At 38.7% G+C, this 72,089-nt stretch overlaps 2 protein-coding genes across 6 annotated transcripts; one reads left to right on the top strand and one right to left on the bottom strand.

Annotated features, from left to right (window-relative positions):
- The first annotated feature begins 6,709 nt into the window (after positions 1-6,709).
- On the top strand, positions 6,710-46,691 carry PSMF1 (proteasome inhibitor subunit 1). Of its 5 annotated transcripts, XM_074292842.1 has the most exons (9): positions 6,718-7,264; positions 14,755-14,907; positions 16,160-16,242; positions 20,213-20,398; positions 29,696-29,749; positions 31,128-31,286; positions 31,776-32,314; positions 38,906-39,072; positions 46,540-46,691. In XM_074292842.1, exons 1-7 carry the CDS (start codon positions 7,136-7,138, stop codon positions 31,825-31,827), a joined length of 816 nt encoding a protein of 271 aa, XP_074148943.1. In that variant the 5' UTR covers positions 6,718-7,135; the 3' UTR covers positions 31,828-32,314; positions 38,906-39,072; positions 46,540-46,691. The 5 variants fall into 5 exon arrangements, with proteins under 5 accessions (XP_074148942.1, XP_074148943.1, XP_074148941.1 ...); XM_074292840.1 differs by lacking the exon at positions 31,776-32,314 and having other exon boundaries at positions 6,719-7,264; XM_074292841.1 differs by lacking the exons at positions 38,906-39,072; positions 46,540-46,691 and having other exon boundaries at positions 6,710-7,264; positions 31,776-32,378.
- An 834-nt stretch (positions 46,692-47,525) lies between these two features.
- Positions 47,526-53,413, bottom strand: TMEM74B (transmembrane protein 74B). The gene is made up of 2 exons (XM_074292845.1): positions 53,297-53,413; positions 47,526-48,469 (listed from the first exon to the last, which is right to left on the bottom strand). Exon 2 carries the CDS (start codon positions 48,424-48,426, stop codon positions 47,641-47,643), a length of 786 nt encoding a protein of 261 aa, XP_074148946.1. The 5' UTR covers positions 48,427-48,469; positions 53,297-53,413; the 3' UTR covers positions 47,526-47,640.
- Between the last annotated feature and the right edge of the window lie 18,676 nt (positions 53,414-72,089).

The following is a 72,089-nucleotide window of genomic DNA, read 5'->3' on the forward strand; positions in this document are numbered from 1 at the left end:
AGAAGCTTTCTCTTCTCTAAGGGGACAACTAACCAGGTCATCCTTATTTGGAAAGTTCCGATTTTCTAACCAAGATTACTAAAGGCAAATGGCCCCTTAAGTAATTAATATTCTTGTAATTGTCAGGAGAAGGGGTGATCAGCCACACCTAAAGGCTAACCCACTTTCCCCTGCAATAATTCATAAGGTTTCTCAACTATCTAGACCCCCTCCTTTCCTGTGTCTCTATATAAATGTTTGGGTTTTTTTTTTTACCTGTACCATCTGGGTCCCCGGTTTTACAAAAGTTGCCAGAGTGATTAACTTTATCAATAACTACATACATCACTGGTAATAAACTGTTAGCTTGCCCAGAGAAAGCATGCTTCAGTTACACTATTATTGGCATTTTAGGTGCCAGAGTTTTTGAACTCCCACCCAAATCAGGGGAGAAGTCTAGTCCCTTAGACTTCCTTAATGGAATCTTTCCTTTCTCTCTACTTACTATTCGCACTTAAGACAGTTTTCTCTGTCTTGTATCAAAAGTTGCAACTTTATCTACATTATTTTGATGTGCTAGTTTTGTGTTCAGTGTAATAATTTGGAGATAATTGGTGATACAGAACCTGGGTGCACCCCTGGAAGACAATCTCTTAAAGGAAATTTTTTTTCTCAAGGAAGGCTCACCAGATTAATCTGGGGAGAATGATGCCTTGAGGGAATATTCCTCTCAAGGAATACTCTCAATTGTGGGTTAGCAATTAATCCCTTGAAAGAGTTCCTCCTCAAAGAACCTTCTTCCCCAAATGAAGGGGGTAATAATCAAGAATGAAAAATGGATTTTGAGTGTGTGTGTGTCTATCTAAATGAAGTCACACACAAAACCACACACAGTTACTAATCTGCTTGGGGAGTTTTGTCTAACGTGGTCTCTGGAGACATCTGGTGACAAAACTGAGAATAACAACAGGCTATTTTTGGTTTAGATATTTTCATCAGTTCAGTTTATGACACAATGATCCTTTAATTTACTTCGGGAGAGAGATAATCTCCAGGTCTGGCCCTAATACTGCCCCATTATCTCATAAACTGTGAGCCCAAACAAAACACTGAACCTATTGGCAGTGCCATCAATGTTGGGGGAGCATGGCATGATGAACCTAGACACAGAAAGCAAGAGTCAGTAGGGATTAATCCTATGTCTCCATTTGTACCAAAAGCACCAACACTTCCACATAATCCACGGGTTTCCCCTTAACTAACCACAAGTTTTGATGCTAAAAGCTGGCATCCAGAAAAAGTAGAAAGGATTTCTGCAAGAGATTTCTTTAGATTTATAAAGTAAGCAAGCCAGCAGCAAGTGCTTGGCCCATTGGAACTTCAGGAGGGTTTCTTAAAAAGAAACTTTAGCCAAAAATCTCAGAGATTTTCTCTATTTTAAACCCCCCATGTATCCCAATTTCTGTGCATAAGAAAAAATTTTGATAGAACTAGAATTAGCAAAAAAATAATGTACCAGACAGAGTACTCTCTTAGGGAAACTTCTTGAAGAATGGGATAAAGAAGAATTCTTAGTTGAGTCAGGGGTGACAAGAAGAACAAGAATAACAAGCAATTAGGTTTTGTGATATCTGGTTTTAAAAAAGAAAAGGAATAGACTGTCATTACCCCAGTGCAGACAACTTCAATCCAAACCAGACTATTTTGACCAGTGTTTCAGAGGCCCTCACATTAGCAGTGTCAAGGGCGATCTCAAAACCTCTACATTCACTTGAGGTATTTTTGTACTGTAAGAGGGAGAGCCATATTGCTAAAGATTATAGAAAAAAAGTGAGACCCCCAAAATAAAAAAAGACTGAGGTTCCCAAAGGAAAAGCATGTGGGTTGGGAAGCAGGGGACTAAAGGATCTCAAAGAAGGATTTCTTGTTTCCCCAGAATTTGAAACACTAGCCCTAGTTATCCCATTACATTATTCTCCCAAAAATGGGAACACATACTATACTCTAAATAGGTCCAAATGAGTAAGTCTAATTCCAAATGTCCTGCTATAGGGTCTTTAAATGTTATTGGTGTTTGAGAAAATTCCCCTTGCATTATTTCTTTTTTTGTGATACATTCATTCCTCATTATTCCTAAATCCCCTATAAACCAATTGGAACAAGATCTCCTATGCAAACTTAAAACCATTATTCACCGTTTCCCTGAAGGTACTTTGTCCCTATAAGTACTCATAAAGCAATTTGTTTAAAATCTGCAAAAATAAATTACTGTCTCTTAAAATATACTTTAATTATGGTTTCTCTATATTGAACTTGAAGACAATTAATTTAGGATGTCAGCAATTAATGTTTTAGTTATATGTTACTATTGTATAAGAAATGTTAAGAATTTTAAAATATGACTCGATTTAGAAATTACAGAGTATTAACTCTTCAGATGCTGGAAAGTAAAGAGTGTAAACAGAAAAAAGAGTAAAATAATTTAATTTGAAAAAATGCTTTGTATTCCTCTTGTGAATATAGTAATCTTTGGTTGCTGTCTTTTGTTCTTGAAGAGGACCAAATGTGGCTGACAAGACTAATATGAGGTTGGAAGGCTCTACCAGAAGTTGGTCACAAATAGTCTATATGAATATTTGGATACAACTAGATTTGCATATCTCATTTCTTTTGAGCTACTGCAATTCTGTGTTGCTCAAAGAGACCAGTGCCTTCTTTCATAGGGTAGGCCATGGTGGATTATCCGTGCCAATGCTTCCCCATATATCAATTCCAAAGTTCTTTAGAGAGACCTTGAGAGTGTTCTTGTACCCTTCTTCTGATCTCCATATGAGCACTTGCCTTCTGTGAGTTCTCCATAAAACAATCTTTTAGGCAAATGAGCCAGCCCAATGGAGATGTGCTCTCTGCAGAAGAGTTTGAATAGTTGGCAGTTCAACTTCAGAAAAAATTCAATATTCAGTACCTTATCTTACCAGATGATCTTCAGAATTTTCCTAAGACAATTCAAATGGAAGCAGTTCAATTTTTTGGCATGGGGCTGGTAGAATACCCAGGTTTCACTTCCCTTTGAAGCCTCCCAAACAGAATTAGTTATGACAATGTAAGCATCAATCATCATCTATGTGTACATCCCTAGGAAGTATACTGCCAAGGTAAATGAACTTTTCCACAGCATTCAAAATTTCTCCATTTGACATGGTTCTTTCCAACAATGAGGTGATTCAGATCATTTCCAATGATCTTGTGATGAAGAGAGCCATATATATACCCAGAGAAAGGACTGTGGGAACTGAGTGTGGACCACAATATAACATTTTCACTCTTTCTGTTGTTATTTGCTTGCATTTTTTCTTTCTCAGTTTTTTTTTCCTTCTTGATCCAAATTTTCTTGTGCAGCATGATAATTATGTATACATATATTGAATTTAACATATATTTTAACATGTTTAACATGTATTGGATTACCTGCCATCTAGAGGAGGGGGTGGGGGAAAAAGGGAAAAATTTGGAACACAAGGTTTGCAAGGGTCAATGCTGAAAATGTTTTTGTATGTTTTGTAAATAAAAAGCTTTAATTAAAAAAATAAAATCTAAATTCTCCATTTGCTGTGACCTAGGGTTTCACGTATGAATGGTGGCAAACCTGTGTTTTCTTGGAGTTAATTATTAGGCCAAAAGCAGCAAAAAATTGGTCTATACTTTGTTACATATTAGCCTCAGAGGCTTCATTAACTGTACAATCATGTACAATCAAAAAAATCATGTACCAGCCCTCCCACAATTTTAGTTTTGGCTTATAGCCTTTTCACCTTAAATTATTTACCATCAGCTGACCTTGATGCCGTTTTGTCCTCATTGAAGGCGTCTGACAAGCATCACGCTAATAAACATGGGAGCAACACACTCCACTGGTGAGGGAGAAGCATAAGAGCATTTGTCCATTATCCAGAACCTATTCAAGCATGCCATCATGGAACTGATGTGCAATACTGCTGAATTTAAGACAACCACATTTTGCCATGATTTTTCACAAGCCCTCATAACAAGATCAAAGGCCTTGCTTAAATCCACATTCAACATTACATAAAGAACTCTATTGTGCCCTTGACATATCTCCTGGAGCGATTGGAAGCAAACATCATACAGCCATTCCTTAGCCCTTTCTAAAGCCACATTGGCTCTCAGGTAGATCATTTTCCAGGTGAAGAGTCAACCTATTAAGGAGGACTATTGCAAGAATTTTGCAGGCAATGTCTGAGAAAGAGAGAGAGAGAGAGAGAGAGAGAGAGAGAGAGAGAGAGAGAGAGAGAGAGAGAGAGAGAGAGAGAGAGAGAGAGAGAGAGAGAGAGAGCCCTCCATCAACCTATTTCTCTTTCCTTTATAGAGATGGACATCCCTGAACTCCCCAGAAGCTAGATGCCCCAGTGTAGAGAATGGACAGAATGGATGGGCCTATAGTCAGGAAAACTCATATTTCTGAGTTCAAATCTAGCCTCAGATACTTGTTAGTTGTGTGACACTGTTAGGTCATTTAACCCTATTTTCCAAGTGGTCAGATATTAATTGCTATTTTAATAGAACAGAGTTTTGTAATATTAAGCAGTTATGGGATAACTCAGAATCCCACTTCCTATGCCTTAATAACAGTTTAAGCCTGCAGGCCTCCTGCCTTGAAATGTTATGCTTTAAGGGTTTTTATAATTGCTAAGAAATGTCTTAATGGATTTTAGAAGTTTTTCCCACAAACTTCTTAATATTTTAGGATAGGATTGTGGAATATGTGTCTCTTTCTTTTCTTCTAGGAGAGTGGAAGAGATATGACATGTTTTCATCTCCTAGAATTTCATGTACCAGAATCACAACTAATCAAGCCATAATTCAACAGAGTTTAGCTGTTTTAAGCAAGCTAGTGAAAAGATCACCTGCATTAGAATGCACTTTACAGCTTAGGAAGTAAGAATTTAGTCATGCCATGACCCATATGCCAAGTCCACTCCTTTCTTTTTATTTTTTACTATTAGGTGATACCCTGTATTCCAAAGCTATGCCCTGAACTTGGAATAATAAGGTGCACTCACCCTCTGAATGAATTTTGCTGTAGCTAAATCACAAAATTGGCCCAAGCCAGTCCCAGGTGGTTCTCTGAGCTTGGACAAGCACCTATTCAGTTCTTGAAGCCATGCTATGAATAGACCTTTTGTCACTAAGCAAATTTGCTTTGTTGCTATTATATCTCACCATATGGTTCTTTATCTAATCACAACTATATATATATATATCAGTGTCTTGGATCTCCTTGGTTCTGGAGGAGACTCCAGCATGCATGCCTAATTTCCTTCCTCTAAAGGAATAAAGGCTTTTTGTCTATAACCCCTGTGAGAAATTTGGTATTTTATTTTATTTTTCAGAATAAACAGTTGGTATATAACCTTTGTGACTCTCTGATCATTTATTTTCAAGGTTGACAGTAAATCAATGGTTGTGATTAACAACTTTTTATGCTAAAGGAGAAATTCAATTCTATAGATTGGGATAATATTAAAACACAGATTTTAGGAATTGAGCAAGTAGAGCAAAATTTAGAAGAATATGAAGGAAATAAGAAAGGTTTTAAAAGACTCTGGAGGGGTATTTTTAAAAAGGAGAAGCTACAGTTAAAACATATTGGAAAAAAAGATTTTTGATTTCATGGAAATAAGGAGGACATAGGAAAGTTCATAGGTTTTTTGTTTTGCTTTTTAATAGAACTATTATAATGAGATTTTGCAGCTGGACATTCCCAGGCTCCAAAGCAGGGGGATGGAAACATAAAGCTGTCTCTTGTCTTTCACCATTTCATTCTAAGAGCAAGTAATAGAACAAGAGCTTGATCAGGTTCTTTAGGTAATCTGAAAATAAATAGGGAAAAAAATAAAGGAAACTGGGAATTGCTACCATGTATCTCTAAAAATAAGTTAATTGAGAGCAATGGGTTCTCATACTTGAAGTGCCAAAACTTTCTGAGAGTTTAAATGTTGCCATTAGTGGTTATAAAACCTAGGTTTAATTTGGTGAAATATGTCCTGAAACTAAATCAGAATGTGGTGTAAGTGTACTATTCTATTAGGATAATTATGATAAATCAGAATTCAAGACAAGTCTTTTGGAAAAAAAAAAAAAAAGGTTTTTATTACCAAATCTTTGCCATTGTTTTCTTCTTTTGTTGAATTCCTTCCGATTTTTATCCTTATGTAAATGCATTTAACATGACTGCTTAGTTGACTGTCTTGCCCGATTTCTGTAAGATTGTTTTTCCTTCTTCTTCTTTATTTTTAATGTTTTGAATTTGAATTTTATTCATAATCTTCCACCATCTCCTTCATACACTTTTCACAAACTAGCCTGTTTTAAGCAGCGTTGCTTCTGGCTGTATGATTCTCTCATTGGTAGGCCGGTTTTGCTTACAAAGGGCTCTGATTCTCCTTGATGTGGGAGTGCATTTACAGCTTTATTAATTTTAATATTTAGGTCTTTTTAAATTCACGTTCCTCCCCGCCCCGTCCCCCCATTAACTTGTTTAAACAGAGCAGAATATCGTTGTGTTGAGGGCGTTCAATGTTTCTGCTTTTCTTTCTTCCTTCTAACTTCGCGCTACTTTGACATTTGCTCGGAGTGGCGGCGTCTCGCTACACTAGCCCGCAGACGGAGGAAGAGGGGGGAGGAGGAAGGGGGGAGCACCGGAAACTCCGGCTTCCTAATCTCCTCCTCGAAAACACAATCTCGAGGGGTGTCAGACGCTCTTCCCGGAAGCCTTTCCCGCTCCGCGGAGCGTCTGGAACCCGCAGCCCGCGCGCGGCCCCTCCGTTCTCCCGCCGTCAGCCCTCCGTCTCCTTCCCCGCCTCCCGCGGTCCCGCAGTGCGGAGACGGCGCCAGCACTAGCCTGAGCGCGAGCCGAACGGTAAGAGACGGCAGGATTCCGTTCTGGCTCCGGAACCCGAGGGGAACGGCACCGGGTTTCCTTCCGGGCCCTTGGGCGCCGGAGCACGGGCCTGCGCAGTTTGCGCCGTTTCACTTTCGCCACAGAGGCGGGGCCCGCTGGGATCCCGGACCGTTGGGCCGTCATGAGGGGCTGACGTGACATTAGTGTCGGCAGGAGGCTGGCTGCGGAGAGGTCATGGTCGGGCTGGAATTGCTGTACGCCTCGGCAGCGCCGGGGATCACCTGCCGCCAGGATGCGCTTGTGTGCTTCGTGCACTGGGAGCTCATCAGCGAGGGCTATCAAGGCCTGGGTACCGGCGACCAGGTACGGCCCCTTCCCTCCCCGCTCCCTCTCCCCCTCCCTTTGCCCTTCCCCCGCCCAGCTAAGCCCCTCCCCCCGGGCACCTGGCGCATACGCGCACCCCTGTACCCCGACTTCTTGCAAGTGCTGTCTGTTCTGTTGTGTGGTCCTGGGGGCAGATATGGCCGCCGCTACATAGACACCTTTACCTTCGACCAGGTGCGACCGGACCCATACACACAGACACACCTGGGACCCATACACACAGACACACCTGAGTCCCCTCAAGAAAGCTGTGCCGCACACTCCTCCCAACCGTCCGTGTCCATTCCCAGGCGGCCACACACCGGCTCCCCGGAACTGGGCATGGATGTCTCCTGGTATGCCCCCACCCGTAACGACCCTCCTCCCCACACCCACCTGCCCCGGAACCGGACGTGGATGCTGCCGCGCCCCCTCTCCCCCTCCCCTCCTTCTCATGGTGGCACTCTGCCGTACAGCATACGGCGTCCGCCTAACTTGTCTGAGCTTTTCCGCTGGCTCTTCCTCTCCCCATTTCCGTCCCTGCATCTCCCAAATTCGGTTCCGTGTCAGCGAAGGCCCACTTTCTGTGAGCGACTTTTCCAGTCCTTTTTACTCTTATGAGACTATCCCCGACTTATCCTGTGGAACCTTATCTGCACTTAGGGTTGTCTCTCTCCGGAGGCCGGAGCTTCTTGAGAGCAGGTGCTGTTTTTTGCCTTTCTTCGGTTTAGCAGAGTCCTCTCAGATGGTATTTGTTAAATACAGGTGACTGACTTAGGAAACAGGTATGGAAGGCCTTCTTCCAGTGGGCGCGTTCTTCTGCCCCCTGCACACTCGCACTACTGCCCCTTCCCGGCTTCACATGCTCACATAAGTTCTCCTCAAGTTGGAATAGAACCATAGGTTTGGAGATGACTTTTAATTCTCATTTAGAGGAGGAAATGCTGGCCCAACAATGAAGTGTTTGCCCAGTCTATATTCAGAGGAAGCTCTTTTATCATCTTTATAGGTTCAGAGTGGCTTCTGGCGCCCAAACACCCTCAGTTTTCAGTTACCTCCTTTCAACATTCTTATCTGGGACCAGGCCCAACAGCCTCCCCAAAACACACGCACACATCAGCCTCTCCACCTTTTCCGAACAGGTCCTCCACACGGCCAGACTTGTTTTCTCCCTTTCACTGGACTTCCTCAATTGCAGCTATTCCTGGGCATATGCTTAGGGGATACAGTTTCTTTTCTTTTTTCTTTTGAGTTCCTTGTCATTTTGAGTCCAAGAGACAGTCAAGGATGCTATCATGGGGATGGAATGATAAAAGCATCACTGAAGTTTCTTTTTATTTTGAGTCAAATCAAATCAATAGATTTTGAGTTTTCCACCTAATCTCTCTTATTGTTGTTTAGCACCAGAGAAAGAAACTGTTCTTCCTTGAGGAAAAGATTCAGTCCTTGTTTCTCTAATTTTTTATTTATTTTTTTACTCCTATTCCTGATCCTGTTTCAAAATCAGCCCCTTTATGATGGATCCAGGTATAGAATGAGACATGTTTTTAGACATAGGCAGTATGGGAGTTGTTGTTTGCTTGAGTATGCTTGTGTGCTAGAAGGATTTTTCTTTTTCTTTCCCCCCTCCATCCCCAGTTTGAAGAGATTATAGAGAAAAGAAGGTTAAAGATAATTTCCTTAACCCATATCACTTCCCTCATCTCCCATAAGGAAAAAACAAAAGAATAAAAGGTCATTGAAGCAGTTTTAAAATGCACATTGGAGAACAGAAGGAAAATCAGAAACAGACCATGACAGATTTGTTACATATTAATTTTATTGTATGTTTAAAAGAAAAAACAAATTATATACATGATAGAATTATGTATGAAATTACAAATTTCTTTCTAGTATGTTGCAGAATGAAAATGCTTGTTTTATATTTAGTGTTTAAGTTCAGGAAAAAAAAGTTTAAATCAGCCCCTTTGAAAATAATTAACATTTGGACTCCAAATTAATGTCATGGGTTTTCACCTTCTCTTCGTTTATGTGTTATCCTTCGATAAAGACAGACAGATGTCTCTAGCTTTTGAGATTCATTTAGGGACTTGTGTTTTGTTTTCCACCTTTTTGGTAAGTACACAAAATAAAATTTGGATCGACTTGTTCTGTAGACTATATTCACTTTTCTTGGAAAAGAGCTGACCATAGTTAGAACTGAGCAGATGTACTTAACCTAGATGTGCGAATTTACCAATTGGACAATTCTCTATTAACATGTTTGGAGGATGACCCTACTTAACTCTGCTGGCTCAATCTGTAGGTGTGGGCAGAGAAGGGAGGAGAGATCAGAGGGTTAAGCAGGATGAGGAGGATGATTCTTGGGCGGTGGAGAGAGAGGAAGGAGGTGTGGAGATTGCTAGATCTAATCGCCTGATGGCAAGACCAAGAATAAAGACTTTTGCTTATCCTGACTCCAGCTGATTCTAAGATATCCAGGGTCTCAACATCTTTCCCTTCTCGCCACGTTGGTGGAAGGGGGTGGGAAAATGGAGGAACCAGAGTGTCCTTAGTAAATGTTTGGTAGCAACAGTTATTAAATATTATTTGAAAGAAATTATTTAGTAAACTGAAAGGTACTCTCAAATCAAAATCTTTTTAAAATTTTACCTTTTCCATACTTTATTAACCAATTAATAATAGCTCACATTTCTATGCTTTACAAATGCTGTTTTGACCACAGTAAAGGATACAGATAATAGTACTCCATTTTATATTATAGATAAGAAACCTGAGTCTCAAGAAGGGAAATGACTTCTATAAGGTCACCGTAGCTAGTAATTACCGGACCTGGGATTTCTAAATCCAGATCTCATAACTCCAGATTCTATTGTATCATGTTGATTGTCCCCAATTTGCTAGAATGTTACAATTTTTTATCCAATGATTTGGATGGGAGATGGGATAATACCATAGGATTATAGATCTAGACCTGGAACAGATTATAAAGACAATCATCTGGTTCACACTCCTTTATAAATGAGGAAGCCAAGGTGAGAGATTAAGGGAATTGACCAAGTAATACAGATAGTAAATGAGAAAGAAGGGATTTAAACCTAAGATCTTGACTCCAAATCTAAGGCTCTGTCCATTATACAATAGTGCCTCTAATGTAAACTACAATAAGCTTTTTTGTTGGTGGTTTTGAGGGGTGTTTTATTTTGGTTTATTTTTTCCATTAGTATTATCCAAGGTTATAGACTGAAGTTATCCTTATCAAATGGTTTAACTCTGAGAGAATAGGATTTAATAGATAGAACCTCCTCAGGAAGAGCAAAGAGGTTAAGTGACTATATCAGGTTACATATAGTTAACTATATCAGGTGACTATCAGGTCACATAATAGATAGTGACAGAACTGAGATTGATGTATGGTTCTAACTCTTAATCTAGTGTTTTTGTTTTGTTTTGTTTTGTGGAAAGAACAAGTGAGGAGCTATATTAGGTGATTGTTAAAAAGCACATTCAAGTTCAAGATTCTGTATATAGAGGCTTTTTTTTTTTTTTTAATTATTCTTAATGATAGTAACCTCTCTGGAATGAGGATTTCATTTGTAAGCTGTCCTTAGCCATGATCTTTACAAATGAGATATAGGTTTTAGTTCCAATGCTTTTTGACAGTTTAAAATGAGACAAGTCATCACTTCCTCTTCCTGTGTCTCAGTCCTTAATTGTAGAATGATAAACTTGAACTAAATTATCTCTACGATACCTCCCAATTGACCCAGCAGTCTGCGATGATGAGATATGTGAGTCTTCTGGAAAGAACCCAGAAACAAACTGATTGCCAAACTATAGTATTACTATTCTAAACTTTCTATCCTTCAGTAGACTTAGGGCAATAATAGACACAGAGAAGTTACAAAGAGACAAATTTCGGTTCAACATAAAAAGTGACTTTCTAACCATTAGGTATGTTCAACAATAGACTGTTTTGGTTTATAGCTCTCTGACACTAGAAGTGTTTATACAGAAACTACATGACTACTACTTAGGAATGTGATTAGCAAATATTCGTGCTTAAGCTAGGTGGATTAAACTAAATGAGATTCTTGGAATTTATAAAGTTCTCTCATTCTAGAATTGAAAGTATTCATAAAGAAATAAACCATTTCCTTGTCTCTAGGGTTCCTGAATTGGAAGTACCTCAAAGACTACTGCAGTTGGCACCCAAACAGAAATCCCCATTCAGTCCCTGTTCCATTTTATTAATTTTTGGTAATTAATTAATCACTTCAGAAAAAAATTTTACTCCAAATTTAAACATCAAAAAAAAAAAAAGGTATTTCCATAAATACACAGCAAATGAAAGAGCTGAGTTGATGTGAAATCATGAATCTCCATTTCATACTACTTGCTTTAAAAAAAAGTATATAACAAATTTTACATGTTTTATCAGAGCTTACTCCTGGACTTCCTTCTGTTCTCTTCTGTGCATTTTAGAAAATATTTCAATGGCTCTCTTTTTTTTTTACAAGTCTTTTTTTAACCCTTAGACTCCCAGCCTTCCCATCACCATTAAAAACCAAGAGAAAGGAAAAAAAATTTTGACAAATAAGTAGAGTAAATTTATATAGTGGCTGTATTCAGGAATGGACGTTTCTTTCTTCATGTTGTATACATTACCTCTTTGTTAGAAGTTGTGCAATATTTCATTGTAGGTCCATAGGAAAGTCTGTCATTTGTCTTTGAAAATAGTTTTTTTTTTATAGTGTTGCAATTTTATACTAATTTTTCTCCTGGTTAGTTCTGCTCACTTCACTCTGCATTTGTTCATATTATCCAAGATTCTCTAAAATCCTCTCTTTCGGGATTTTAAAAATACAATACTGTTGTTCCAATCATATACCACATATACCACAATTTGTTCAGCCATATCCCAGTTTCTTAAAAGGTCATTTTGACCTTTGATTTTCCTTTTTCTTTTAATTCCTTTTCTGAGATTAGGAAGTTTATTTTACCTGTTTCTCTTCCCTCACCTGAATTATTCTCCTGTTCCCACTTATTTCTCTGTTGAATTTGATATAAATACCAAACTCTTTAGGTGTCTGTTTAACCTTTTGTTAATCATTTCATATATTGCTCACTTCCCAAACCAATTCCCCCCATTTTCATATACTCTGCAAGTATGAGAAATAACAAATTCTACCCTTTCTTCATTTATTAGTGTATTTTTTTATATTCCCACCTCTTTTCCTACTCTCAAGCCCTCAGAAAAGAACCAAAGCATCCTTATTTCTCTTATTTAACTCCTTCATTATCCTTTGAAGATACTAAGGTTCTGAAAGGATACTTATTTCTTCTCCCCAACCTGTTAGCACTTTGTTATCAACTGGCCCTTTCAAACTACTTGAATAAATTTCCCTTTAAGTTCTCTAAATTCTTATGTTAATATTTTTAAAATTCACAGCTCTCATCTTTTCATTAGAAATGCTTGAAAATCCTCTATTCCATTTTAGGACTATATTCAGTTTTACAGGGTAAGTTTTTTTTTTTTTTTTAATTGTAAATTCTCTCTTTGGCCTTTTAAAATGTTGTATTCCAAGATCACATTTAGATCTTTTTTTTTTTTTTTTTTTTTTTTGGTAGAAGCTTTGAGGTCTTAGGAAATCTTGACTATAGTTCCTTAGTATTTGAACAACTTTTTGAATATATATATATATATATATATATATATATATATATATATATATATATTTTTTTTTTTTTTTTTTTTTTTTTTTTTTTTTTCCCTATCTGGGAGCTCTGAAATTTGGTTCCTGGGACTTTTCACTTTTTTTGTTTTGTTTCATTTTTTTTAAAGTAATGTTTAGTGAATTTTCTCTTTGTCCTTTGGTTCTCATAAATCTGAACAGTTTTCAGTCATTATTTCCTGAAAGATACATGTCTCTGGCCTATATCTGGCAGTGCTAGCATTGGCTTTGCTGTTGACACTCTTTCCTATTGCCCGTTAGGCTTTTAACTAATACATAGTTCTGAGGTGGAAAAATTAATTTACTATAGTTTTTCATTGGATTTCTTGATCATTAATCAGTCTGGCACAAACTTCAGGGTTTTGCTTGAAAGGAATATGGATGCTGGGCATTCTGTCTCCCGTCAGGCCTCCCTTCATTTTCTTAAAATGGGACAGGCCTTGGCTTTCCATTGCTGAGAAGATAATAGTATTAGTTTAGTTTCCATTCTATGCATTAGAAGATTTTTTTTTCACCTACCTGAGATATAGAGATGCTGATTTAACAAGTAGAATCAATTATCTTTATTTTAAAAAGAGATCCATATTGGAGACAGGGATTAAAAGCTACAAGCTTGTGTTATAAAGAAAAATTAAAGGGAACCCTGACTATAATAATACCTTGTCTCTTTCAGAACCTCTGAATCTCTGAAGTAATCTTCAGATACTTAAAATTGAAATGTTAAAATCTAAGAAGCTTCTTTTTTTTCTCTCTTTTACTTTCAGTAAGCTATTGAATTTTACTTGTTTCCTTCAGTTTCATTTCTGCCCTTTTCAAGCCTCTGAGGCTACTTTTATTTCAGGCAGATCATTCTAAAAATATTCCAGGGATTTTTAGCTATTTGGGGTCTACAGCATTCCAGCTGTTTGATTTTATAGCCCCTTTTTACCACTTAACTCCTCCTTCTGAAAGTGCTGTTATGATCTGTATTTTTAGAAAATGTACTAATATATTTAAGAATTTTTTTTCATTTCCTTAAAAAAAAATTATTGCATTTGGGGTATTGCAAGACCAAGGCTGGGAACCCTGAGCTATACAAATACTGACACTCACCTAATCAGTGTATTGTAGCAGAAAGAAGATTGGAGGCCTGGGTTCAGTTCTGGTTTTTCCACTGGCTAACAAGGTGGCTTTAATCAAGTCACTTCACTATGTCTTGATCTTTTAAGAGGTTTGAAACAAATTATTCCTAGTGTTCCTTCTAGTATCAACAAGAATCCTATATCTTTAAATAAATCTTTGAAAAATCAATGCAAGATCTCTAATTATACCCCTGAAAACACAAATAACTTTCATGCAAAGCATAGAACTTCCATAGTTGCTAATATGGAAAATAGATCTGATTATCTTTATTCAGAGAGAGAATCTTTCTTGGAATAGGAGTTCAAAGCCATGGGCAATTTGATTAGAGAAAAGAACTGCCTAAGTGAGTGTGTGTGTGTGTGTGTGTGTGTGTGTGTGTGTGTGTGTGTGTGTGTGTGTGTGTGTGTGTGTATTTTTTTTTTCAATTACTGTTCTACCTACTCTTTTATAATGTGGTGAGTTTTTGCACAGAGCAAATTTTAATGGTGTTGCCCTTCTGTTTCCATTTTGGAATCTAACCGGAATATCCAGGAATTTAAATGTTTTTTAAACCATTAGAACATGCAGTTATCTTGCTTCTAAATTCTAAAAACTTTCATTTTTGCTTATATCCTATCCATTATATCTTCACAGCCAGGTCCAGATGATAAGAAATCTGAGCTGCTGCCATCTGGATGGAATGCCAATAAAGATCTGTATGTCCTTCGCTATGAGACCACAGATAAGTCAAAGGAACTCCTTCTGAAGGCCATCATGGTGGATGATAGCATGATTATCAATGCTTTGGTAAGTTCTCTGCAGTTAAGCCCAACCCTACAGTAGTCTGCTAAATGGAGATATGACAGCCAGCCAGATGCAATGGATTGAGCATCTACTTAGTTTGCTAAAGTTTCAAGTTCTATGTTCAAGGGGATGGGAGGGAGGCAGGCAGGCAGGACTTCCATGGTAAGGGAGGAAGGTCTCTTCTTTCAGTTTAAACAAAAGCTCAAAAGGGATCTGACCAAAAACTTTATAAACACAAGTGCTGTGTGAACAGTGTAAGGCTAATCATCCAGATTCCACAACACATTCACACACACCCAAATTGATTCAATCAAAACCCAAATTTAAGCAGAATAATATTTTATGGTCATTGTTAGCTCCATAAGAACAGTGCTATAAATGGCATTGTTATGATTTGGTTATAAAAATCAATGGTGTCATTGCAGAAGATCAGTCAGGGCAACAATGTCTGAGTTGTAACCAGTACTAGAGAGAGGCAGTATGCTATCATGGAAAGAGCATACTAGATTTGGAGATAAAAGACTTGGGTTCCATTCCTAGCTCTTCTCCTTAATTATGTGACCTTAAGCAAATTATTATACTCCTTTGTGTAAAATGAAGGGGTTGGACTAGATAATCATGAAATCTACAGTTGATTGACACTTAAAAGAAATAGATTTAGGATTAAGAAAAGGAAGTCCTACTGTTATATACAGCAGTAAGTAAACATAGAAAACTTATTTCACCTAAGAAGTGGGGGAAGTGAAACAGATGTCAGGCAGTAACCTGAAGTACTTTATTAGTGTCCATCTGACGCTAAGAGCCAAAATACTTTACCCTAGAGGAAATTTCTGAAAAACCAGATGAAATCTTAAGTTGAGTCCCGATGTCCTTGTACTAGAATTGTTTTCATCTTTGGAAAAATCCCTGAGAATTCAGAAAACTGGGCATCCTTTAAACTGAATAAAAAACAAATGAGGGAAGGAAATTGCCTTAGAGATACCCCTTTGAATTTATATATTCACTTTTCTTTCCACTGGAAGCATGAAGCCAGAATAGTCATGCCCAGAGCATAAGACAGAATCAGAGAAAATAATTAGAACTGAATCTTTGCCATTCCAATGCTTCAGAAACTCTCAAATTTTATTTTAGGACTCTTTTCAACCAGTCTCTTAAATGTCTAGATAATTGGGGGTGGTATGACCTGGATTCCTGCTAGGATTCTAGCAACCTCCTTCTGACTCCCTAACTTTTCTTTCCTTTTGCCATTCCCCAGGAGTGTAAGTCACAACAAGTGGTGGACTTGACCTTGAACGTGGAGGATTATGTGGATGGTGAACACCTGGGTAACTTCCACAGGTACTCCCAATAATTGCCCCTCCAGGCCACTCAAATAGGGTAAGAAGAGATCAGACAATCAGTGGAAAGATAATGTGGGATAATAATGGGGTAGAGCTGGGTGAGAATGAGACAATCCAAATAATTGTTTGAAACTAACATAGGAATATGTTCCTCCCAGATGCTGTCATAGCTCTTAGTTATCTGTAAAATATTAGCAGCAAGTTTCAGGTTGGATTTTCCCAAAATGGTTCTGGGATGTCCTTAATAAGGTAAATTTATTAACCCTCAAATTGTATAATATATTCAGTTTTCCTAAAGCTCAAATTTGATTATGTCACTCATTGCCTTCAGGAAGTCTAGGCTCCTTAGTTTGTCATCTTTGACATCCCTCACAATCTGGCCCCAGCCTACCTCTCCTGCCTCAGTACTAATTCTTTCACAATTTAATCCTGCAGTAAAGAATTATCAAACATTCTTCAAACACTTCTTTGGTTTTCATATTTCTATATCCTTATTCACGTCATTCCCTCTTTTTACAATCTGATTCTTTCCCATCTCCAAACTGACATGTTTCTATCCATTCTTTTATCATCCAGATCATATTCAAGGCATATCTCCTCCATTTCTCTCTCTTAACTTTTCCAAACTCTGATACATTTTCCCTTTGTATCCCCTTAGCACTGTATTTGTACCTCTCTTGTGGGACTTTTTCAATTCTGAATTATGAGTTATTTCTGTGCCTGCCTAATTTCCTGAGTTGGATACTTCCTGAAATTCAGGGACTGTCTCTGATTTATATTTGTCCCCAGAGTACCCAATAAATTTTTGTTGAATTAAATTGAATTTAGCCATTTATTAATTATGTACTATATCCTTAGAATTATTTGCAGTGGAAATATAATAGAAAAGAAATCCTTGAAAGAGAAATTTAATAAAATACCATATATTCCTGGGCAGACCAACTTTCTATGTTCTTTTTTCTGAAATTATATAAGCGCCTAAAATGATATTGTTAAAAGCTTATTCTTGAATTCTAACTAACCTCAAAATAGACTAACTACTCAGAAGGGAATATTGAGGGAAATTAATTGTTATGGTGCTTGTTTCTTTTGAATAATCTGGGCAAGTTTCCTTTGCCAACCCATTACCATGGATGTTTGAGAGTTGGCAATGGATGGGACCTATATTTTGATTAGATCCCCTCTCCCTCTCTTGTCTTTTATAACTATACACCCAAGGAAGAAATAGAGAAGAGCTAGTATAAAAGAACATCCACAATCTGGAAAATACGATAGACTAGTAATTTTAATCTTTCTATTTTCTTATCTCTACCATGCTTTAAAGACTTGTGCCAGTCAGACCACAAATATTTATAGATGGTGAGGAATAAGTGAGTATCAAGATGCTTTACTCCTCTCACTGCACCTGAAGTAATAAGCTTCTTTTGCTACTGCCAAATTAGTGTAAAACTGGAGAGATAAAACTGTCCTTATTAATAACCAGCAGTTCAATCAACAGAGTGAAAAAGGAAATACCTTTATTTGCACTTTGTCTTTGCTCAGTTCGCATCTGCAAAGTTTGCAGAATCAAATTTTAGGAAGAACATTGGTAAATTGTTTCTTTTCAACCAGGATGGTTTCTAGTCTGTGAACATCTCAAACTAGGAATAACTTCAAGAGATTGGGAGTGTTAAGTTTAGAAAACTAACAGTACTTGGTGGTATAGTAGGATTTTCTTCAGATAGCTGAAACTATCATTAGGAAAGAGCAAAAGTTTGTTCTGTGTGACTCCAAAGGCAAATCTGAAACCAATGGGGGAAAAGTTTGGGGGAGTCCGAATTTAGGGGAAATTTTTTTTTTTTTTTTTAGCAATCAAAATTATCTTAAATGGACTGCATCCAAAAAAAAAGTCAATTAATAGAATCCCAGAGCTTAAAAATACCTCAGATTATTTAATCTCAACCTACACCTAAACAGAAGTCTCCTTTGTAACCATTGAAAGAAAACTAACTACAGACATCACTGGAGAAGTACTTAAGCACAAGCAATATGAACACTTGCTGGAAATGTTATAGATGACTCTTATCAAGAAAATTCAACTCAACATATTAAGTTTGTTCTATGTATGCAAAGCATTATTCTAAGTGTCAGGAATACAATTAAAAAGTCACTGCCTTCAATGAACTTACATTAAATTAGAGGTGTTGCATGTGCACAAGACAAAGTAACAATGTAATTTCAAAGGGAAGAATATGCTAGTAACTAAGGATAACTAAGCAAAGGACTCATATTGAAATTGGTTTGAGAACTGTGCTTTGAAGGAAATTAGGTATTCTAGGGCCAGCTGGATAAAGCATTGGATATGAATTCAGGAAGACCTGAATTAAAATCTAACTTTAGACATTTATTAGCTGTGTGACACTGTGTGACAAAGGCAAGTCACTTGCCTCAATTTCTTCCTCTGTAAAATGAGGTAGAGAATGAAATGCCAAACCACTCTGGTATCTTTGCCAAGGAAACTCCAAATGAGGTCATATCTAAAAATGACTAAAAAGCAAAGTTATTCTATAGGTAGAGGTCATTGGAACTACATTGGGGAGCTATTTGTGCAAAAGCATAGAGATGAAGTAAGATGTCATTAAATAGGAGGCCAGTTTTATTGGAACAGTGTGTATTAATGGGGGGAGGGTGTAAATTGACTAGAAAGTCACATTTTGGAAGATACTGAGCAATAGATTGAGGAATTTATGTTTTGTTTTTGGAGGCAGAACAGAACTACTGAACATTTTGAGTTGGAGGATGATGAAGTCAGACCTGTACTTTGAGGAGATAATTTTGTTAGCTCTGTGGATGTTTGAAGGGGAAAGAAGTTAAAAGTCAAGAGGCAGTTAGTTATACTAGATGATCTCTTAAGATCCTTTACAATTCTGGAATTATATAGTGAAAGACAAATAATATTACAAGAAATCCTTCACCATTGCTTTGAATATTATGAAGTTTTTGAATAAGACTTCATTTCTATAATACAGATTTTCCCAATGACTTGCTAGGTTTTGGGGAGAGACCCTTCCAGTCCAATTCAAATAAAGAAAATATAGGGATCCAAATACCTGATAAGAAATTGTTCTTCAGTAGAATACATGTGTCCTAAAATATTGGAGCTGGAAATAACCTTTCAAGATCACATCCGACTCCTTTATAAGGAAAAGAATACCAGCTTAGAGAGAAGTGGGTATGCCTGAAATCACATACGAAATTATTAGCAGCAGAGCCAGGACTATAATCTAAGTTCCCTAATTCCCATTCCAGAATTTTTCTACCACATGGTTCTTGGGAAGATAATTCTTTCAAGGCCCTTATAATAGCATCCATATCTTACTTCCTGAGCCATTCCAACAATTTGTAAGTGATTGGTAAGAAATACCTGTTCTTCTTTATCTTGTACAGGTGAAGAGAGTTATCAAAGTTATCAAAGGTTTAATGGATACCCAATAAGTTAGAATGAGAAATGAGACTAGAATCTTCTGAAGTCTTTTCTCCTGGCCTGGTTTGAGCCACGCACGTTGACCTGTTCCCTGTAGTTATTATTTGCTTCCCTTCTATACCTTTTCCCGGGTAATGCAGCCTCATGACATAGGATGAACACATAATGGGGAGCTGGTGGGTGACTCCTGGGGGAGCCAACAAGTTGAAAGCTTACAAGGTCTCCATGTGCCACTCAGATCCCCATGTCTCTCCCACCTTAGCTCTTTCTAATGGAATGATAAAGGAGGAAGGGCAACTCAGATGCCGAAGAAGCGTCGCCCAAAAACTCAGAGACGTCAGGCTACTACCTCCTCCATTAAGTGCCACCAGGGGGCCAAACCATATCTGGGAGTCAAGGCTACTCGCCTGCCCAGGAGCTGCCAGAAGGCCCATAGGTCAACTCTCTTTAAAGTTGCTAGCCAGCTATATGTACCTGTATTTGACTACCCCTCTCGATCACACAGGGTCTACAAGAACAGCAAAGAGCTCCAGACAAGGATTGCTTCAGGCCTCATTTCGCCCCTCCGCAACTCTTTGAGCAAAAGTGATTCTTCCACTTCCCCTCGGGAGTTTCAGCCTGCCACTTCTAGAGAATACGACCCTCTCCGTATTCCCCCCCACCATCCACATACCAGCAGACAGCCCCCTTGGTAAGTATAGAACTGACAGCATTTAGCGTAGAGGAGGCAGCAATCATATATCTAACATATATCTAAATTCCAGTACATCTCTCCTCTTAAGCTACCATTACTTGGATATTCATTTGTCCTTACAGTCCTTTTCCTGGTTGGAATAGAGAATTGAATGGCACTTTTGCATCTCATTCTGTACTTTCTATTTACCAGGAAGACCAATAGTAGGCCCCTGGGGACACAAATATTATATAAGACCTATCTATACTTTAGAAGTTTATAGCATTGAAAAGGGGAATGGGGTGGACTATGATATATTTACAAAGAAATATAATATAAAATAGCAGCATGTAATAGGAAGAAAGACATCTAGACTATATTCTAAGAAAAGATGAGGAGAAATATCACTTTTGGCTGGAGGGAAATCAAGGTTAGTGGCTGGCTTCTTCACTTTATTGTTAGTATTCTATCCTCAAATTGTCATAAGTATGACCTGTTTTCATGAACATTTCCCCAAAAAGTTTAACTTGTATATCATAGGTACTTAATAGATACTTGGTGGATTGCATTGGAGGGAGATAGTTATTCCTGAGCTGGGCCCTAAAGAATGAAAAGGAATTGGGAGGAAATACTTTTCAAGGATGGAGCAACCTCCTTAGAATTTTAGGAGTGGGATGGATAAGAGTAGTGAGATCAGAAAAAGTGTTCCAGTTCGTGCTAGACTAGGTGATGTGAGGTGGGGAATAAGGTGAAACAAGGTTGAAAAGCTGGGTTGGAACCAGGTGATGAGAGCCATAAATGGCAGGAGAAAAGAAATTAGATTTTTCTTTTAAGAGGAGGGAGTTACTAAAGTTTTTGAGCAAGAATGGAAATGTATATGAACATTAGGAATATTGTGTTGGCACCTGTGTGATGAGTCTGGAGAAACTGAAGTGATAGAGATAAGTTAACAATTTCTAATTGCCCAGGGGTGTAAACTACACTGGTTTCTGCAGGTGATTTTGAGTTTTTCTATAGAAACTCAAGCAATATAAAAATCCTCCACAATCTACAATAGTATTGTAGATAGGCCAGTGCATTTTTTCTCTAGACCCACAGGTATTTTGTGAGCACCCACTATATGCAAGAACAGCTTTAGGATACAACCCAGCACATTGAAGTTGGATACTAGAGTAGGATTCAAAATCTGAAATTGAGTCCTGGCCCTGAAATTGAAGTCCGGAAGGATTTTAGTCATAGTGTTGCCATTCTATGATCTAAGAAAGTTTCTTCCCCTTTCTGGTACTTAATTTCTCTTCTATAAAACAAGAGGATCGGACTAGATTTCTAAGATCTCTACCAGCCCCAAGATTCCGTAGCACCAGTGGAAATTGAGGGTTCCTGAAACTGTTGGCTTGCTAAAAGAATCGTCAAAGTATTGCCCATAATGAATAGTTTTTTGTTTTTTGTTTTTTTTTTCCCTGAGATAATTGGGATTAAGTGACTTGCCCCCAGGATCACCCAGCTAAGGAAGGCGTTAAGTGTCTGAGATTTGAATTCAGGGCTAGTGCTCTATCCCCTCCAATAGCTTTTTTCTAAGTCTTTCTGTTGTATGACAAGTTTTTTGGTGTTGCTTTCTTCAGGTCACAAGACATTTCAAATAAAGAGGTTATAAAGTCAGAACACTTACACAGATCAGTGAAATATTGAAAAATCTCTTGTCACATCAGTAGCATTATATATTCAATAATATGTTGAGATGATAAAGAGAAAAATTAGGATCATTTCCTTGCTCTCAATTAGCTTACAACCTAATTGCAGAGAGTCAAGATGTATACATGTTAAAATAAAACACATACAAGATGTCATTAGGAAATACAGGAAATTATTAAATTAGGGCAAAAGATAGTTTTTGCAGTTTCTCCTAGTTGTTAGGAGAGATTAATGTCTATGGTTGTAAGGCATATAGACAGTCATCCAGAGTTAATGAGACTGATCTGGGCGTTGAAGAATAGATAGTTTTGGTAGAGGAGAGAGGCCCAATCAATTTGTTGATTGGTCAGCAAATCCTTAAGGTCACCCTCTCAGTTCATCCCTGTGCTCCGTCTTTTGGGACACACGTCTTTTTTTCTCTAGTTAGACTGTGAAGTTCACGAGGGAGAGAGACTGAGTCTTAACCATCTTTGTTTCCCTATCACTTAGCATCTTGTCCTTCTCTTTAAAGGCTGGATATTCTGACTTGTCTTTAAAGGCTGGATATTGTGACTTCAGCTCCTCTTTAGAGCAAAGCCTTCCCCAGTCTTATTGACTTAAGCTTTTTTCCCCTCAAATTCTCCTAGAATATATTGCCTTTATCTCTGATTACAATTCAATCTTGTCTCATATTTAAGTGTGTGTGTGTGTGTGTGTGTGTGTGTGTATTATCTTGTTGTTCCTTTGAAAGGCAAGCATTGTATTTCATGTGCTGAGCATATAACCTTGGTATACTTAGTAGTAAATATAGTTTGAGAGTAGTAAACACAGTTTGAGACTCATTAAATTTTTTTTGTTTGGTATGGGTTATTTTTGTTAATAGTATTGAGTAGGCTAGTTTGATCAGAGTGAAAATGCATGTAAAGAAGGCACTGGAAGATAAAAAAGATGGATTAATATTTTGAGTTGGAAAGGACATTGGCTATCATATATATTCCACATCCATATTATAGATGAGAAAAGTGAGGCCCAGAGAAATTTTGATTTGTCCAAGGTCACACAGGTAGTAGAAGTAGCAAAATCATGATTTGAATCCAGATCTTCTGATTCTAGGTCCAAAGCTAATCTCCACATTGACTCAATAGGGCCCAATTATTTGAAATTGAGAAGTTGGGATATATTATATTAGCTTAGGCAATAAAGGGCATTTGAAGATTTTTGAATGGGGCTAAAAAAAGAAATTAAGAAAGCTGTTCTATTTAAAAAAAACAAAACAAAAAACTTCAACTTGTGGCAGAATGAATTAGAGAAAGAGGGTGGAGGTCTTGAGACCTCTAGCTTTGTATCTTCTAGCACTCATAAGACTTCATTCCATACAATGAGTAGACCACCAAGCTGTCAGGTGAAACAAATGGTAACAGTGGAAAGATATTTGTACCCAAGGAAGAAGGAATCATTTGAGTATGAGAGAGTATAAGTCCAAAAGAAATACATTTCAGCTTCTTATCAATAAAACTCTCCTCCTTTGGGTCTGGTGAATGATAGGATGGTCTCTCCCAAGCAGTGGCAGAAATTCCAAGTCTTGAGTTGTAATCAAACTTTCCTGTTTTGTATGCTTCTCCATATAGCTGTATTCTCTCCTTTCATCCCCCTAACATCCTCCTTTGTCAGCACAGATGTCAGTAATGACATTAATTCCATTATTATAACCTAGCTGCCAAGTTGCTTAGCAACCAAGCTAATGCACTTTTAAGGTGAGGACCCCCACACATGGACTGGAAGGAAAAAAGAAAAAATGGAATAGCAGCATCTGGGCCCTCCCATCTGGCTTTGTTGGATGTTATTTATAGCATATCCCCCAAAGCAAAAGTTGAGGGGAAATCCCAAATCAATAAATGGCAGTCCCTTTTCTTTTTCCCCCTTTCCTACCATGGGTCATTTGGGGCCAAAAGAGCCATAGGCCAGCCAGCTAACAATTTATCTTGATGGCATCTATTTAACAGATGGGCCTCCTTGGTCTATAGAGGCAGCAGGTGACTTGAGTTCTGTGGAAGAAGTAGCTAGCTCCTACTCCTTGGGCTCTTGAGTCCCCAAAACAGTGGATAGAAGATAGAATAATGAATTTTCCACTTCCCAAATTAGCTCATCCCCCTCCCCCATTCCCAAAATATAAGACTTAAAAGTGAATGAGATATCTAATCTAGACTTGCTGTCAGTCATCTGCCTCATGATGTAACTGTATGAGAAAATATGAAGAAAACATTTGGTTGGAATTGGTTATTTAGGGTTCTTTTTTTTTTTTTTGCAAGACTGTTCTGTAAAATGAAGGATTGTAGAAATTGTAGATTTCAGCTTTAACATTCCATGTTCTCAAACTCCTTTCAACCCTGATATTCTTTAGCTTCTGAATATATGTTTCAGTGTGAGGCAGTGAAATGTAATGGCAAGAGGACATTAGGTTGAGTCTCAGAGATCCCAATACTGTCATATCTGTGTGACCCTGGACAAATATATCACTTAACCTTACTATCAGATGGGAATGATGATAACTCAAATACTCCTATATGTTTATATTTTCAAACTTTAAGGTTTACAAAGTCCTTTCCTCACAATTCTGGGCATTAGTTAGATGAAGAAAACTAAAGCTTAAAAAAAAATTAACTTGTCACAGCTAGGATTCAAACCTATAACTTATTGGCCCCCAACTTCAATGGTCATTCTTCTATGTTATATATGACACTTGCTTCTTTTTAAATCTTAATGTGACATAATAATTCAAGTTAATTAGAGGGAGTTCTTCCTTAATCTCCCTCAACAACCCTTTTGTCCAGCTCACAAAAAATTTATTCTTATGTCTAAATTGAGTCCATTCTCTCATAGACAGTGCTTATTTCTCTCCATTCAGACCATCATCAGTGAAGCTGAAAAATTACCAGTGTTGTTCCGTAATCTTAAAAGTCTGAGGCAACCACCCCTTAAGTTTTTTCCTCTCCAGACCAAATGATATCTTTGTCCTTTGCATTAGTGACAGATTTTTTTTTTTTTTTTTAATTCCACCATAGGGCTGACCTTGTGGTGTGGAATAGGGAGACGGGAAAGAGCCTACCATTTTGGGAGGGTGAAATTGTGTTCCTCTTAGGGCCTTTGCTGGCAGAAGTGTGATAGTCACTAAACTTAGTAGGCTCAAGAAAAATCAAAACAAACCCTTATTTGCAAACAAACTTGTTTCATGATATTGCAATAAAAATTTTCATACAACCCATGAATTTCATGCCCTTAGCTAGTAGTCTCCATAGCCATATTCCATATAAATTAAAGAATAAAGAAACTTTGGGCAGTCCCTTTAAGTTTTTGGTAATTTGCTCTATATTCAGATGAATTAATAATCCAAAGAAAATTTTATACCTTGGGAGACTTATTATCTGCCCTCCATCCCTATTCCCCACCCTTCCATTTTTAACAGCATGTTACTGGGGTCTAATCTACTCAGAACCCATCTGGACTTTGTGCCCAGTTGTGAGTGCCACATTTTAGGAGGAACATTGACAAGATGGAACACATCCAGAAGAGGATGACCAGAATGGGAAGGGGACTCAGACACCATCATACAATGATTACTTAAAGGAAATGGGAATGTTTAGCCTTGAGAAAGAGGTAAGAGGTCAGGGCTTGATTGAAATCTTCAAATATCTGAAGAGTTGTTCCTTTGGCTTCACTAGCATCAGTAAAGTTATAAGGAGGCCAATTTCAGTTCTTTATAAGGAAGAATTTGCTAACCAAGGGGAACAGCCAACATTGGGACAGACTGAGGAGGAGCAGACACTCTCCCCAGTAACAAACACTTTCCCCAGTACTATACAGATCATAGATGGTCACTTGTCCAAGGATGTGTAAGACCAGAGGAACAATTAGGATGGGGGGATAAGAGGATAGAACTCATATCTCAGGTATTGGTTGGGCTAGACAGCATCGAAGATCCTTTTCAACTTCCAAGATTCTGTGATCCCATAATAATCTTATCCCTTTGCTTAAAAGCCTATAGCTTTCTTTCATAAAAGAATAGGAGTAGTGATTTCATTCTAAGCTCAGAATACATTTGGTACATCCAGACTGAATATATAAGCCTTTAATCCTGCTTACAGATTCAAAAATCCATTTAGCTTTCCTTCCCCTGGGACTTAGGACTTAATTTGTAATGTTTTCATCAGACTGACCTTGAGCTAGAGGACTTAAAATCACCAAATAGCCATGGATTCAGTTGTGAAAATGGCCAAACTAGATGTGTAGTTTTTATGCCAGTATGCATGTTCATAGATATCTTTGTGTATGTTTATCCTTCCTGCATGCTTCAATATCCTCTAATTATAGATGATTTTTTTTCAATAAAGTAAAAGGGCCTTTGTTTTAATTGTATGCCTTTGTGTGTATGTGTGAGGGTGTATATACACATATATCCCAAGGATTATATATATATATGAGATATGTTGTCCTGCAGTGTCTTAGGGCTTTTAGCATAGGACCTCTTGCAAATGATGCACTAGAAGCTAGCCATGAGTCTACAAAAGTTCTGTAGGAACAAGACACTAGAAGTCCTGAAAATACAAGTTATTCCATGATTAGTTTTTGCTTAGAATCAGATTCTCAAAAGGGATGATTAATCCAGTCTCCTACCTAATCCCTTTTGTAGTATCTCTGACAGGAAAAAGTATTAAAAGGGTCCTTATAACACCAGGAAAGCAAATGTTTTTGACATTTAGGTAATGCAAATAAAGGAAAAGATTGAAAAGGATTGCATTTCTTTTAAATTAATGTTGGCTTGAAAATGCTATTCCTGAATATATCATTAGGATATAGAACAGTGTTTCTCAGCCTTTTTCAGTCACCTAAGAACCTTAAATCTGACAGGGCATATTAAGGTTATCTCTATTTCCTGCCTCCTTCCTCCCTTTGTAATCATTAACAATTATATGTTTTATCCATCTACACATTCACAGCAACATGGTATAGTGGAAAGAGGAATTGCAGTCAGAAAACTAGGTTTTAAGGACTGCTTCTTTTTATTGGTGTATGACCTCTAGGCAAGTGATTTCCATCTTTTTGGACCTCAGTTTTCTTACCTGTAAAACTGGAGTACTATCACCTAAGTAATTATGAAGTCAAAGGAGATCAAATATTTATGAAGATGCTGACTTAAACTATAAAATGCAAGATAAATGTAGAATAGTTAATCTACATGACTGCTTACATTTCAGTATTACTTTACAGTTTTCAAAGGGTTTTTAATGAAATCCATATGAAGTAGGTGACACAACAGTTTTTACCTCTTTTTTAGAGAAGAAAATTGAGGGTTTCAGAAGTTGTGATTTTCCCATAGTCAAAACAAATAACTGGAAAAACGAGGAATCTAACCTAAATCTTCTGCGTGTGTGTGTGTGTGTGTGTGTGTGTGTAAAATAAACAATTTAAGACAAAATTTTTCCCCAGAATCTGTCATATGAAATATGAATGAGATGTATTATTAGCCTTTTTTTTTTTTTTTAATGCATTTCTATACTTTTTTTCCCAAGGAAATCTCATTTGAGGCATAGAGGCTATTATAGTCAGTCAGACAAGGCACATATCAGTCAAATGTTTGTGTACTAATTTGTGCATATGCATGCCCATACCCCTTCAACCATTGATATTCCCCATCATCTTAGTTACATGTTGTGTCCAATGATCAAAAATTGCAAATGAAGTGAGGGAAGAAACCTAGGTTTTCTTGATACAATTGGGTATTTGCTACTTGCTGCCTGGGAAACAATATCATAGATAGCAGCATCCCAAGTGGTAGATGTAAGTGGCCTGCTACATCTTTCAAATGGGTTAGCTTGTGAATTTTGCAGAAACTAACATTGCAGAAATGAGAAAAAGGAGAAAGTGATATCACAAAAACCTTAGAAGGAAGATAGTTTCAAGAAGAGGAAGAGTGATCAGCAGCGTTAAAAGCTCCAGAGATGTCAAGAAGGATAAAGATTGAGAATAACTTGAGATTTGTGACAATTATAGAAGTCTTTGGTAATTTTGGAGAGAGAAGTTTCGGTTGAATGATGAGGTCAGAAGCCAGAAAATTCGGTTAACAATAGAGGGAGAGAAAAGGAAATAGAGGTACCTCTTATCAGATGGCCATCTCAAGGAGTTGAGCTACAAAAGAAGTGCTGTGAAACTACAGGTAGCAGGGGCGGACGTCGAGTTTGTAGGCAGTATGTAGCAGCCAATAGCCAAAAGAGAGACTGAAGGTAAGAGAGAATAGGGATGATAGAGGGAGCAGTGTGCTGAAGAAGGGGTAAAATAGAATTACTTTTGCATGTTAGCGGGGTTTGCTTTGGTAAAGAGAAGAGACTCCCCTATGTGGGATGGGTTAAGTCGGTGATTGTGGCAAAAGCATCTGGGAGATGTGAGTTGAGGGGAGAAGATGAGGCTAGATTCTCACTGAAAGGTGGGGGAAGAGAGGAAGATCTGAGACATGTCTGAGGGATGAAAAGATTCAGAAAAGCCACTATGCTGAGTGGGATTGTGATTTAATTAGGAAGTTAAAAAAGGATTACCTTGCCACAGTGAGAGCTTAGGTGAGATGACATAATCCAGTGCTGTTGGGCAAACCTGGAAGTAGCAATGGGGAACAGTATGCCAACTCTTCCCCCTTCAAATAGGGAGTTAAGGGATGGGTTAAGCAGTTGGGTGAAAGAGCAAAAGTTCTAGAAAAGGAAGGCCAGGAAATTCATCAGGAGGATGCCTCATTTCTCTGAGAGACAGAAGATAAAATGAATGAGAAAATAAAATGTTAAGATGAAATTTGTTGCCTATACTAATCAATAAGTAATCAATCTCCCCTTCCCCTCCCCATTTTCCTTTAGACCAAATTTTAAAAGACCACCCCCCAAGTATATTGCATAAGTATGTGTCTGCAGAGCTTCCTATCTACTTAGTATCAGTTTTCAAGTTGTAAATATTATGGGTATGACCCCTCTGTCCTTTTATATGTTTGTTTTCTTTTACTCTGCCCCAACTCTGTTATTAGCTCAGAGTGAATATTATGAGGCTTGTGAAGGATGTCATTTGGCACTGAAAACATGATGGTGGTGGCCACTAGGAACTTTATCTGGTCACAGGTATTCTGTGGCCAATGGCTTTTTGAACACTGACTTGATCAATAAAATCTTTTTCCTTGGAAACATACCTGCATTCACCCCAAACCACAGAGTACTTCCTGATTGGAATGGCAACAGTTTGTGGGTTTTTCAGGACTTTAACTTACAGCTTAAAAAAAAAAAAAAAAAAAAAAACAACTTACATTAGGCCAGAACTAAAGGCTTACTTAGAATCAGGAGAAAACAGACCTATGCCCCAAGAAACAGGTTATATGGCATTGTCACCTCTGTGCTGTAAGTAGGTTTTAAGGACCATTTAATAAGACTCTTAGCACCTTTGAATGCTGCCTTCCCTCTATCCAAGTGCTGGCCACTGTCTCTCTCACTGCCAGTGTTATGTACGTTATTCTCCCCGTCTCCTCAGCCCCATGCTCAGCCCTGTCCCTCCCACAGGTGCCAGGTTGACGTTGCACATCCCCTTGGCTCTGGCATAATTGTGTTTCGTTTGTTTCAGGCGTGATCCCCTGGGTCCCTTTGCCGTTGGGGGAGAGGACCTGGATCCCTTTAGGTGAGTGCGGCTGGGGAGGTGGCAGCTCCAGGCTGCTTTCAAGGCTTTCCCTGCCTACAGCTCATCTTCTAATTTTAGAGCTATTCAGTCATGGTTCAGAGTGGAAGGAGGAGGAAGAACTGAGCAAATCAGAAATAATTATAGCTCATCCTACTCTTGACGCCAACTTTGGGAAAGAGAGCTTTTGTTTGATAGCAAGATAAGAATCTTGTCAAGATCCAGCATTCAGCAGCTCTGGAAGGGGAGTTTGAGGGCAGGGAACTAAAAGCAGCTCTGCTGCTGATTTCCCAACTCCTTTCCCCACATGCAGGAGGAGGAATGGAGAGTGATTTTACTTGACAGGAATATTGAGTTTAGAAAAAAGAACTGTGGATGTATGATTAGTTACCAGCCCCAGGAAGTTCAGGTGGATCTCCTTCTTAGAAAGCTTCCTGGGCAATACACAGATTAATGTCCAACTCCACATTGCAGGGGTCCTACAGTTGTATTAGGTCCTATAATGGATATTTTGTGATTTCCCCTGAGTTTTATTGCTTCTGCATTATGATTCCTTTCTTTACCAAATCATTTGGATTACATATTAATCTCCTTTGCAAGTTGATGCCAACTTTGAGATCTCTTTCTAGGGAAAAAAGGAAGGGAATTGAAAGGGATACCTAATAGTTATTTGCCTCTACATGCAAGTTTGGAAATACAAATTTAAGTTTCCTCTCCTTTGAAGGTTCAGATACATAGAGTTGCATAAAGGAGATGAACCAGAGCACTGATGACCAACCTCCCATTTTAGAGGAGATGTGGATCTTAAGAGCTTACAGTACAGATCCTAATGCAAGCATGAAAAAGAAATAAAAAGCTATTTTGAGTTCTATTGATGCTATAGTTGAGTAATATTATGTTCTTCAGAAGGCATAAAATAATGGCAATGTAACCACACACAAGGGCAACTTAATGAATCAAAAGTGAGATAACAGATCTCTTACTCATTCAGAAATTGATTGCCCTTTGTTGATGATACTAGTGTATTCTGACTCTTACCTTAAGTTCCATTGAGCACCCTTATTCTAGAGTATAGGGAGTGATTTTTTTTTTATTACATTCCTACTCATGTAGCCTTACAAAATTGGATTTACCCTTCAGGACTGAGGACATAGGCTCAGAACCTGATTCATATTTCAATCAATAGGATGTGCTCTCCTACACTTACCACTTCCTATTACTGTGTAGTTGTCCAGCCAGATTTGCATCTTATCTTTGGCTATCAGAATCAAACTTCCTCTCTCTCCTACAAGATTGGAACAGAATGGCAAAATCTTCACCTTTTATTCTTTACCTTCTCCCAGAGATACCCCTGCTCATCCTGATTTCTTTCTTGCTTCAGGGGTCAGAGAGGTGGCATGATTCTGGACCCCCTGAGAACTGGCTTTCCAAGAGCTCTCATTGACCCATCTTCTGGACTCCCCAACCGGCTTCCTCCAGGTGCTGTTCCTCCCGGAGCTCGATTTGATCCTTTTGGCCCCATTGGAACTAGTCCATCTGGGTAAGTATTTTAAGGACTGCCTCACCTTCAGTGTCAGGAATACTAGCCCCCTGGATTTGATTAGGGGATTTGTGTGTAGTCACACCTTCCCAGCCCATCCCCAAGGTCAGAAAATTGCCTTCAGACTTGGGGGAGCTCTCCCTCATCCTTTTCCAATGGGTGGGTACCCATGGAAAAATGAGAAGGCTCCTCCCCTTAGTATGTGACCTGTTATAGAAAAAGTTCTGATTCTGGAAGCAGAAGACCTGGTTCAAATACTGATTCTCTTGTTTGTTGCCTATGTGTGTCCTTGGGTAAGTCATTACAACTCTCTGGGCCTCAACTTTCCTTAACTATGAAATGAGAACATTAAAATAGATGACCTTTAAAAGCTCCCTTCCAGCTCTAATCCTATAATCTTGTGATCCTTTGATCTTATGACTCCTGGTCACTCAGGAAACTACAAATCCCGCTCTCTCCCCAAATTCACCACTGCTATTTTCATTACAGACCCAGTCCAGATCATCTCCCACCCCCAGGCTATGATGACATGTTCATGTGAAGGCCATAAAAATGTACATCCCAGCCTGAGCATCTTTATAGAGCTGAACCAAGATCATCAGTTTTCATCCAGTCCTGAAGCTTAGGAATCCTCTAATGGATTGGAAGTTCAGCTGGAATTGCCTGCCCATCCCCACAATAACCAAGGCACCATCCATTCTCCATCTCTGCCTTGAAAAACTCACTGCTTATAAATCAAGAAGAGAAGTCAACATTTATCTCTTTCATCACCAACTTCTGGTTTCTATAGAAAATTTTTGGCAGTGTGTGACCTCACTCCTGCTTCAATCCTGGTTGCAGTGTTCTAAGGACAGAAAGCATTTGATGTATTATTAAGAACTCAAATGTCAATACAAAAATTGTGCTGTTGGGTCAATCTTCCACTTATCTTTTTTTTTTTTTTTTTTTAATGCATATAGTCTTCCCTCCAAAACAAAAGAATTTGATGTTTTATGATTCTAAGACTAGCCTTCCCTTTCTTTTCTCCAGTGAGTACCTTTGTATAATTCTCAAATGCTTTTCTTTCATAAATTACTATTGCTGCTTCCATTACTGAGACTTAATTCCCATTTCATTTGCGATGGATGTTAAATGCATTTCTGGAATCTGTTTAGCGAAGGCAAGTGTGGATGATTTGGGAAAGGAGAAGAGGGATGGAATACAAATTTCACTGATTCTTACTTGTAAGAGCCTGGGATTACTGTCCATGGTGGGACTTAGTCAGGGTTGCATTAGAGATTGGAATGAAAAAGGAATGAAGAACATAGCTTTTATAACTTGCACTCTTGGGCAATACATCTCTAAATCATGAGACTTGCTCAGTGTTCATTAGTTCTGGAAAGCATTTTAGAAATCATCTAATCAAATGCCTTCATTTTCATTTACTTTTTAACATTTTGTTGGTGTCATTTGTTTTTACATCAATGATTATGTCTGCATATATTACCTCTCTCTACTCCCCTTGCTCTCCCCAGTTAGCCCTCTTTTGTAAACAAAAAACGTTAAGCAAACCAATACATCAGTGAATGTTGAGAGCATATGCAGCATACTCAATACTTAGTATCTGTCTTCTCTAACAGAGCAGGAGGAGATTCATTTTCTGATCTCAGGACCAAAATAGGTTATTATAATTGCACAGTACTCACTGTTTTTGTTTATAATATTGTCATACATATTATTTTCCTGGTTCTGCTTGTTCCATACTACATCAGTTTCTTTTAGTGTCGCCTGATGTTTCATTGAATTTTTTCTATTTCTTACAATGCATCCTTCATATACCAGTTTGTTTAAACATTACCCAATCAAAGCAACCCATTCATTTCAATTTTATTTTTAAAGCTTTATTGATCCCATCTATGTTACATAAATTATTTACAGATATATGATACCTCCATGAACTTTACTTTCTAAAAAAAAAAAATGTCAAGCAAAACCAATCAAAAGAGCAAAGGCGGCACTGGATTTGGCATTGTATGCCAAATCCTACACCCCTAGTATACCACTTTTTCAACAAAATGAATCTTTTCCCCCTTTTCATTTTAAAGTTTAGCTAAGTAAATTCGCACCTAGAAGATTAATGGATTTGCTTCTGATCCCTTATTAAGGTAATTGAGTTAAAAGTAAAAGAATGGCAATGGTTGGCCAATTAATACATAGTAGAGATGTGTGTATAGCTTTGGGAGAGAAATTGAAGACTTATGTTTGGCATTAGAATCGGTGCTTTTTCTGCTAATGCACATTTTCTCTTAAATTCTTTCAGATTTTTGAGAAAAGAACAAGTTTTTTGAATTGTTAAGTCCTACAGATTATTTTGTTATTGTGAACTATTTCAGTTACAAAACTAAAAGCACCCACTATACACACATAATGTTGGGAATACAGAGGGTAAGCAGGACATTCCTTAGTCCTAAAGAACTTAACCTAGCAGAAAGGATAAGAAATATACAGGTAGCCATAATGCAAATTATAAATTTGAGTTTACTGAAGAGGTCCAAGCATAGTCATGAAAGGTTTGAGAAAGAAAAGTACATATGTAGTTGAGGAATGATTGTGGTGACACTTAAGCAGAATTTTGAAGGAAAAGAGTTCATAGATGAGAAAGGAATACTAGAAATAATGAAGGTTACCATCCCCCAGAATGGTCCGAAAGAGGACAGAACAAGATGTTCATCAGGGAACAGTGAATAATTTTGAGTATAAAGAGAAGCTGTATGTGATGAAAACGGGGAGGGGGGGGGAGGGCTTCTGGGTATATTGTTTCTAGAAAGAATGAGAACTCTGTAGAACATTTAGAGACTTAACATTTCCAGTGGTTGGTGACCCTTTGGTAGAAAAATAGACTTAAGTCCATGTAGGACTATAGACAGGTTTGGTGAAACTGAACATCCCATAGGGGAAAAACTGTTCGGTCATTGCTGAAATTTAGTGAGTGATTTGGGAGCAAGTGCATAAACTCTGGCCATCTGTTTCCTACCACTTGAGGAAGGACTTCCCATTCCTAACCTGTCATCTTGTCCTTCCTCCTCCCATCCCACTTCTTCCACCTGACTTCCCCCAATAACCAAAAAATAATAACAGTCAGTTGGTGAGAAGGGACTGTGCAGTCTCATGTGATCTACTTAAGAGAACAAAGAAGAGTGGCAAACCCTCGCCCTCGGACTCCCATGTGACCCTGGGCAAATCATTTAACCCCAGGGCCCCAGAAAAAAAGAATGTAAGCTACAGAACATTTGTACTAGCAGAAGTTTTCTTTCCAGCACCATCAATGAAATTGTAGGTCCTGGTCAAAAGAAAAGAAAAGAAACAGGTCATCAAATGAATAATATCAAGTTCCACTCTGAAAATATTGGAACAAAGACTGAATGACTACCTGTCAGAAATGTTGTGGGTGAATTCTTTATGGAGACTGACTGCCAACATCTCTCTCAATTTTAAAATTATTGTTGCCAACAGATAAGTTGCCAGCAAGAAAGTACAATATTGAAAAAGATATCTTAAATTCTAATTACTCCACTTCTTAGCTGTATGATCTTGGGCAAAATAGTTAATATCTTTGGATCTCAATTTTCTCATTTATCTGCAAGCAAGCAATGATTCTTTGAAGTGCCTAGTGGATCTAAGATCCATGTTTCTCTGATTGGCTACCTTTAGAGAAGTAAATTTGGAAGGAAAATGAGCCATGAGCACCTTAGTCCTGGGAGATGAGATACATGGCCAGGGCTAGTAGGTGCTTTCCTCAACAGCTTTCTGGCTCAACAAGCATTAGGCCAGTGAAAAGCCTTATTCTATGGAATAAGAAGTCTTTAAAAGCATGTGTAAAAACAAGATCTGAGAACTGAAAACAAGATCTTAGCTTCCACTTTGAAGGCTAGTGGGTGAATTGATTTATGCTTATGTAAGATTTAGATACCACCCACTCCATAAAATCTCATAATCTGAAAAGACAAAGTATTTCATCCAATTCATGCCTTTACAGAAATCCCTTCAATGATATACAAACAAATACTATTCTAACCTCTGAGGAAGACCCTCAGTAATGGGAAGAATTTACTGCCTCTAGAGTGAGTGTGTTCTCTGAGACAAATCTAACGATTGCAAGCTTTTCCTTTTATTAACTAACTAAGCATGTCTGCAGTTTTTACCCATTGTTCCTAACTCCACTTTCAGAGGCCCAGCAGAACAAGTTGAATACCTCCTTTACATATGACCACTTTTCAAATATTTGAAGGCAACTATAATCCCTTTTCCTTATCCCTACTCTTTGGGGAAAAATTTTTTTAAAATAACCTCTCTTCAAACTTTTTTTTTTACATAAACTAAACATTCCTATATCTTTCTAATGAATGTTCTATGTCATGGTTTTAATCTCCAGTCCCACCCATTTATTCCTCTGGACAAATGTTAGCTTGCCAATGTCCTGCCAACTTGCAGATTAAAACCAACTCTAAGAAGAAACAAACAACAGAAGAAAATAGGAGTTAAACGCCTGTGGGCATCCCAAGTGAATAGATCATAACAGGCAATAAAATAGACTTTTTAAAGTTTTCTGATTCAGAAGAAGGCTTGAGAAAATGGATGGACTTCCTCTATCAAAAGTGGACATGAACAAGAAGGCATAGCTGGGCTGCAATCAGTACAATTACTCGAATGAGATTACAGATCAAAGTATTAAAATAAATTTTCAACTAAAGGGAAAAAATTTTATTTTGCTACATCATTTTTGTTTTCTGATGATAGGAACATTCATCAAAGATTTTTCCTGGAGCTAAACTGACAGAAGAATTTATAACATGTTCTTATATAAAAGAATCTCATATTATTTTCCCTCCACAAAGTATACTGACCAGACTGGCCTGCTCTGTCCTTGAACCCTATCCCACCCCCACTGGTATTTTTTTTTTCTATTTCTGAAATGCCCTTCCTTATACTATACCTGTTTAATTCTTACCTGTTATTTAAAACTTAAATGTCACTTTCTCTAGGAAGTTTTACCTGATTTCCCTGTCAGTAGTGATCTTAGTACTTTTTTGGTTTACTTTATACTTTTTTGTAAAGTATCATATAGTACTGTAAATTTTAGCTGTCTGTGTGGGGGTCATAGCAACCCTACTAAACTCTGAATTTTGCAGGAGCTGGGAAATGTTTTATTTAAACTTGTATTATACCTGAGACACATTTCCATTCAAATGTGGGTCCCCCCCAGAGTACATCATGTCCAACACACTCTGGAGATTCTATTCAAAAGCCATAGCTTATGAGCCTGCTTCTGTAAATTTTATTTTTATTAGTCAATCAGAACACTAAATTAAACTGGGCTCATTCTCCCACAAAAATACCTGTACCTGTAGGAAAGCATACATCTAGAGTGCCGTGACCAAAACATATATGTCAATTTTTATTTTCAAAACTATAAGACCATTTTCTGTTGATGTCAGTATACTACTTCTGTGGGCTAGCTCTCTACTACTGTCTTAGTGAAGAGGGAGGGAAACTGTTCCCTTTACTGAAGCTGTGTTCCCTTTAAGATTCCCTTTATTGTGTCCCCTTTTCTGATCTCAGAGATAAGGATATCCCAGGCTTCCGGAGTCTAGAGACAGGGGCCCATCCTCCAGGATGATAAAAGTATTCAGAGGCAAATCAACTCCCCTAGATCTTTTTGAAATTCTAAATTCTCATTCAATTGAGAAATCCCAGTCTGTTCTGCTCAGGCTGTCCCAGTCCCCCTCCCCCACCAGGATGCCCATATAGCAGGGTTCTTTCAGCTCAGCTCCTTACAGAAGGCCCAAGCAATTTGCTAGGACCCTGCCTGCTGATTCTGAGCATAAAATTCCATTTCCCAATAGGACTCTGCCACTATAGAAATTAGTCTCTTGGCAAACTGGTTTCTATCCAACAATAAACTTTCATTAAATAATTTGGGAATAAGTGAATTCTTTCACTTTAAACCTGAGGCTGATTAAAAGGGGATTTAAACAACTCTTATTGCTACTAACCATCTCACCACCAGGAACTGAGGAGATTCAAACCTCCTCATTGGGAGATGAGCATTTTTTCACAGGACTTGCTCCCAGTTTCATGGTCCAGACATGAATGAATATTCTCCATTGACCATCCCCACTCTACCTCTTTGTAGGTACCTGGTGTGGCTCTATAGGGCACATATCTGTGGAAATTCCATTTTCAACTTTTAGCCCTCTGCTAAGATGCTATTTCTCCATCTGAGGAAGAGTGGCAATGATGGGGTCAGTAGCCCCTTTAAGATTCCTTTTCTGATCTCCAATTTCCTTTGGGACTGACCTTTGATTTACAAGATCTGGTCAAAACCACCCTTTTGTATTCCAAGGGGAGAGATCCGTATCTGAGCTAATTTGGGCTGTACCCAGCCCCCGTTCTAATGATCTGGGCAGGTTTCCCAACCCCCACCTGGGGTTCTGGACCTCCAGGAATCAACCTGGGCTCCACCCATAGGCCCTTCAAGCAAATAAAAGAGCAAAGCTGGAATCATCGCTTGGCAGAGTCGATACATGCAAGCACCATGCTTTGCATCACAGACTCTCTGTCCACCACTTTTGGTGTATTTATCTAAGTCCTTTTACTAACCAGACTTTAACCTTACTTCCAAACCCTACAATAAACCTTTTTTTATCAATCTAGGTTTTCGGGCCTGTAAATTCACTTACAGGGGACTCTTGCACCGCCACTAGAACTCATTTAACTTTGTATCCTTGCGCCGAATCCAAAGGGGTTGCTTGGGAGCTCTATTTGATTCCCTGTACCCCAAACCTGCCACTAGACCTCAATTAATCCTAATTTTATTTAGGTATCCCTTATTTAGACCTCAACATTTGGTTATACCTCATCAGCTTTACCATGTCCTTTTTAGCTTAAAGCCCCAGAAGCTTAAACTTAAATTCTTTGAGGGAGGCAGGCCCTTCATACAGCAAATATCAAACTAGGGAAAAACTCTTGCACATAAGAAAAAAATCTGTCCTTAAAATCTTATTCATTATGATCTTTTTCCTTTCTAAAAGGAGTTCTCTCAAAAAATAAAATAAAATAAAATAAAAAATAAAAGGAGTTCTCTCATTCCTTGAGAAGAGGCTTTTTTTGGAATATAAAACAATCAGCTAAGTATCACCCATTGACATTGTATAATTTTTTATTTTAGCCTTAACTGTTTGTTGACAAGGGGCAAGTGTTTTTATTCCACCGTTATCTGACTTAGAATTAGAAAGTCTTGATTCTCTTTTGAAAATCCTTTAACCCTAAGCCCAAAGTTTTATAGGCCCCCAAAATTCCATACAAATGACTTTGGACAAGCACAAAAACTAATCCTGGAGATCTAGGTCATTATCTCCCCTGGCTGCTTCTACAATCCCACCTTTATGGTGTATATATGACCACCAACAAAATTAAGCTATATCTGCATCTTCTACACAATAGGTGATTAATAAATGGGGCATTAAGTGACAGTTCATTCTGTACATTTTAGGTAAAATTACATTGTATGGGAAAGAAGCGTAGGGACTCTAGCAGGCTATTAGGGTTATCTTTGATCTAGGACTTTTTCCTGCATTCAGGCCACGAGCAGGAAATCAGAAGATGGTTTTGGACACCAATGACTTTCACATTGAAGAACCAGAAAAGTGAAATTCAACTCAATATTTATTAAGCATCTGCTTAATACTTAAGGCCCTGAATTCAAGGCTGGGGCAGAGAGTAAGCAACTGCCAAAAAGTGCAATTAGGTAAGTATAATAATTAATTTTATTACTTGAAACTTTCTATTATTCGCTGGAAAAGATATCATACTTACCATCCCCTTTCAAATCTCTAGTCATCCTTAAAAGCCAACCTAAATGTCACCTCTTCCATAAAGTCCTCCTTGATCTTCCAAGTCAGTAATGATCTTGTTGGGTTTCAAGAGGGACCCCAAATGATGGAGTTCCAGATCGATGACGCAAGGTGTATCAAAAGAATTTGCAGGCTCAAACCCATCTCCAAGTCAAGGTGCAAAGTTTATTATAATTGTAATGCCAATTAAAGTGGGCTAAATTCCAAAAGGTAAATTTATAGAGGAAAGTTAGAGAAATAAGGTGCTTCATATGTCACTGATATGCTAATTTTATGGCTTAGAGGTGAAGTTGAAGGGAGAAATCTGGTTCTGACTTTGTGCCCAAATGCAGTATCTATAGTTCCATGGGTAGAGTTCATGGGGAACCTTCTGGAGGTGTGTTTTTAGGTCTGACTTGTTTCTAAGTCAAGTGGATAGAATCTACTTTTGTTCTTTGCCTGCATTAATTTGAAAAGCACCTCATTATTGTTCCTTAGTCTCAGAAACTCCATATCACTGACCAACAGACATCCAGAAATATTTGTGGTCTTAGCATACTAGTCAGATAGAGTAAATTGAAAAACAATAGCCTAAGGGGAAAATATATCATTTCTAACTATATCACTCTTAAGGCCAAGTGGCATTGGGTTATTGCTACATCCTCCCTAAAAACTGTAGCACATCAACCTCCTTTGAAGTCTATTTGGATTCCATATAAATACCTTTTTTGCAGTTTTGTCCTACATTTACCATACAACATTATTCATTATATATTTGTGTTTATGTCTTTCTTACCAGACAGCTCCAAGGAGAGTAATGATCACATCAAAACTTTGTCTCTTCCAGCAACTAATAGTACTCTGCACATAATAGACAATAAATAATCTGTCTGACAGATAGCAGTATTCAATCTGATGAATCAAAATATGATGTTGAATCAAATGGACAGTGAATCTTAGGATCAAACTATACCTTTGGTTGTGAATTGCTCTTAGTAATAACTTTAGATATGACTGAATTTTTTTATGGGCTGGATTAAAAGAATTCCTAAATATTTTTAAACAAATTCCCATCATCTCCTCCTAGATCTCAATGATTCATAAAGATTACTGTCTTTTTCTAAAACATTTTCTTAAATGACAAAAATCAAGTATTGATTAAAATCCCTTGACCTATTGCTGGGGACTTGCTTTTGGTGTTTGAAGACTAAGGGTTAGAAGCCCAATTTTACCATTTATTAGCTTTATAACCCTAAGCAAGTTACAACCTAATGTTTCATCTGCAAAATAAAGATGCCTCAAAATAATGCCTGCCTCACATGAATGTTGTAAGAAAAATACTATAACTGTAAAATGCAATGAGGACATGAGCTGTTTTTATTGTAGTAGCAGTAGTAGTAGTGGTGGTGGTGGTAAACAGTAGTGGTACCAAAAAGCACTTGTGTGGTAGTCAAAGCATTAAATGTAAAAGAATAACAGCATGCTAATAATTTGTCCCAAAACTATCTATCCATACTTTTTTTTAAAAAGATGATGATAGAGGCAGCTAGGTGGCACAGTGGACAGAGCACCAGTCCTGAGGACCTGACTTCAAATTTGATCTCTGTGTGACCCTGGCCAAATCACTTAACCCCAATTGTCTCAGCAAAAAAGTTTTAAAAAGATATGATGATAATGCATTTCTATCTGAATTTCAAAAAAGATGTGAATTAGAAAGTAACAGATAAATCCAACAACATTTTTATCTTCTCAGAGCCCTTTAAACATTTTTATTTATTCTTTTGATTTAGCCTTTTGAGATATATGGAGTTAGAGATTATTATCCCTATTTGAAAAATGAGGAAACTTGGATTCCACCTGTTATGCAATATTCACAAAGTTGCTGATAAATCCAGCACCTGATTCATTGGATCTTGACACACTGTCACTTTGCTTAAAGGGCATAGTGGATGAAATAAAGGGCTGTGAGTTAGATAGACCTGAATTCAAATTCAGTTTTAGATTGTGACCTTGGACAAGTCACTTAACCCTGTTTGCCTTTAGTTTATTCATTTGTAAAATAAACTGGAGAAGGAAATGGCCAACCACTCCAATATCTCTGCCCAGGGGTCACAAAGAGTCAGATACAAATGAAATGACTGAAATACTTTGTTTACAGGAGAGAAAAGATGCAAATTGAAAATTAAAGGGGTCCACTTTGGATGGGGAAGTCAAGGAATGGTTCATAGTGGAGGTGGGATTTGGGCTGACAGGCCTTGAAGGCCTGGAGAAGGAAGAAAGTGTTTCTGGTGAGGAAATACTATGAGTATTCTATGGGTATTCAGAATAGGACACTACTAAATAGGTTACATTCCATCAGGCTTTACTCTGTAAGCTATATTCAAAGAGGATATGATTTCATCTTGTGGTGCATCCAAATTTGTGTAGTAATGAACAATTTTATGATAGTGTTTCTCTCTTCAAGCATAGTCCTAGTTTTTTTTGGGACATCAGGATGGGTACTGAAAATAACTTAACAATGGAAAGAACACTTGGTCTAAGTGAGTTGCCATTAGCTATGTAGTGTAGCTATGAATAGATCATCACCTCCTCTATCTGAGTCTCGATTTTCCTATCTGTCAAGGGAATTGAGCTATATTCTTAAGTTCCCTCTGACGGTATTCTATGTTCTATGTTTTAATGGCCCTCTATTATTTGCCATTTATTTTGTATGTTATTTGCATATAATTATTAGTATCTTGTCCCTTCTTTAGACTGTGAACTCTTGAAGTCAGAGACTGTCTTTTATCTTTGTATTCTCACATTTAGCACAGTGTCTGGCACATCACATTGTAGGCATTTAATAAAGGTTTATTGACAGACTTCCAGCTTTGACAGTCTATGTTCTAATGTTCAACTCTTGACATTTTGTGTTTTAAGGTCTCTTCCAGCCCTGAAAGTCTGTATTCTGTGTTCTAATGTTCCTTTTAACTCTTGACATTTTGTGTTAAAAGGTTCCTTCAAACACTGATATCCTGTGATTCTATTAGAGGTAATCCTTGACTCAATTTCAGTAGCTCCAAAAAAATGGTGGAAAAGCCCAGCTATTTCAGTACCCTGACCAGCTCCCAGCTAGGCAGTACGACTTTTATTCTACCAAAATGTTCACAATTTAAGTTGTCAATGTAGACACAGTGAAAGCACCTCCCTATACTCTTCAATATCTCTTTTAATATTAAGGTCTTCCAGGCCTCTCCCTTCCCTCCATCACTGTCTACCTCAGGGATAGCCAGGATCATTAGCCAATCCTCTCTCATGGAATCTCAGAGCTGGAAGGATTCTAAGTACCCCAATTCCTCTCAATAAGGTGCAAAGGGAAAAATAATTCCAGATCAAAGTCTCGAAACTTTGAAATTCTTCCTACAAATTTCTTGGATCTATTTTTATCAGTAATAGTAATATGAATAATACCTTATTTATATAACATTTTATGGGTACAGGGCTTTTACATATAGCATCTATAATGGAAAAAACACTAAATTTGGAATCAGATTCCAATTCTGCTGTTTACCATTCCTAAGGCTCTCACCTTCTCTGAATATGTTTGCTTATCTGTATAAATGAACAAAGATCCAGACTGCGTCAGAGAGCTTTCTAGCTATAAATCTATACGCTCCTAGGACTCAGTATCTTCATATGTAAATTCTAGAAGGAGGGAACTGAATTCCTAAATTCCACATCTTGTGATTCCAAACAAGGGCACTTACCATTATATTGCATTGTGATGTAGGGTTGAGAAACAGTGCAATGTAGTGAAAGGAACACTGAATTTGAAGCCAAAAGGCATGTGTCTGAATTAGGGTTCTACTGTTTCTAAACTAAGTTACTTTAGATGAATAACAACATTTCTCAGGCCTCAGATTTTCTTGCCTGTAAAAGAGGGGTTTTGACTTGATGGTTTCTAAGGTGCCTTCTATCGCTAGGAGTGGAGTGGTATGAGCTGAGACACAGAGGTAGAAAAAAGGGTAAAATAATTTGACTGGAACATAACATGATGGTAGTAGAGTATGAGAAACAATGGGAAATGAGACTGAAGAAATAGGTTGGAGCCATTGTATGGGATATCTTGAAGGCCATACTGAGGAGTTTGGACTGGATGCCACAGACAACAAGAAGTCCTGGAAGGTATTTGAGCAGGAAAGGAATTTGTCAGAAGCAGTGAGGAAGATGGGTCTGGTGGCACATGTAGAATGGATTAGAGGGGTCAACATTAGAGACCAAGAACCCCAGGAAAAGAAAAGCTTTTACCTTCTTAGCCCATCTGTGTTCTTAGAATAGAGAAAGCCACAAGGACATAGCAGCTTCTGCCAAAAGCAAGGACTTGTGGCTTTATCCAGGAAGAGAAGCTTAGGGATGGGGGGAGGGGGTTAAAGCAGAAAATCAATATACTGATGTCACATTCAGGGAACAATGCAGTCCACGGCTTCCTAAGAGAGAGTTTCATCACTACACTAGCATTTTCTGGCAGAGAATCTTCTGGCTTGGAATATCTTCAAAAGAGGATACTGCTGTTGGTACTTGAGTCAGAATCAGAACAGGCCAGGGGGAATCAGGTCCTCAGAAAATGGGTTTAGTTTAGAGTTTAGAGAGGACTGAGAAATTCCAGAGCTAGACAATATTTAGCAGCAGTTGTGGAAAGTTAAATTATGGCAGACTCTCTGCTTCTTGGACTCTCATTTTCCCATGAGTCTTTTAAGATCTACTGAGTGAAAAAAGAATCCACTAAGTACCAAACAGCTATTTAGTAGAGAAAAATCACAAAGTGAACCCAGGACTTTTCTTAGTGGGGATGGAGAAGGGTGAGCAATGTTAAGCACCAGATGTTTTTACTACTAAGAAATGCTGCAGCTAGTATCAAAGGTCTTGGAGTTGAATTTAGGGCCTCAGTTTCCTTTAGATCTCTTAAAATCCCTTCTAATCCTAAATTCTATGCTGTGACAATTCAGATTTTTTAAGAAGTCTCTATCTTCTTCCCTGCCTTTCTCCCCCAAGACAAATTCAGTTTCTTCTGCACAAAGGAAGTCAAAAAGGCAAAGTAGCTTCTGCCAAAATCAAGAACTTGTAGCCTCATCCAGGATATGGATGGTGAGAGTGTGGCATAATGCCTTATACATGGGCCTAGGTTACTATTATAGGTATGACAAAGTTATGTCCTCAAGGAGCTTACAGTTTTATTGGGGAAATGAAAGAGACAAATACACAAATAACTGTGGTATAAGGAAAAGTGAGATGTCCAAACAGAGTGCTAGGAGACATTCAAGAATGGAATTAAAATCACTTTCACCTGGGGGATTCTGGGCTTTGGTCAAGGAAGAATTCCTAGTAGAAAGGGATTTCAATAGGGAAAATGGGTTGAAAGTCCAAAAGAAATTTTCTGGGTTTGGGAATGGGGGTAGGGGTGGGACTGGGACTGGGGCCAAGGCCAGGGCCCAGGCTAGGGGAAAAAAAAATCTGGAATTAAATTGTTAAATAGCCCAGTGAGAAAAACTTCAGGAGACACCACCCCAGGGATTCATTTCTTTTCACAGGAATTATAAAAATTTATGATTTCTTATTCTACCTTTGTACTGGAAGGACCATTCCCAGATTAACCTTCTGAAAATTGCTTGTAATAGCTCATTCCTTTACACAGCACAGTTAAAGGAGCAGTGGCCTTGGAGTCAGAAAATCAGGATTTCAGCATAGGTTTGGCTACTCACTGTGTGACATTGGAAAAAGTAAATCTCTTTGATATCCTACAAAATATGATGATGATGATTATGATAATTACTAGCTTATACAATATTTAAGTTGTGAATATATATATACATATATATAAAGTTCTTATATTTAATCTTCACCCACCCCCCCCCCGTTTTGGTACCTATGTACATTTTACAAGTGAGGAACCTGAGACTCAGAAAGATTTAAGTGAATTGCCTACAATCACATAGTTGATAAAAGTCAAATTAGATTCTAATTAGGATTAGAAGCCAGGTCTTCCTGACTCCAACTTAGAATTCTTTCAAAAAGATATTTGTTTTTGTATCTCTAGATCTAGCACAGTGTCTTTTTTTTCTTCTTTGAGGCAATCAGGGTTAAGTGACTTGCCCAGGGTCACACAGCTAGGAAGTGTTAAGTTACTGAGACCAAATTGAATTCAGGTCCTCCTGACTTCAGAGCTGGTGCTCTATCCACTCACTGTGCCACCTAGCTGCCCTTAGTACAGTGTCTTGAACATAATAGGCACTTAATGTTGTTTGGGGAGGGATGATGTGCATTTTTTTAAGTTTAGCTGAATCTACACAAATTAAAAGAGTTGCACTAGATGATTTTTTAGGGTCTGCTCCATTAAAAAAAAAAAAAAAAAAAGTTTATCATTTTAAAATATGGTTCTTTTCCAGAGTTCCAATGGGGGTATGTTGCTCCCTTTTCTTCCCTTCCTATCTTCCACATGCAGATGACCCAGCAGGTTAGGCACATCATAGAAACCATTGAAGAATGGTCACAACAGGTTGGAACCCTGGAGTTTTCTAGCCTCTTCCATTTAAGCCTCAATTACTTTTTATCTATAAAATAGAGAGGTTTTAGTACTCATATTACCCATCAGCAGATGGATTAAGGATAAAATGAGATATAAGTAAAAAATACCTTATGACAGCCAAGCACTAACTAAATGTAAGGGAGAATATCTTATTATTTAGGAGATGACTGCCTAATTCTATTAAAATATTTTCTCTTGAACAGTTTTGCAATGCCATGCAAGGCAGTTTTCTAAAACTCAGATTTAATCCTTAAACAGCCCCTAAACACATTCCATCACATCCAAATTGATTTGAATTGATGGTCCCAGATTTAACAGGGTTTATTCCCCAAAGAGGTCTCCTGTCACACAAATTCATACAGTTGGTATGATTATTTTTATTTTTTTATTGTTGAATTGAGAGGTTCATATCCCTTCATGAAGACATCAGTTTAAAATACTTCACATTGTAGCTAAATATGAGAGGTTTTGTAAACTTTGGGATCTGCCAATCCTCATTTGAACCTAGGAAGAAACTGATACACTCATGGAACCCCATAAGCATGATAGAATTTGGAATCTCATGACCATTGTAGAATTCAGAACCCCAAGTTTTATTATCCCAAGGCATTGTTCTTGGTCAATCACCCCCTTTACATATAAGAAGCAAATCTAACTGAACTTGACTAAATGTTTCATAAAGCCCCCTTTCAGTTTTCATATTCTGTGACTCTATGAACAATTTCTTATCCCCCACCTAAGTCATAAATAGAAACAGATATTTTATCTGCCAGAGCCATTGTCTTCATCAATCCTTATAAATCACTTTCCCTTCCTACAGATCTTTGGGGATAGCCTAGAGGACATCTCTAGACTCTTCATCATTTGAGGAATAACTTCTGCCTAAAGAAAATGAAATGGACTAGAGAACATCTTCAAGTTCCAGGAAATCTGACTTCAAACCATCCATGCAATAAAAATAAATTTTAAAAATGTGCTTTTCATTTTTTCAGTCCTCTCTTTTTGAGGGAGGCTCAGAAAAGATTTCATCTCTTGCTTTCTAGCTTAACATTCCTTCAATTTTCCAAATATCCAGCTCCTTTCAGTACTGAAGTTATTCTCTCCCAAAAGTAGCAGAAAGGATCTGGAACTAGGAGCAGGATTTGGGAAATCCTGTGTGAAAAGTAGAGAGTATGGAAGTGTAATTAACTCTAAAATTCAATGATTCTGGAGAGATGGACAAAACATTTTTCTCCTAAAAGGAAGTAGGGTGACATTTTGCTGGTATGGAGAAGGTTTATTATTCAATATCTATCTTCTCTTAGAATCATAATGGGCATTGCCAAGAAGAGAAATGCTTGCTCACTACATGAAACACTCCCCTAACACATCAAGCTCCTTATATTAAAGAGAACCTCATTCCTCAGGTCTGCAATCCTGAAATATTTGCTAAGAAGTCACTATTGCTAAGTCTGATTATGTCACTGCAGAAAATTAGACCCTAAGATCTGAAACAAGACCATCCTGTGCTTTTTACACAGTAAGCCAGGAGATCACGGCTGCTTTACTTTGGGTAAGAAGAATAGGCAACTGCTGGTTACAAATCATTTTCCATGAGGTTGGAGCCTAGAATATGGCACAGGTAACTAACTGCTAGCTGCTTTGATATTCTTTCCATCACTGAACCACATTTGGAAATACCTGGTAGCAAAACACCATTGGACTGAATTGTCACCCTTAGCACAAGCTTATTGATGATACCTTTGATTGCCTCTGGATATACTCTGGCCCCACCCAGAATCTGAAAGCTTTGTTTTTCCTGGAATTCCGGGGCCAGTTGTCCACATAATCTTCTCCAAAGGAAGTAAAGATAGGTAATTTTAGACACTGACAGGACATGCAAACCTATCCTATCAGTTTACCCATCCCTATCACAACTGTGCTACCCACAGACTGTGCCTTCATCACACATGTTTAGGGAAGGGGAGAGAGAAGGGTAGGTTGCTGGATGGATTGGGTGAGAGTCTGTCAACTGAACGACCTCATTTTCCACCAGCACCTGAACCCCATCCCCATTAAGTTGCCTCATCCTCAGGTTTATAGAACCATAAGTTTTTCGAGGGCCTCTGGACACAGCCAAGTTTCTCCTTCGATAGAGTTCCCCTTTGATGAGAGATACCATCAGTAGGATGGACAGCAACATGCCCCCCAAGGTAAGGAGACCCAAACCAGCAATGATACACTTGTCCAAGTGGGAGCCCAGGCGGGCATAATACATTTCCAACCTCTCCATCTCCCGAGCCGACACTGTGTCTGGGTTCACCCTGGCTTCCCGGGGAATAGCATAGGCTACCACCACCAACAGGATTCCACTCACCAAGAAGACCAAGGCAAAGATGAAGCCATAGTCTACAGAGTGGCCTGTGGTCTCGGTCCCGATGCCCTCTTCTGACCTTGGAGAAAGGTCGTCTCTCTGGGAATGGAGGTGTGAGGAGCCATCGCCATGTGGACTGGATGAGCTGCCAGGAACATTCGCCTCCTGTTGACTCTTGAAACAAGTCTCCTGTTCCTCTTCCTCGGAAAAGCAAGTATTCTCGATTCCCTCTCTCTGCAAGGCTGAGGGACTGGGCCTCCCTTCTGGTGCTGATGCCCATTGTGAGAGTGTTCGTTTGGGGGCCCTGGGCCCATTACCAAAGGTCCTTAGTTCCAGGGAGGAAGAGGAGGCCATTGGAAAGTAGTTATCCAGTTCATCCCTCTTAACCCCTCAGCAGCTGGAAGACAGAACAAACCAGGCAGGGACAGAGAAGGAGAGGGAGCAAAAGTTGTGTCTGTGTCTTAGAAAGAGATCTCAGCAAATGAAGGGAGCCTCATACTCCATGCAAATATGTATACATGCACACGCACACACAAGCAGCAAAGTACAATACATATGTACACACAAACACACAGAAATACATAAAGGATTGGTCATCAATTGGATGTATTCAAACTCCACGGGGGCATCTCATGACCCTACCACACCTCAGAAGATGGTCTTCAAGAGTTGCTGTGGCTGAGAATACTCATCACAGGTGACCATTCTTATACACTTAGCCAAGCTGGCCTTCAGAAGAGGCACGGACTGTCACCAGAGCTTCTGCAGCTCATTAGGACCCACCACAGTTTGTTATCTTCTTGTCACCATGAGGTACTGAGGGACTATGGTGAAGGAGACATGACACTAATAGCACTTGGACATTAACATTTTAAGGTTTACAAAGCACTTTATATCCACTATCTCGTTTAATTCTCACAACAGCTCTGGAAGGGAAGGAAGGCAAGAACTAATATATCCATTATACAGATGAAGAAACTGAGACACAGGGAAAGGACTTGCCGAGTATTTGTTCTAATACTGCATCAAACTGCTTCCCCACTATTGTTTTCCCTATATCCACAACTAATGTACATTTCTGTGCACAGTTATTTGCAAATATGGCCATATATCTGAATGATGGCCCAGATATCTGGACAGAAATATGCACATAGATATGTATATGCACATGGACACATAGACAGTCACAGATTCACACTCAAATACATACACAGAGACATTTTCTGGTTAAACTGTCGGAAGAAGGAATGAGGTGGACAGACAGCAAGAGATTGAAAAGGGTAGTATATAAAGAAATGAGATCCTCAAATCCCAAAGCTGGAAGGGCCATTACAAGTCATCTGGATCAACTCTCTATCCAATTCAGGAGTCTGAATTCACCAAGTCTTAATGTTACTGGGGAAAATATAGACCATACTAAGCCATTCACTTATCTACCACATTTAGCATTCTCTCTAATAGCTAATGTCACCCTTAGCACAAGCTTATTGATGGTGCCTTTGATTGCCTCTGGATATACTCTGGCCCCACCCAGAACCTGAAAGCTTTGTTTTTCCTGGAATTCCGGGGCCAGTTGTCCACATAATCTTCTCCAAAGGAAGTAAAGATAGGTAATTTTAGACACTGACAGGGCATGCAAACCTATCCTATCAGTTTACCCATCCCTGTCACAACTGTGCTACCCACAGACTGTGCCATCATCACACATGTTTAGGGAAGGGGAGAGAGAAGGATAGGTTGCTGGATGGATTGGGGTGAGAGTCTGTCAACTGGACGACCTCATTTTCCACCAGGATAGGTTGCCCCACCACCATGACTTCCCCCATCCCACACATACATATACACACTACTACCCATTTTATACTCATTTTATAGCTAGCACCATCCATTTTACAAATAGAAGACAGGACTCCCAGTTAATCACACCCCAGGGGAGTAGCAGAGATAAGAAGCCAAATAGCCTGACTCTGTCCCAAGAAGGCTTTCTTCAGCAGGGCAGATAGCTGCAAATTCAAATCATCAAGAAATATCTACTTCTGTCACGGCCTGCTCAAGGAGACAAGGAAGTCTCTCCCTATGAATTTAAAAACTCACAGTCACATTTCTGTAGCACTTTACAAGTGTCCTGCCAGTGATATAAACAATATAAAATTGATCTAGATTTAAGGCTAGAAGAAATCTTAGTAACATCTGATCTAACCCCTCATTTTCCTGATGAAACTAAGATAAGTCCTTCACTCATTCACAATTTCACAAGTGGCAACATAACTGATTTTCAGATCTGTATCCTCTGAGTCCATATCTAGCGGGTTTTTGTGCCACACAGTTATGCCATTTTATAGGTGACTAGATTAAAGGAAGGCTGATGTGCATTAAAGGAAGGTCACATGGGTGTGTAGACCTAGGATTCAAGCCCAGGTTCTCTGGCTCCAATACCCATGGTTCTTTCCACTTTACCACAATGTTGCTAATCTAATTAGGATTACTATCAGATATGCCAGATCATTCTTAATGGCTCTTTCTCTGCCATGCCCCAATCTTTACACCTTTTTGTCCTTGGTTTTTCCTTTCATCTTTCCTTCCACCTACTCAATCCTCCTTTCTTACTATAGAAAGGCCACCGGAGACTCAAATTCTCATTAGCTGTGTGACCATGCACAAGTTGTTTTAAACTTCCCAAAGCCTCAGTTTCTTCATTTGTTAATGGGAGAAATAATACTTGTGTGAAGGCTGAGCCTGTTGTAACAGGTAATAAAACTAGCTTTGGAGTAAGAAGACAAGTTCATATGACTTATAACACATGCTTTGTGACCTCAGACAAATTACTGAACCTCTCAGCATCTGAGGCAACCATCTAAACTTACAAGTTGCAGAAAAAGGTGCCAATCTATATCCTAGTATAGGAGCTCTTCATATGGAGCTGCTTCCACAGATAAAATCACAAATCTAGTAAAAAAAAAGAATACTTCTACTAAAGTACTTCATGGGACTGCTATCAGGAAACTACTTTGTGAACCATGTTTTTATTATTTCCTTTTTGTCCTCACAGTTTTGGTGTTGGAGGCTGGCCAAGAAGCTACAGAAATTCATAGACTTACAGATAGTAAGAGGAGGGAGTTGGACTAGGAAACTGAGGCCTCGAGAGAGGAAATGATTTGCCCAGGCCACAGGAGCTAGTGGCAGACTAGAATCTAGATCTGACTGCAAGCCAAGCTGGATTCTCAACTCCGCGGGACCCAGCATCCATATTTCTAGCAGTGTTTATAAGTCTTGTACATGTATGTCTGGGTGGGCTGACTAGACACCTCAAATACAGAGTGTTCCCTTCAAAAGAACTCTTTCTAAATTCATGCTGCATCCAGTGGGGTCTGATTTCAGTTGCTTGCTCTGTACAGTGTGTGCCAGACAGAGATCTATTCAGAAAAGGAAAATGGAAACTACAGGAGCCACTGTGTCTTCCTCTGCGCCTCCAGCCTCGCCTGGCTCCCAGGGCACAGGAAGCCACCTACCCTCTACCAACACCAGTCTGAGAATGTCCCAGAAAAGTGCATCCCATCTCCACTTTCTAATCACACACATTCACGCTCATGCACATACAGTAATTTAGCTCAGGTTCCTGTGCCAAAAGGTAATCCAATCCATTGACATTTTTTGAACTGGCATCTCAGTTCAAAACTTTTTTTTCTTCAGATGACAAGAGACAAAGTAGTCCTGAGCTAAAATGAAGCTGTTCCGTATTTTCACTCACACACAAACCCATATACATTGACTCATAGATACACACATGCACCCTAGAAACACACAAGACAACAGTGTTTTACATATACTCTCATGTGAAGGTATGATTGCAGAAATAGACATACTACATAAACGTGGGGGTGCAAGAAGTAGAGGGCTGGATTTGGAGTCAAAAAGGCATTTTACTTCTGCTACCACCTTTTACTAGCTATGTGATCCGGGGCAAGTTTGACTTAACTTTCCTAAGCCTCAGTTTTCTAATCAGTAAAATGGGAACAATAATACCTGAAGCACCTGCCTCCCAAAGTGGGGGTGATGATTAAATGAGAGTATGTTTGTAAAGCACTTGGCAAGCCTTAAAGCCTTATGTAAGTGTCAGGTACTGCTCACGCCACAGATGACAGATCCTGGGTCTCACAGAGATGTGTCTCATGCATACATACAGACAGCTCCCACGCGGAAATCCAGAAACACACAAAGGTGGGTGACACAGAAATGCCTCCTTCCGCACATGCAAAGAGAGACACACACGCAGATTTTCTGAGACAAAAGCCAGACACACACGCACAATGTCCTCCGGCACACGAGGAAGAGGCAGGCACACATGCACGGAGACAGAGAGGCAGCAGTTACACATCCCGGAATGGGACGCTGGACACACACACACACACACACACACACACACACACACACACACAGAGCCTCCCTTCCGCGCTCTCACACCCCCTTAGTCCTGTCCTCCTCCTCCTACCTGCCCCTCCCCGGCCCCCATCCCAGCTCCCCGGGGTGGGGGGGGAGACCGTCTGGTGTCCGAGGCCTCAGGAAGACGCGGGCCAGGTCCGCCGGCAGGCCCCTAGTGGACTGCGGCCAGGTCTGAGCCAGGGGGTTCGGAACCAGCCCAGAGTGCGGAGCGCTCGGCGCCGCCGCCGGCGCCGCCCTCCCCCCTCCGCCTCCCTCTGTGGCGCCCTTCTGCTTCCAGACCGAGGTCAGGAAAGGGAGGGTGCGAGGGCAAGCCCCCGGCAGCTGCCGCGCCCCCGAACCCGAGCTTCCGAGCATCTTTTCCTCTCCCGCCGTCGCGCGCTGGGCCCCTCCCCCCGCCAAGGACACCAAACCTGCGCTTCTCCCAGCCCGGAGTGAACCTGTCCGGGGGCCACGGCGGGCTTGGCCACTCCCAGCTCAGGTTCAAAAGAACTGAGTGACCAGGCTACCCCCCTCCGCTCCCCCCGCCCCCAGCCGGCCCGGGATGCCTGGAGACCAGGCGCTCGTCCAGTTGGACCCTCTCCTGAGGCTCCAATCCCGAAGAGCTCAGCCTAGCCCCGTTGCGGCCCGAGCCGGCTCCGCATTTATCCCTCCTCCTTCGACCCTCCTCCTCTTTCTCCTCCTCCTCCTCCTCTTCCTCTCCCCGCAGCCCCCGGCGCCGCCCGCCAGGCGCCCAGAAGGGAGGGAGCCCGGGGGGAGCTCAGGCTCAAGTCAGTGTCCTACGTACCTGCGAGGGGACCGGGAGCAAGCTGGGCGCCCAGCGAGTGGTGGTTCGGGGCGGCGGGAGGGGGGAGGGAGGGGAGCTGGAAATTGCGGAGTAGCGGAGTCGCCGAGCTGGATAGCGGGTCCTCAGCTCCTCAGGCTATTGGCAGACCGCTGGGCCCCGGGAGCCTGGGGCCTCGGAACGGGGAGGGCTGGCTTGCTCTTCTGGGGGCTCCCAAGGGTGTCTATTGCGCCAGCCACTGCACTTACCGAACCCGGGAGCCTCGTTTAACAGCCCCGCCACTACCTCTCTCCGCCCCGCCCCTCCCCCGGGGCCCCCGGAGCAGGCCCGAGGACGACCTGGGGACACCCTCGCGGTCTGGCCGGTCCCCGCCTGCACCAAGCATCCTCCAGAGCTGGGCTCGGGCGCTGCCGCCCTGGTTAGCCGCAGCGCCAGCCCACAGTGCCCAGGCAGGCGGCTCCTGAGGCTCTACGGCCACCTCGCGTGACGGGAGTGGAGGGGGGAATGGGAGGGTGGGGGAAGGAGGGGCCCGGAGATCTAGGGGACCAGATAGGTAGGGGTCTCTTGGGTTTCACCAGACTCCACGAGGGGGCGTGGGTCCCTGGCGCCCTCTGCAGGCAGAATAGGAGTAAAGTTCCTTTCCCGGGGACCCACTTCAGAGATTCAGAACTAGGGAAGCAGGGGATGAGGTTTCAAAAGTCTCGCTCCTTTGGACCTTTCTGAAGAGTCAGCTTGTAGCGCTGCCATTTGACCTCTGCCTCCAGCCCTCCCCAGTCCCTCCCAAAACTCACCACGCAGCGGGCTTAACTTCTCTTCCGAGTCAGTGAAGGGGAGGGGGGCTGTCCTGACCGGAGTATCACTGATGGAGAGGGTGACATTGCCAGTCAAAGAGTGAGGGGTCCGGGCAGGAGGCCAGGGAAGGGGGGGAGGGGAGGGCTCGTCCTTCCGAGATCCACGGGCCAAGAGTTATCTTACAGACCGGTGCTCTTTGGGGAGTGCTGTGTTTGAAATCTCGGAGCCCTCTGGGGACCTTCTGTCCTTTTCAGGTCTGTAACTCCCAGGCCAGGGGCTTCCCTTCCTTTCCCTCCCTCCCACTTATCCCTCTCTGATCCAGGAATGGTTTTGTCTCAGCAGCCAGAAGTGTGCCACTGCCTGAAGTGTGACAGTGAGACAAAGGCGGGACTGGAGATCACCACAGTCATCACTGGGAAGGGCATTAGGCCAAACGGCAGGAAAGCAGAAGCGATTCGTCCGAAGTTCCGCGGTGGGGGCCGAAAGGTGTCGTGCGCTTCCACCGCGCCGGGCCCCTCCCGTGGTCTTTGTTCCAAATGCAGCCCTGCCCAAAGAAGGGTGGTCTGCTCGGACTGATGCGGGTCCCAGGTGCTCAGCCCCACTGAACTGAGGAACATGAATTCATGGGCTCCCGTCAAGTTCTAGTGAGAAAGTGTCCCTTCTGGTGCCTACGGAAACTCAGGCACACACACACACACACACACACACACACACACACACACTCTCACACACTCCATCCAAACCTCCTGTTGCTCATCCTTCTCAAAGAAGATTAATGACATCATGGTCAAGGTACAGTGTATTCCACCGTGTCTGATCAGTTCTATAGGAGCCCGAAAGGTCTGCCATAGGTAGAGCACAAATAGTCCATTTGAACCCTTGAGATGGAGATGGATAATGGATAAAGCACCAGGCCTGGAGTCAGACCGGAAGACCTAAGTTAAATCTGGCCTCAGACACTTACTAGCTCTATGATCTTGGGCAAATCGTATAATCCTGTTTACTGTAGAGAGGACAGCTCGCTACAGCTAGTACACCTAGTAATTATTACACCTAGTAATATTACACCTAGTAATCCTAACAGTTTACCTCAATTTCCTCATCTGTAAAATGAGTTGCTAAAAGAAATTAGAAATTACACTCTAGTATTTTTGCCAAGAAAACTCCAAATGAGTTCATAAAGTGTCAGACACAAGAACAACAAAGTGGTGGATTTGGAGGGAAAGAGGAATGATTTCAAACCTCTCACTCTTGACCCTGAGCCTTATCCTAAGTTTTCTTTTACTTAAAATCCCATTCCACCCTGAAGATTTATTTATTTTTATTTAATTTTTAATTTACGGAATGAAACAAACAATTCCATAACTGTAATAAAAAAGATGATTGCAATGAAACCACAAATCTGTTATATACAACTTGATATTCCTTTTTAAGAGATGGCCACCATTATTATGGTATAATTACAAAGGACATATGAAGAAAAATGTTATCTGTGTCCTCTAGATTTATTGGGTTCATGTCTCTCTACCCCATCCCCTCTCAGAGAATATGGGTTTTAAACTTCACCTGACTCCTTCCAGATCAAATATATATAGGAGTTGTGGATTTTCCAGTAGAACTTTTCCAGATAGATATAGACAGTGAAGGAAAGAAGGAAAAAAACAAGGTAAGTTTTATATTTCCCAGAGAGAGAGTTGTATATTTTCCTAGTAATATCAATCATTATTAGTTGATGATGACAAGACCATATGGGACTCACAATTCATGTGACTTTCTTAGAGAGAGTCTGAAAATTCCTTTATAGACTGACCTCATATATCCACACTGGCATTCCAGTTTGAGTGCATAGCTGTCATTTCTACGATCAGAGAAATTGGGTTCACAAGACAAAGTTCCATGGATTATATCTTTCTAGAGACTAAACCAGCAATCCCGTAAAGATGCCATTAGAGAGACAGTGGTGCCTGCACTAATATCTCACGGATCATTCAATTGGTTTCAATTCCACAAACATTTACCAGGTATTTATGATGTGTAAGGTACTTTCCTAGGTGATGGGGATCTAAAAATGAAAAATGGCACAGTCCTTGCTCTGCAAAACCTTATATTCTACTAGGGCAGGAATTCATAGCTGACGCTCTTGTTAGTCTGTGGAAATCTATGGATCAATGCTCAGAAAAAAATTAATATAAAGAATTATGAAATAAAACATTCTAATACAGACATCAAAACTTTTAAAAAACACGTTTATGACTCTCTGGTTTAAAATTCCTGCTCTAAGAGATGAATAATAAATAATTAATAGAATAGGGTACCACAGGGTCAAAGGAGAGATCTAAACAAAGGACCCTGGGAAACTTTGAGGAGAAAGACATTACTTTCGTTAAATGGATCATGAAAAGCTTCAAAGAGGAATCTGGCTAGGAAGGCTCTAAACTAAAAAGAATAAACTAAAAAGAATAGATGAAGAAAACTACCAATATATAAATCACAGAAAATAGCAGGTACAGTAAAGGTGGAAGAATATTACCAAGATGGAGTAATTCACAGGAAAGTACCCAAGAACAGTCAGCAACAAAACTGGTAGCTTCATATCTCCATACACAATTGCTTAGAATAAGGGTTATAAAGAGAATCAAAAGATCTTAGTGAAAGGCAGAATATCATCCTCAAATGTATCACTGAGACTTGGTAGTATGGGAATTATGACTAGAATATGGCTTTAGAAAATTATATAATATTCAAAAGGAATATGGCTATAGAAGGACACATTTCCTATTCTTCAGTGCATCTGTGATCTCATTGAATGTGGGTATCTCCCCCAACAGTATATTTCACAACTCATTCATATCTCATCCTATATTGTTTTATCCTATATTGCCTTTAATAAACCTTCGTAATAGATTTTCTTTCTATGATACACTTTTTTCTATAATTTTTCCTAGTCTCCTATAAATCTTCCATAGTGGATTCTCTATCATATGCTTTCTGACTGATGTACATTAATACTTTGCAACCTATTTGCTCCTACATTTCTCAACTGACCTGTGATTCACCCATAATTTTGATTCTTCAAAGATAGTTCCAAGTTTCACAGTTACATAGCATTTCCAGGAGAATGTTAGTCTTTAAAAGATTGGCTTTTGGCGAGATATTCCTTATTCAAAAAGGGCAAACTACATAAAAAGATGGTAGAACAGCATTGTATTTTAAGACATATCCTTACTTGAAGACATCCAGTAGGCATAAAAGAAAACATTTAGGTAAGGGTAAATAGAGCGACAAACAGAAGCAATGTTGTCATGGGAGCATGTTGTTAACCATCTGGACAGAAGGAGGACATAAACAAAGAATTCAGGAAACAGAAAACATAGCATGGAATCATGATGGGAAACTTCATTAGATTTCTGCTAGAGCCCCTTTTCTCTCCTCTAAAAACGTAAATCCTTTATTTGCCTTAGTCTTCAAAAAGAAAAGGAATCAGCAAAGGAAACTAACCATTGCTCTAGACCTAATTTTGACTAATAAAAGGAAATTGGATAGCAAACTAAATAGGAGAACTTAGAGAAGTGACTACTGCATCTTAGAATGCAGGATAGAAAAGTAGAGTAAATCTAGGCATTATTTGAAATATATTCTAAGGTTTTAAAGATCCAATTTCAAAGGGTTCAGAGAAAAGAAACATAGGGTCCTACACGCTGAAATTAGACAAAATAGGTAGTACAACAGCTGATTGTCAAGAATGAGAATTCTAAGACATAAATACAAATTATTCTAATGAAGAAGAAAGGGGGGGACTATCTTTAGACTTGTGATTGTAATAATTTATCAGTTTTTTTAATACATGTATAGAAGCAAAAGAAAGTTACTGAGAATATAAAAGGATACAGTTCTGTAAAAAAATGTCAGAAGTAGTAAAGCTTTGGCTGAGCAGACTGGTAACAAATGCTTACTGTAATTAAAGGAGCTTTTTATTTTAAACTATAAAAAGAAGATAAAAGAAGGGATAGGATTGCTGCTGGGGTAGATGGAAAGAAGGCTGAACTACTCAATGCTTTTTAAATTTTTTTCTCCCAAGGAACAGGATCTTTGTATTGAGGATAGAACAAAAATGATTAACAGAGAGTTAAAACAAAAGAAAAGTTAAGAGGACGTTAGTGAAAGAACTGATGAATGTGATCATTAAGCATTGCTAAAGGGAGTTTCCTTGACAGCAGACATACTCAGCAGAATAAAATTATGGGTCTGGGAGAAAAACAGTTTTAATAAAAATATTTTTCCTATTTAACAGTTTCAGTTTTTGTTCTGTCATCATTGTTTTTAATTCCTTTACATTTTTATTACTTAAAAGCTATTATTTATTACTATATTATAACCCATGGCTTTCATGTTATTTATTTTATGTTTATTATTTTTAAAAGCCAAAGTTTTTTTTAAAAGTTCATGTAATTTAAGTTGCCTGTTTTTCTCATTTATTATCTATCTCGTCTTTTCTTTGGTTAATAAATTCCTTCCTTGCCATAGTGATGAAAAGGGAAAAGGATACCTAATTTTATGAAGAACAATGAAAAGCTGGCACAAATGCAGAGGAGAGCAAGCAAGATAATTAGATGACTGGAAATGTCATAGATAGGTTAATAGAAAGAACTGAGAATTTTTAGCCTGAAAACAGGAAAAATTTGATAGCCATCTTTAAGCATTTGAAAGACTGCCCTATGAAAGTAAAATTAGATTTTATATGCTTGGCCATGTTGGGGCCAAGGGAGACAAGGGTGGAAGCTCTTCGGAGGCAGATTTAGGCTCAATGTAAGGGAAGTCTTTTGTCAGCTTGTGTCAGTGCAACATGTTTTATTTCTTTAGGAAATGAAGGTTTGCTGAGGGTCTCCATAAAAGAAAATGAGCCAGATAAATGTAACATAGAATTAGTAATACCTTAGTATTGCCTTAGGAAAAGATAAAGATAAAAAGAATAAAAGATTTTGTGGGGAATCTGGTCCTTTCCCCTTTTGCCTCTTTCCAATTTCTAATGAAAGAGACTAGCAATTGATCTTTCCATTCCATCCCATATAGCCAGGAGCAGAAGAGAAACAGAAATTTTGATGCTCTCTTTCAGCTACTCGTTGCCTATAGTAATGCCACAGAGCAGCTGCAGTTTGAGCTTAAAGCAGTGGAGGACAGATCCTGGATTATTGGATACTGTCCACAGAGGTAAAAACTTTGAGTAGAGACAAGTTGAAGATGTGGTGGAGAGACAGACCAGAAAGTAGAATAGGGAGGGGAGAGGAATTAGACCTCAGCAGCAATTGAGTTTGAATCAGGAGACCTTCCCCAAACCTAGCTGTTGTCCACTTTTGACCATTGTTTGTAGAGTAATTCCAACAATTTCCAGATGCAAAATTTATTCCTCTAATTTTGCCCAGAAGTTTGGGAGTGATGGGCAACACAGTGCATGAGAAGGGAAATTTTGGTTGGCACTGATAAGTGTGTTACCTGAGTCTTATGAATGAAGCTGGTGACAGAAGATTTCCTACATGTCAAGGGGGAGAGCTTTTGAAATTGGTCTATTTTTTTACATTTGGAGCAGTTATTTCATTTCTATAACTCCAGATCAGTTAAACCTCAGGCTAGAGACCACTGCACAAAGAAGACAGAGAAACTAAAGGCAGGAGGAGACAGGAAATGAATTTATAGATTAAACTCTATCTATAAGCAGCTGGAAATGCTGAAGTCTTTAGGAGAGCCTATTCAAGTAAACTGGTCATTTGGTTAAATGCCACCTGGTTAAAAAATTATGTATTTCCCTCTCTTGCCAGATTAATTAATCAATAACCTATTTTGGGGTAGGTTGACAGGATGCAGAATGTGAGCCTGTGAAGGTTCCTAATTGGTAATGAAACATTTTCAAACTTTTCTGAGGTAATCATCAAATGCTCATAGATGGAGAGTGGTTCTTCCAGAAGAGTTAGGATGACCATTTCGGGTGGTGTTACTGTTAGAAGTTGGGTTGGGCTGGAAATTTTCTGAGGTTTCTTTCAATTCTGAAATTCTGTGATGCTGAGGAATTGCCTATCCTGAACTCTGAAGAAAAAAAGATATTGAAAAATAGAGGTGAATATAGAGGGCCAGAATTTTGGAGAAGTATACTTGAAACAAGGATACTTACAACAAGGTGTTAACTCAGTGGAATTGATGAGATGATGGTTCTCTAGTTTACATATACTTAGTATTTAGTATGATGATGTAATGGTTCTCTAGTTCACACATAATTAGTATGCTATAATGATATAATTATGATAGGGTATTTAAGGTCTGAGAAGGATTGGAAATGGGACATTCTAATTTTGACCAGCCTTGTGGTGGCTCTCCTGCCTTCATCACTTCTCCACTAAGACTAAGGTCGTGGGCTGGTCCTGAGATCCTCCAGAAAGCTAGCCTGAACATTACAGATAAAGAAGTAGGGAATGCATTTCAATTATTGATAACTGAAATATAGAATGTGTAAAGGGAATAAGTGAAGTAAGTCTTAAAAGGCAGGTTGGGACCAAATCGCAGAGGGTTTTAAATGCAAAATAAAATCATTTTCACCTTACTCTGTATAGAAGTTAAGGCAGCTAGGTGCTACAGTAAGTAGATAGAACACTACTCCCAAATTTAAGAGGACTGAGTTCAAATCTGACCTCAAATATTTATTAATAATATGAACCTGGCAAGTCACTTAAGTCTGATTGCTTAAAAAAAAAAGTCATAGGGAGTCACTGATTTTTTTTTTAAATTAGGAGAGTAATATAATTAGACTTGGGACAACAAGATTCTTTTAAACTGTGTAAACTGTGTAAAGAGTATATTGGAAAGGGGAGAGATTAGAGACAGGACACATATTCTGTGACTTTTATAATATTGCAGGCTGATGCAATTTATAATATTGCAGGATGATGAAGGCTTATCACCACCACTCAGGTGATTTCAGTGTGAATTGAGAGAGAGAACAGATTGGACAGATATTGTGGAGGTGTAATTAGTAGAATGGGGATATTAATTGAATGTAGGGAATGAGAGAGAGAAAAAAGTCAAAAATGATTCCAAGGTTTCAGGTCTAAATATCTGGAAAATAGTCATGTCATCAATAAAAATGGGTAATTTGAGAGAAAAGGGAAGTTTAAGAGATGACTTCAGTTTTGGACATGTTAAGTTTTTTTTTTAATAGTTTTTATTTACCAGATATATGCATGGGTAATTTTACAACATTGACAATTGCCAAACCTTTTGTTCTAATTTTTGACATATTAAGTTTTATGTACTAATAGAGTGTTTTAGGGAAGATGCCCTGGACCTCAGCTTCAACATATGTAAAATGAGGGATAATAACAGTCTCAGGATTTAGAGCTGTTGGGGACCTTAAAAGACAGTTCATTCAACTTCTTCAACTTACAGCTGAGAAAACAGATTTTCCCTTTTCACCTCAAAGGAGGGTTATAAGGATTAAATAAGTTCATGGATATGACAGTGGTTTCAAGGAAGCTGCAAAGAGAGTGCTGACTTAAGAGTAAAGTAGGTTTCTAATCCTGACTATAGCTTTCTTTGTGACTTCAGGCCCCTATCTGTGAATGTCCTCTGTAAAATGAGTGGGGCTATACTAGATCTCATGAGGCACCTGTCAGTTCAAACATTATATTTTATAAATTCCCTTTTAGTTCTTATATTGTCAGTACCACATCTTGTTTTCTTATAGTTTTAAGGTCCATTTCAGCTGACATTCTGTGTATTATGTCCTAAAATTTCTTCCAGATTTAACTTTCTATCTGTGATAAAGTATAAAGCTCTGTACAGATAAAAGATACTATTGTTAAATACATGGTCCAACTCAAAACAAGAGAACTTGTGATATCACATGCTCACACTGTCTGTCTGAGGTTTCCTTGTCCACCCTGAATATGCCCCCCCCCAGTGCCCTTGCAGAATCTTAAAAGTAAGACAACAAATTTTTTTTTAATTAAGGCATTTTTGTGTGAAGACAACAAATCTTTCTCACTCTCAAGCAAGTTACCACTAAGCTTTAGGTTTTCAGGGCAACAGGGATGCATAAATGTAGTCTTTCTTGTGGATTGGGGCGCATGCTGAGGCAGAGAGCAGCAACTGAGGAAGGCAAGTGGAAAAACTCCAGTTCAGGAGTTTGAGACAGGTTAAGTGCCTCACAACGACATCTAGATTTGAATTAAATGTTCTTTAATACTTGCATGGGAGCAGTTAGGTGACACTATAGGATACAGAGTGCTAGACCTGAAGTCAAGAAGAATTATCTTCGTGAGTTCAGACACTTACTGTGTGATCCTGAGCAAGTCACTTAACCCTATTTCCCTCAATTTCTTCATCTATAAAATAAACTACAGAAGGAAATAGTAAGCCAGTAAGCTACTCTTTGCCAAGAAAATTCCCAATTGAGGTCATGAAGATCATATACTCCTGAAGTTACTGAATGATAATTTGATTTCTCTGGGACTTTGTATTCTTCCCTTCTAAATTAAGAGGTTAGACTAGATCTTTAAGATTTTTTTCAGCTCATATCCCACAATCTTACTCTTGTAAACAAGCAAAGAAAAGTAAAAGACTCAAACAGAAACATCCAAATGGGCAGCCTTTTCCTTTTCTTGAACAAGGGTTTGGATGCTGAAAGATTTCAGATCTCTTACCAATGCAATGATTAATTACACGCTATAAGGCTGCTGAAGGAGCTAACTGCCCTCTCCTGACAGGGCAGCAATGAACTTACAATGTAGAGTGAGATGGACATTTTCAGACATGGTCAATATTTTTCTTGTCTGTGCTTATTTGTTACAAGAGTTTTGTTTTGCACCTTCCTCCCCCCTCCCAAATAGAAGATAGGTAAGAGGACAAGGGCACAGAAAATATATACACAAAAACATGTAATACGAAGCTGGTACACACTCAGATCCCATCAGCCTTTTTTTGGACAATGCAGTCTCTCTACTTGGAAAACTTGTTTCTGGGAAAATCATAAAGTATAATGGAAGTACGTTAGAGATATCATGGAATATTTATAGCCCTTCTATGAATAGTTCAGGTGGACTAACCACATGATGAAGGAGAAGATTTGATTGGTTTTTGAGATGTTCATAAAGACTTGTCAACTTCAGCTTCTTCCTCATTGCCTTTCTTTGCCCAATTTGTATATGGGTCTCAGTCATCCTGCCACCCAATAAGGGGAAGAATTCTTAGAGCCTTCTTCTCTTCTAAGGCTATAGGGCTGGAGAGAAATAGGTACTAGTCCATGGCATGCTCCTCAAGAGTTGAGATCCAGAACTGAGTGGATGCCCATCAATTGAAGAATGGCTGAATAAATTATGGTATATGAATGTCATGGAATATTATTGTTCGGTAAGAAATGACCAACAGGATGATTTCAGAGAGGCCTGGAGAGACTTACATGAACTGATGCTGAGTGAAATGAGCAGGACCAGAAGATCAATCCTGTATGATGATCAATTCTTATGGATGAGGTCCTTTTCAACAATGAGATGAACCAAATCAGTTCCAATAGAGCAGTAATGAACTGAACCAGCTACACCCAGTGAAAGAACTCTGGGAGATGACTATGAACCACTACATAGAATTTCCAATCCCTCTATTTTTGTCCACCCACATTTTTTATTTCCTTCACAGGCTAATTGTACACTGTTTCAAAGTACGGTTCTTTTTGTACAGCAAAATAACTGTTTGGACATGTAAACATATGTTGTATTTAACATATGCTTTAACATATTTAATATGCAAAAAAATTGGCAATATGCCATCTGGGGGAAGGGGTGGGGGGAAGGAAGGGAAAAATTAGAACAAAAGGTTTTGCAACTGTCAATGCTGAAAAATTACCTATGTATAAAATTTTGGTAAAAATAAATAAATAAATATCTTTAAAAAAAAAAAAAAAAAAAAAAAAAAAAAGAGTTGATACCCAGGCTGACTTTTGTAGTCAGCATTGCATCCATAGCCCAAGGAGAAAAAGGTGATCTTTGGGAGTGACCTTTGGTATTTAAGGCTAGAGAAAGGGCTTATTGCAATTATGCTGCAATTAAACATTTACTTGGTAGGAACAATGCTAGGTTTTGAGCTTGTTCACCTTGAGAACAAGGTAAAATAGAGGATAGGATGTCTGAGATATTGAAGAAAATGCCTGTAAGTTTGTTTTTGTCATATCTGTGAAATAAATAATCCTTTGTAAAAACCTACCCAATGATTAGTGGTTGGATGGAACTAAGATCTAGTACTGGCCCTTTACAATGAGTAGAATTCAGACAGTGGGGGTTTGAGTCAATGATAGAAAGATGAAATATCCCATGACCTCCTCTGGGTACCCACACTCTGTGAGAGGGTCAAAGCATGCATATTACATGTAAAGCCTCATATAGCATAAAAATTGAGTTGTTTTCATTTGCAGGAAGTTTTGGAGAGATTCTCTACCTGAAGTTTTTAAATGTAATTTGCAGAATCCTTAGAAATATTGGCAATTTTTAAGGCTGTAATTATACAGACATTTTCTGGTATCTATTCCCTTATTAAATCAGCTCCACTGAAGTGGAATTTGAATTTGTTGATTCACTGTTGAAATATGTGTTAAATATTCACTGAATATTTAAATATTGAGCTGACTATATTCCTGAATTCACATAGGTCTTCAGTCTAATATGAGACACATGGAGTTTGCAATATTAAAATTCTAGTTTCTAATTTAAAATTGTTTATATTTTTGCTTTTAAACAGACCTGAATTGATTGCCTTAGTATTGGATCTTCATGTCTTCATGTCTAAGTTCATTGGGTAAAGTTTGCCTATGTCTCCGAAAACTCTAACTAAGCAACAGCTAATGTTTAGTTCCTTTTCTTAGGAGACTTACTTGTCTTTGGAATTTATTTTAATTTGTTTGTTCTTTTCACTATCTGAGTCTATTTGTCTTGTCAAATGAGTTTCTAATCTCATTGAGATTACCCTTGAAGTGGGAGGGATCCACTGAGAGAAAATACAGTTGCCTTTGGAGTGAGGATTCAGAGTAAATTTGCCTGTACTTTTAATAATATTGCCTATGGTATAGACCCTCCTAGAGAAATTTTGGTGTGCATTGTATAGAAAAGGACACTTGGAAATTTTATCCAGATTCCAGTTGAATGGACATATGTACTAAATCATGGAAGAGTTTTCACCCAAGACAGTTGGTTTCTCATTGATTTTCAGTGTGTTTGCTGAAGCTAGATGCTATGGGACTCACAAGAGACAACTGTTAAATTTTCAGTGTGAGAATTTATGCTTTGGAAATCAGCAAATGCTAGAAATCTTTACCTGGAGAGCTGCACTTATCAGCACACCAATGGTCCTAGGACCACTAAGTGGTACAGTGGATAGAGGGCTGAGTCTGGAGTCAGGATAACTTGAGTCAGATTTGATTCAAATATTGTGTGAGCCAGGACAAGTTATTAAACCTTTGATTGCTTCCATTTCTTCAAATGTAAATAAGGATATAATAGCACCTCTCTTTTTGTAAGGATCAGATAATAGCACAGTACCTAGCATATCTTAAGTGCTTAATAAATGTTTGTTTGGTTTTTTTTTTTTTTTTCCACTTTCCTTTCCCTTCCTCCAGTCTCCAAATTTCCCTGTGGAAAGTCCCATTTATTCTAAGATTTGGATAGGGACACAGCTTTCCTGAGACACGAAGCTTAATTTTTTTTTCTTTTGGAGTTACCCAGTGATTTAACCCATTCTGTGAGTCTGGGTGCAGAGGGAAGTGAAGGGGCGTGTGGCTCCAGCTGAACCAGGGGAGGGTAAAGTACTTTCATCTCCGTAGGTCCTAAAGCAATTAGTAGGTACCAAGTCAAGTCACTTTGGTCTTTCATCTGAGAAGGAAATGGTGATAAACAGTCAACCTCAGGATCCAAATTCTGGGAGAATGGAGAGTGCAACTTAAGTAGGGAAACTCAATAAGGGCCAGCTTTTTTGTTTATGTTTTTGTAGAGACAAAAGGAGATTTTCTTTCCTTCTTTCTCTTTCTTTCTTTCTTTCTTTCTTTTTTTTTTTTTTTTTTTTTTTTTTTTTTTTTTTTTTTTGCCCTTTGGCTTGAGGAAGGCTATCCAAATAATGAGTCAGCAGTCATTGCTGGTAAATTTTGTGAAATGTTCCTTGTTGATGTTCCAAACTCCCATTACAAAACAAAATGAAAGAAAAAAAATGATCATTGAGGTGTCTTTCTTTTAATTGAAAGAAAAAAACAGAAACCCAGTCTCAAGCAGGACAGTTTTGGAAGCTTATCTTTGTTTGAAAGCTTGATCTTGTTATATACTTAAAAAGAAATGTAAGACATACATAATAAAGAATTGCAGTGTCATTTACAATTCTTTTTTTTCTGATATATGATGTGCATGCAAATGTCTATTCTATTTGGTAGTTGTTAAGTTCAAAAACAAGAAAAAAGATTTTAAATAAAAATAAATAATAGGAGGGAGTATAGACAGTGTAATGCACTTGATGACTAACTATACACTATATGACTTTACGCATGGAACAATTAAGGTATAATAGATTAGATCAACTTTAGCCACTGAGAATGAGTGAAAAGTTAAACTTATGGGCATTGTTGTAAGGGGAGAAGTCATCTGGTATTATAGCAGAAGTATTAGATTTGGACTCAGAAGACGTAAATTTGAATTTGCTATTTGCTACTTTTGTGATGTTGGGCAAGAATTGTTTCTAATTTTAAAACTTTGGACCCATCACTTCATTTCCTCACTTATAAAAAGAGAAGATATGCCCTGACTACTTCACAAAAGCTTTGTGAAGAAAATGATTTATAAGACTTAAAAGCACATAGAAACATCATCAATTATTATTTTTTTTTATGACAGCCTAGTTCCCTGGGGAGACTGGCAGTGGATCAGTTTGGCTCACAGTTCCTGAAGAAGGATTTGAAGTCAGAACTAGGTTTAAATTTTTGGCTTTTGTAAGAAATAAAATGTCTTACCAAGAGCTCCACTGACTTGCTGGAGAATCCAGGAGAAGATTTGATTTTATGTTCTTTTAAGAGCAGGTATCTAAGTTAGTAGGCATGGCTTTGAAACACAAAAGCACGGCCTTTTATTGACAAACCTAAAATGCAAGTCCTTCCTGTTTCCCACATTGGCTAAGGTACTACAAAGATTACAATCTATCCAAATCTTAGACTCTGATTCTCTACCCCTAATTCTATCTTCCCTCCATTTGTGAGTCTAAGTCGCTGTGTTCCACATCTGCTTAATCTTTAGATTCATTTCTTAGGGTTCAGTTTATTTTTTATGATTTAAGCTTCATTCCTCTGCATTTCTCCAATCTGTTTCATAACTCTGTGAAAACTGAACTCTTATCCAAATCTCACATTTTCCTGCTTACTGACCATGTGACCCACCTTCTGTTTCCTCATCTTTGAATAGGGACAGGTCAAATTAGATATTTTCCAAAGATTCTTTCAGTTTTAAATCCTACAACCAGGCAGAAGTCACCATTATCTCTACCTTCAGATGCTCTTCCTTTGATTTTAAACACTACACAATGCACAAACAAAAACAATTTTTTAAAAATTAGAAATAAAATTCTTCTCCCACTGAATTAATAACTCTTGTCCAGTTACACTTTGGTAGTTGGAGAGAACTTGGAATAGCAACTTGGTAAACTAGGTAAGACTTGCCAGTAGCCTATGCCTCTAGAATTCCATTGTCCTGGCTCTCCAATAGTGTGTGCATGTGAGAGAGCATACAGTATTATAGTCATTGAGAAAGGAGCTGATAATTAGCCATTGCTCCTGAAAATCTGGAAAAGAAAGTTCTTTCCAGCCAAGTCCTTGATACCATCAAATGCTTGATTTTATTAGTAGAAATGATATTTAAGAAAATGTTTTATCCTATGCCTAGTTGTTGCACCCTAAAGCCCATAGGCTTTTTTTTATCTATCTGTAGCTGAAATTACTATATATATCATCTCACTCATAAGAATGTAAACTCTTAATTGTACTTGTTTAACCTATATCAGATTGCTTGCTGTTTAGGATAGGGGGGATGGCAATGAGGGAGAAAAATTTGGAGTATGAGGTTTTGCAAAGGTGAATGTTGAAAACTAATTTTACATGTATTTGGAAAAATAAAAAGTTATTTTTAAAAAAGAATGTAAACTCTTAGAAAGCCAGAACCTATCTTGCTTTTCTATTTGTATCCTCAGCACTTAGCACAATGTTTTGCACAAAGTAAGGAATAAATGCTTTTTTAAATTGATTTTTCATTGAAAACCACTTGGTTTTCAGAGTGTTCCAAATCACTACTGATCAGAGAAATGCAAATTAAGACAACTCTGAGATACCACTACACACCTGTCAGATTGGCTAAGATGACAGGAACAAATAATGATGAATGTTGGAGGGGATGTGGGAAAACTGGGACACTGATACATTGTTGGTGGAGTGGTGAAAGAATCCAACCATTCTGGAGAGCAATCTGGAATTATGCCCAAAAAGTTATCAAAATGTGCATACCCTTTGACCCAGCATTGCTGTTATTGGGATTATATCCCAAAGAAATACTAAAGAAGTGGAAAGGGACCTGTATGTGCCAAAATGTTTGTGGCAGCTCTTTTTGTTGTAGCTAGAAACTGGAAGATGAATGGGTGCCCATCAATTGGAGAATGGTTGGGTAAATTATGTTATATGAAGGTTATGGAATATTATTGCTCTGTAAGAAATGACCAGCAGGAGGAATACAGAGAGGCCTGGAGAGACATCAACTGATGCTGAGTGAAATGAACAGAACCAGAAGATCACTGTACACTTCAATGCTGTATGAAGATGTATTCTGATGGAAGTGGATATCTTCAACATAAAGAAGATCCAACTCACTTCCAGTTGATCAATGATGGACAGAAATAACTACACCCAGAGAAGGAACACTGGGAAGTGAATGTAAATTGTTAGCACTACTGTCTATCTACCCAGGTTACTTATACCTTCGGAATCTAATACTTAATGTGCAACAAGAAAATGGTATTTACACACATATATTGTATCTAGGTTATATTGTAACACATGTAAAATGTAAGGGATTACCTGTCATGGGGGGGGGGAGGGAGTAGAGGGAGGGAAGGGATAATTTGGAAAAATGAATACAAGGGATAATATTATTTTTTAAATTACTCATGCATATATACTGTGGAAAAAAATTCTAAATAAAAATAAATAAATAAAAACATTAGAGAAAAAAAAAAAGAAAAAGAAAACCATTTGGTTTTCAGTTTGACAAGTTATCCTGTACCCTGGAGAAATATGGCAGGGGGATAAGGTGATAGGCCCTGGGTATTGCTTCTAGCAATAATCTGAAGACTGAGGCAGATACTCATAAAAAGTAATCAAGTCTTGTATATGTGTGGGTTGATTTCAGATATCCATACATTTAGGCCATATACAAAACTGTAAACAGAAAGACAGAATGATTCTCAGATTATCTTGAAAAGGGGTGATATTTTGAAGAGGAACAACTAACCATTTAAATTTAAATTTTTTTAATGGCAAAGCAGTCGAACACAGATCACAGAATCAGAAAAACCTCAGAGGTCACTTAGTTTAGCGTGTAACTGAAATAGAAATCCTCCATACAACCTCCAGGAAAGTAATCAGACCATTTTCTCTGGATACTGGAGATCACCTAGTCCTACTACATGATCTTAATAAATGGAAGAGATTTTAGGACAAAAAGAATGTTAGAACTGGAAGGAACTTTAGAGATCATCTAATCCAGTTCTTTCATCTGTCAGAAGAGGTTATTAGGACCTAGAGAAATTGACTTTCCTAAAGCACTTTAAAAAATAAACTTGATATAGTGAGAAACTCCAAGGACCATAAGATAGAAGACCTGGATTCAATAACCAGCTTTGCTCTGTACCACATTTATACTGTGAGTAAGTGACTTTCCTTCTCTAAATATAAATTTCCACATTTGTAAATTGAGAATGAGAATTCTTGCACCATCTTTCTCAGGATTGTTATGAAAATCAAATAACACAATCTATTTGTTAATGTTGACTAGAATGGAGGAGTAATAAGGAGGGGACTGTTGGAAAACGAGCAGGTGTAGTGGCAAATATTTTATAGAGACTGGGGCTGGAGGATCACCTGAACCCAGGAATATTGAATCCTGAATTCTTATAGACTAAGCTGATCGGGTATTGGACATTAGGTCCAATATCAATATGGTAAGTTCCTTGAGATAGGAGGAGACCAAACTGTCTAGGGAGGAATGAACTAACCAAAATCAGAAACAGAGTAGATCAGTGCTTCTATTCTGACAAGCCGTGAGATCGGACCTGTGAGTGGTTGACTACCAATAACATAAGGAGACTCAGTTTCAAAAAAATATATTTTTAATGATAGAATGAATAAATGAACAAATTAGAGTGAATGATAGATTAATTGGCTAGCTGAGTTATGAAGCCTTAGGCACTAGGACTCTGCCAAGAGAGTGTAAACCAGAAACTGATGTGGTAGGGAAGGATTATATAGTAGGAGGAAATTTGGGAAGCATGTATCAAGTTGTATTGAGGAAATAAGGACTATAGCAGCAGGCAAACTTCTCATGTCTTTTCAAAGATGTGATTTTTCCATGCTCTAAAGCAGAGGTGCCAAAAGCAGAGGTCAGCCTCAAAGCTGCCCTACAAAATTCCTAAGTATGGCCCAAGCAGATTAAAATCTAATTGGAAAATGTTTAATGAAATAAAAATACAATATAACATGGATAATGTTAATTTATTGTTTTCTAAGGCAATATGCAAGCCTTCATTCTTATTTCAATTGGACATTCTTATGACGTCTCTTCCAGGTCTAACAGTATATATTGTATGTTCTAACATTCTATAATTCCATGTTCTAAAAGTCCCTTCTTTCAACTCTAACATTCTGTATTACAAAAGTCTATGTTCTACAATGCTTTCCAATTCTAATGTTGTATGACTCCATGACTTCACAGTTTAGCCAAAGGTAACTGAATCTGTGGGTATCATGTGTTATGTGAGCACAGGGCCAATAAGAGGGCAGAAAAAAACCTGGTTCAAATTATTGAGATGATCTAAAAGGGAACTCTAGGCCCAGAAAGGGTGCATGTGTTTTTGTCTTTCTTAGCAGTATCATTTTTTACCATTTGTTTTTGACTTTGTAAAATTGGTGAATTTCAAAGAAAATAATGTCATATAAAACTCAGTTGGTTATGGGCCAATGTAGACTCTAATTAGAGAGTTACCAATTATATATTTAGAAAATCTAATAATATTTAATATAATTGTTTAAAAATACTTATTTTACCTTCAGTGCTCACACAATTAAGACTTGTGACCTGAGCATTTCAAATAATTTCCAATTCAGCCCAACATTCCTTTCTATCCTTTCATAATATGACATGCAAACTCATTATGTTCCTTAAGAATAAAAGTTTTCTTTTTGTATTCTATATTTCACTTGAAGGCAGTGTATATTTGTTTTATTTTAGTTTTACAGATTAAATATAAATCCTGTAATTGTTTTTAACCAGAGATATTTTCCTCCCCTTCTTTCCTTTTCCTTTCCTCTTTTCTTCTCTTTCTCTCTCTTCATCTTTTTCCTTATTTGCTGGGAGTTCTGAATTGGTTTTTTCCCTACAGGCTCCCAAACCCCCGGCTAACCAGCAGAGTAAAGTATGGTACCAGCACCTGTATTTGCGTGCTTACTCATATCCAAAAGAGTAAGCAGAGAAGGTAAAATCCTCCAGGGTCTGGACATGCTTACTGATATGTCCTGCTGTTTGCCACTTAATCCAGGCCTGACCTCTAAGTCACCTTCACGATAGCTGCTGGTGCTCAGTGAACTGTCAGACTGAAGTGGGGCTGTGAGGGAGGGGGAACCTCCAGTTAGGAGCTGAGGATGAGCACGAAGCCCCAATCAGAACTCAGCAGGCTTTCCCTG

Source organism: Sminthopsis crassicaudata, chromosome 2 (assembly GCF_048593235.1).
Source record: "Sminthopsis crassicaudata isolate SCR6 chromosome 2, ASM4859323v1, whole genome shotgun sequence".
Taxonomy (NCBI): Eukaryota; Metazoa; Chordata; class Mammalia; order Dasyuromorphia; family Dasyuridae; genus Sminthopsis; species Sminthopsis crassicaudata.

Coding starts and splice junctions, on each gene's coding strand:
- TMEM74B (XM_074292845.1), bottom strand. CDS start 48,426: ATGGCCTCCTCTTCCTCCCTGGAACTAAGGACCTTTGGTAATGGGCCC.
- PSMF1 (XM_074292840.1), top strand. CDS start 7,136: ATGGTCGGGCTGGAATTGCTGTACGCCTCGGCAGCGCCGGGGATCACC. Junction 14,908..16,159: donor GCATGATTATCAATGCTTTG/GTAAGTTCTCTG, acceptor GCCATTCCCCAG/GAGTGTAAGTCACAACAAGT. Junction 20,399..29,695: donor ACCAGCAGACAGCCCCCTTG/GTAAGTATAGAA, acceptor CGTTTGTTTCAG/GCGTGATCCCCTGGGTCCCT.